The sequence below is a fragment of the Merops nubicus genome, unplaced genomic scaffold (genome assembly GCF_000691845.1).
Source record: "Merops nubicus isolate BGI_N331 unplaced genomic scaffold, ASM69184v1 scaffold11291, whole genome shotgun sequence".
NCBI lineage: Eukaryota > Metazoa > Chordata > Aves > Coraciiformes > Meropidae > Merops > Merops nubicus.
The window spans coordinates 11,980-75,383 of record NW_008587808.1 but is presented as its reverse complement, the minus strand read 5'-3'; the positions used below and the strand labels follow the sequence as shown (position 1 = coordinate 75,383).

At 39.4% G+C, this 63,404-nt stretch overlaps 1 protein-coding gene across 1 annotated transcript; it reads left to right on the top strand.

The window, feature by feature from the left end:
- Positions 1–2,684: 2,684 nt before the first annotated feature.
- On the top strand, positions 2,685–29,432 carry LRRC1 (leucine rich repeat containing 1). Its single transcript, XM_008949079.1, has 11 exons — positions 2,685–2,761; positions 6,582–6,638; positions 8,226–8,289; positions 9,026–9,100; positions 10,868–11,012; positions 14,151–14,269; positions 15,505–15,588; positions 24,254–24,369; positions 25,014–25,186; positions 26,703–26,839; positions 28,732–29,432. The coding sequence occupies exons 1-11, from the start codon at positions 2,685–2,687 to the stop codon at positions 28,888–28,890; spliced, it is 1,206 nt and encodes a 401-aa protein (XP_008947327.1). The 3' UTR covers positions 28,891–29,432.
- The last annotated feature ends 33,972 nt before the right edge of the window (positions 29,433–63,404 follow it).

Here is a 63,404-nt window from a genome sequence, read left to right as displayed (position 1 = left end):
GGTCACTTGAGACCATTTCACCTGTTCATAATGTCTGATTAAAATACAATCTTGCATGACACAGCTAAAGTGATGAGGATGGTTGCCTTGGAAGTACATTGTAGGAGGGTGACTGTTTGTAGGTGGTCTGGCTAGGTTGATATAAATACTATTAAAAGCTCTTACTCTGGCTTATCTGAGTTTAGCATGACAAGTAATATTTACAGAGTTTGAGTAGGTAGAACGTTCAGTGATAACTGAAGCTGTTTGCTAAATGGCAAAATTGAATGTTAAGGAAGTACAAGGTTTATTTTGGGAACACTGTTTAACAATGTAGTAGTGAATGCTCTGCCATCTAGCCTTTTAAGAAAGAGATATTGCATCTTGTGTGTTGCACAAGGAAGAAGAAATTAACATATATTTAGCAATAATTTTTGAAATAAAGTAATTCAGTTTTTTGTTTAAACTGTTGAAGATTGATGTTGCATGAGTGGAATGGAAGATATTTTGAATATGAAATCTTGTTGTAATAGTGAATTGGCTTGGTCCCTCCAACCTGTTTCAGTAATCTCGATAAGCAAATTAGAGAATGTTCAGTTAAAGCATTCAAAAGTGAACAGGCTAAGCTGTAATTACAAAGCTCTCCTTAATGATGGCATTTGAAGGTCATAGGGAGTTTAGTGTTCCTGTCCATTTTTTGACCGTGCTTGTTCTGTGTGAGGGAGAGACAGAATAGAACTCATCTTAGCAACATGAATACCAAGCTTTTGTAGAAAATATAATTAGCCATTTAGACTACCTCTGTAACATATTTGGGAAATTCCTTGACTTTTACTACTCACTGTCTCTTTAGTCATTCCTCCAGTTAGTGGCTGATGAAAACAGAAGTATAAAAAATATTAATATTTTACTTGTGGAAGATCTGTACATTTTTACAGGCCTATTAATGGTATTGACAATTCAGGTCAAGTAACTGACAATGCAAATGTTTGTCCTCTGGCTTTCAGTGTTGTTGTTTAAGTCTGGAATGACAAAATGACTTTACATTCTTTTGTACCTATTTAAAATCAGTCTTCCAAGGAAGGTGTGTTTTACCCCATAATTTGTGTCCACTTCTCCCAACTCTATAGAAAATGGCAATTATTAGGAACATAATCCTTACTTTCAGATTTCCTTACTAGAATTGTTCTTAGTAGAATACTGTCCTGCTAATCAAAGTCCAGAAGAGGACTGCTGAGGAAAGCCTCATGTGCTTTTCGCTTGGACATTATACACCTAAACTTGAGAGGAAGGAATAATGTTTAGCTTAGATGCAAGCTGCTTCAAGTTGCTTTGCCTCCAAAAAGGAAGGGGAATGGTCTCAAAGATGACTTCTGGAAGAATGGTTTTGAACAATACTTCCTTTGTTCTTTTTAAATATGGGGATCATGCCCATTCTTCTGTCTTTTCGTGCTTTTTGCAGCCTTACAAACATGAGGATAAACTGCAGTTGGGATTTTACGTTCCCCTAACCAGCTGAAACTTGCTAGGAAGGTTGCGGATGGGGCTATGCATTTCTGCAGGTACTTTAGATCTTCATCTCATCCAACTTTGCTTCCTTGTTTCTCCAAGGCTGAGTCTTGCATGCTCAGCTGTGTGCTGCTCTTGACATAAGGCCAAAATGCATTACTTATATTGTTCCAATAAGAGAAGGCAATTGTTTAGTTTTTATTGACTAAGCACCTTTAGCTTTTGTATTAGTCCTTTTATAATTGGTCTTAATTTTCTCCTGGCTTTTTCCACATTTCTCATTCCACCTTTGTATTTGTAACTCCATTTTCACAAGAAAATAACATATGTCTTACTGTGCATCTTAGTGCCTTCCTTGGAAGCCTTTGTTGGTGTATGCCAAGAGCTTGGGTGTTCCCTGTCCACTTGCAGGGATAGTGATAAAAATGGGATACATAGTTTTGTCTGTTGTCACTATTAAAGCTGACTTTCTGTCCCCTTGAACAGGGGAATGATGCGGCTGTCCCTGATAAAGTTGAAGCACTAGGATAATTCTTCTTAGTTTTGTATTTTATAACTTTACAAGACAGAGTATATTTAATGTATGTGGTACACTGAAAGTGTGATTTCATCCAGCATAACTAGGGAACTTACCTCTCTGTCTTTTTCTTCCTTTTCTCTTTCTCCTTTATTTAAACGGCAGTTGATGTCGTTTTACCTATTGCAGTAAACTGCTGTTGCCCAGGGATCCCTCTGCTTTTGAAATGGTTATTTTGTAGGGCTTGTTGCTTAATCTCTTTGTAATTAATCCAAAGGAAAACTGACTTGCTTTGGAAGAAGATGAACATGCTTTGTTTCCAATCTTAGCTGGTTCTAGTCTTACCTTTATTTTGGAGGAGGCCGCTGCAGTTGACGTGAGGGAGTATTTGTGGTGTTCTGTGTAGACCATGTTGAATTGCAAGTTTCTCTAAACTCTGACAGGAACGCTCAGGAAAGACACTTCCAGCATTGGTAAGACTGCTTTCTTGCTATTAGTTTTGTTCTCAGCTATTGATTTCACATAATGAATACCAATATCTACAGTTACTTTAGGTGCAACAGTGAATAAGTGTATCTGGTTTGTAGTGAAAATGACAATTTTAGCTGTGTCATGACTAAATGACATGAAAATCTCCATGGAGAAGGACCTGGGATTCCTGGTGGACAAGAAGTTAGCCATGAGCCAGCAGTGTGCTTGTGTGGCCATGAAGGCCAATGGTATCCTGGAGTGCATGAAGAGGAGTGTGACCAGCAGGTGAGGAAGGTTCTCCTCCCACTCTACACTGCCCTGGTGAGGCCACACATTCCTGGTTCCAAGGAGACAGGGAACTACTGGAGAGGGTCTAGCGGAGAGCTATGAGGGTGATTAAGGGGCTGGAACACTTCTCTTATGAGAAAAGGCTGAGGGGCCTGGGTCTGTTTGGCCTGGAGGAGAGAGGGCGGAGAGGGGACCTTATCAATAAATATCTGAAGGGTGAGGGTGAAGAGGATGCTGCTGGTCTCTTTCTAGTGGTGCCCAGTGATAGGACGAGGGGTAATGGGCACAGACTGGAACAGAAGTTTTATCTGAACATGAGGAAACAGCTTCTTTCCTGTGAGGGTGACAGAGCCCTGGGACAGGCTGCCCAGAGAGGCTGTGGAGTCTCCTTGTCTGGAGACTTTTAAAACCTGCCTGGACACATTCCTGTGCTACCTTTTGTAGGTGAACCTGCTTTGGCAGGAGGTTGGGCTAGATGATCTCTAGAGGCCCCTTCAAAAATCTACCATTCTATAATTCTGTGAAAATGACATCTTGTACCTTTAAATTCAGCTTGTTTCTACCCTTACACCAGAAATTATCTGGAAAGTTGAGATGGAAAACTATTTCAGTTACTTCATCCTCACCCTGGTCTGGCTGTTGCCTTGTTCTCAGTAACGCCACATAGATGCTCGGCGTTTGAGTTGTGTGCTAGCTTTTGCGGTGAGATTATTACAATATTAATACTTTTTACAGGTTTCTGTGAAATAGCTTTCTATGATAGTAGTCTTGGAAAAGTACTTAGGTATTTTTGTTTCTGTGTTGTGTTCTTCCCCCTTTCTCCTTTAGAGTACGGATGACATTTTGCTTGTACATTTTCTGTTGGGTTTTTGGGGTGGAACGTGGACTGTTTGTGTTGGAGAGCAGCCTGCAATGCTTTGTCCTACATTTTTGTTTCTAAATGCAGTTGGTGAACAGCTGTTGATGGAGCTGTCTCCTGTCTGAGTTGACTAGGTTGCTGTTGCCTTTGTGGTTTATGGATTGAAGCATGTAGCCCTCCAAGTGTGGTTTTCTCACCTAGGTGATGAAAGACTCTGAAATAGTTGAACTAAAAGAAGTTAGTCTGTTTCAGATAATTCAGGAAGACTCTTGACTAACAGTGCACCCATAAAATTAAGGGCAGAGGGAAATGAAGATATTATTTCATTTAGTATATTGTGAAAAATCTCTAGTTCTGTTTGGGAAGTGGAAGGATTACACTTCCTGAAGAGGATATGTTAATAAATCAAGAAACATGTTTGAAAACTATGGAGGAAAAAAAAAAAAAAGGGATTTTTCTTGAAAATTACTTAAAATCCTGTTTCTTAGCATATCTTAAAACCAGAAAAATGCTAGTGAACATACAATATTTTAAGAAGCTGTTGTTAGATTTAAGGAGGACTTAACAACTCTGCTCTCTAATGTATTAGAGAATTGGAGACTGGTGCTTCAATGTATCGGCATGCTTTTTAATTTTATATGATAACTGTAGCATTTTCCCATTTTAAATTGCAGCACATAGGCTTGCTGGGAGATGCCTCTCATTCGTCAAAATTTAAGAGTAATGAGACAACTTCCTTTCATTTTCTGGCCTTTCTTTCAAACGGGTCCACCTTAAACATAATTCTTCAGTTTAATGGGGCAGCTTTGCTGCTATACACTTAATAGACTTAGTCTCTATTTAGATTGCTAGGTGGAAAGCTGTTGGTGGGTATCCACAAGGGCACAGCTGCCCAGTGAATCCTCACAGCGCTGCTGGCTTGGCAGTACAGGTAGTACAGCCTTGCACCTTCTTGGGGGGTCACACTGGCCCCGGTGTTTACAGGGATTTATTCTATGTTGGATTAGTGATCTGTGTTACTCCTCTTACAGGGTTATTTTAAGCAGTATCACTTTCCTCAGCTGATTCACTGACCTGCCCCAGTTTAATGATATGATGAGCTTGGCTAAGATGGTGGTTCCCAAGTTCTTGCTGTTGCACTTGGGTTTGCTGACAAAGACTTCTGTTCAACCGCAGCCAAAGTGGTGTCTGACGTAAGAAGAGAAATTAAGAGATTGCACCATTTTACTCATCGACACTACAAGTGTGATGGGGAGGGAGATAAGTACATGTGGGGTGATCTGTAAACACAAAATTACAAGGTAGTTTGGCAATGTGCTTATCCTTTTTGTATTTGCTTGATATAAGTGAATCATAGGCCTCACCTAATACGAGCTTGAAGAGAAAGTGTTGAAATTCAACGGAATATTGCAATAAGTTTCTAGAAAACCTGTAAACAACAATATAATGGCAGTCTGTGGGTGACAATATGAGTAAGAGCAGACCCTTGGAGAGAATCTGTTCTTCATCCCTTTCCTCTCCCTTTCCACCAGTTTGGTTTCTATGAGGATGTCAGATACTGGGTCCCATCTTTACTTGTGTTTTATTGTGTTAAAATTGTTATGTGAGTTTTCTCTTGTGGTATTGGAGTGATGGCTTCCTTGTTACCTTGTTTCTGTCAAATGATTTTGGGTGGCAGTAGTTAAGTTATTCTCAGATATCTTCAGTTATTCTCAGATATCTTCTAACTGAATTTGTAATAGGCTTCTTTAAAGATTATTTTCACCTATATGGTATTTTAACTGTATTTCTTCTGGAATACAGAATGCCTTGGGTAAAATGTGTGTATTTTAAAAGCTGGAGGGGGCTGCTGAGACTGTAATCAAAGCTCCTGTGAGATTCCATCCACTGTTTTCTGAATGCAGCATGAAATGGGTGCTTGAAATAAGCATGTATTTTTCAGACAACATCCAAAGTTAATCCATGAAAAATATTCTTTCCCCTTTAACCACTCACTACATCAGTTCCGTTGCTTTCTCTGCTTAGATAGCTGTATGGGAGTTACAAGATGAAGGTTTTCTTTTAGTTTTATGCAGGTTATCAGCTGATTTTTTTTTATTAGAGCTAACTAATGATCCTGTAATACAGTTTTTTTGTATTTTCTGAAGTGAAAACAAGTATTACAGTGCTATGTGGTCTGAGTATGTGGACTTGTTTTTTTTTCCTAAGGTGTACAAACAAAACCATTTTGGAGTTAGATTTAAATATGTTTCAAATTTAGTGGCACTCCTTTTTTAATCTAGATTTCATTTCAGGCCTAGCACACTGTTCCCCTTCCCAGCACACGAGGACAGAACATACTCTGTTGTAGGAAACTACTTATTTGCAGTCACCATATCTGATTTTTATTTTTCCCTGGGACGCTGGAGGATTAGAGCAGATTATAGTGTTGGGATAATGTCTGACTCCTTGTGTTCCATTTAGCCATAAATAAACCCCTGAAAAATCTGAGTGTTGCTATGGTGATGTTACTAAAAGCCTGGGATATGGAGTAAGTGAGCCGCTTAGAAGCAGAATGTCACTTACAGTAATGAGCACACCATCATTAGAACGCTGGTGGGTTTACCTGATGCTCTGTGACTTTGGTAACAGATTCTGCAGTGAGTAAACGCAGTTCATCTAAATAAGCATTGTTCAGTAACTTGCAACTATTGACCTTTTAACAAATGGAAATTTGTCTTTTGTCTGTTTACTTTCTAGCTTTAATGTGTTGAGGTATCACAGAGAAGCAAGCAAAAACTTCCAGTCTTTGTCTGCTGCTTTTCACATGATAGCCTGATTGAATTGAAACAACAAAAAAACAGTTCACAGCAATGTTGTTTTAAACTGTGTGAACACACTCTTTTCTTCTGAAAGTGTGGAATATAAAAAGTAAGATTGCATTAAAATATGGTTGGTTTGTTTGTTTTTTCTTTTTAGTCTTTATAACCTGGCTTCACTGGAACTTAGAGAAAATTTGCTGACATATTTACCTGAGTAAGTGACATTTCATGTGTTTGATTATGTTAACATAAAATACTCTAGTTCTTAAGCTATGTTAACATGAAACTAAATGACAACTAGAAAACATTTAGTGCCAGTTGACAACATGAATCAGATACAGCTTTTTTTCATCAACACCTAATTATCCATTACTTCTGGTTGTACTTGGTTAGTACCCGAAAACTGTAGTCTGCGTTGATTGATTTTGCTCTGTAAAAATATTCTGTATAAAATATAGCAGCACCAAACATTTCTTTCTGCACACGTTGAACAAACTCATCACCACTGGGAGTGGTGGTTTGGGTTATTCTCATGCTGAAGTTTCATAACTGTGAAAGTAGGGCAATAGGATCTCAGAGATGTCCACTCTAGACCCTCATGGCATTTAAAGAAGCATTCATGTTCAGGGCTAAGTAACCAAAAGTGTCCAAAGCATGAAGATCAAAACATTGATGACTAACTAGGCCTACCAATTTCTGAAGTCTGACTCCACCCACTGTGATTTTTTTGGGGAAAAAAGGTGATATCTAGATTACTCTATCCGTATTGTGGCAGAGGAATTGGTGGTCTTTTGTAAGATTAATCAAGTATATTATATTTTTGGGATCCTTTTTGGCTGCCTGGAAGAATCTTCTTCTTTCTGTAGTGAAGGAGTTCCCTTCCTTCACTACCTGATTGCATCTTGCAAGAGTTTTGGTGTCTTCTTTTTTGCTTGTTTAGATAACTTAATAGACACTGTAATAGATTTAACCTATTTTAATCAGAATCTCTTTCCCAGTTTCTTTGGGGTCCATATTTCCCATCAGTCTGCCCAGTACCTTGGTTGCGGCTGTTAATAGCTGTGATGAGCCATAAGGTGCTTTAAATGTCAGTGGTCAGAAGATGCAAATTGCTAGCTGGGTTTTGCCATGCAGTGTCAGAATGAAGCTATCACAGATGTTGACATCTCTATTGCTCCTGGAAAGTTCTGTCAGGAACGTAGCTGATGAGTCTCCCTGGCTCTCATGCTACTACGGCCTTGGTGAAGGTAAGTAAGAGATCTGCAATGGTCTGCAGAAGTAGAAGGATGTTTGTTTCTGTTCCGAGAACTTTTTTCATCCTTTGGTGCTTCCCTGTTTGCATCCTCAAATCCAAACTGAAATAGTTCAGGAATGGATAGATGAGGTTGAGAAGATAAATGATGGATTTGTAGAGTCTTGAGTCACACTGTTACATGTGGTCACTGTGGGGAATTTTTATCCAGTTGCATAACTGTAAATTCCCCTTAAAAATAAATCTAACCAACTATACTAAACTGTGTGGCATTGTGCACTCCAAGGGATTGGTGGTTAACGTAAAGAGTAATGGCTTGATTACCTATACTAAGTTTTAAGTTTCAAGGGCATATATTTACACTGACAAGTCAGATTATTTCTTCAGTGAGATTATTACTGCAAATAGTTTGTGCCCAGTAAAATAACTCCATCTACAATACATTGTAATTTGAAATAAGAGTTGCAGCAAAATGAACTCATTCAAATACATGGGGTTTCTGTTTGCTTAGTCTGATGTAGTTTTGTTTTGACTTATCTCATCTTACAGATCACTTGCCCAGCTGCAGCGACTAGAAGAACTTGATTTAGGAAACAATGAACTTTATCACTTGGTAAGAGAACATGCCACTGAAAGTGCATGTTTTATGTATCATTTAGATTAAATAGGCTGTAGGATGTCCAAATTTGAAGAAAGAAGAATGTATGAAAGGAGAGTCTTTTTATACATGCAGTTGAATTTTGGCAGTGAGTTGGTGCTTCCCGTATCTGCTTAGTCTTACTCGGTATGATATTACTTTAGCCAAAAAAATGGAGCTGATCTCCAGAAAACAGGAGCACTGCACAGACTTTTGTGTTTATGGAAGGAAAAAGGAATGGAAGGGCACAAACTGTGTCTGCACTTGGAGTTGCAAAATGAGCACATGGGCTTCTGTAAGGAACTGTACGGACCGAGCACAGATACAGGCTCAGCTATTTCCAGGGTGGGAGTAGGAGTCTTTGGGAAAGGGCTGAGGTGAGGTTCACAGTGTCCGACATTGTGGCAGGTAGTTCTACCAAAAGATGTTTGTCATTTCCCTTAAGATGACTCAATTAAATATTGGATTTGCAGTAGATTAAGAGTGTTAGAGCATGCCAGGTGAAGTATGGTAGCTTGTTAAGCTGTAGTAATTAATTCATATGGAGGAGTTCCCAAACGCTTACAGTCAACCCTTGCTGCATTTAATCGTGGTACTTCTAAATAGTGTTTGGAGTAAGGATTGGTTTACTCAGCCTGTAATATGGGGTGGTCATTTTGCTTTTACTTGAAGCTCCTATGTTACTTAACATTAATACTTTTTTATGTTATAGCCAGAAACAATTGGTGCACTTTTCAATCTTAAAGACCTCTGGTTGGATGGAAACCAATTAGCTGAAATACCTCAGGTAAAGATGAGCTCTACTGATATTGTTTTGAAGATGTCTTTAAAAGAAAACATTTATTTCATACCCAGAGGGAGGTGATATAAAATCCAATAGTTTCCTTAGTTAATTTTGCCTGAGTTTGGTTTTGGATGTGTAAGGGTTTTCTTTTCCTAAGTTCTGCTGCAAGGGATTGTACATGATATTATATTTTGTCAGACTTTTTCTTTTAAACACTTTGACAAAGGATTTGTTTCCTTATAGGTACATTGTTCATTTTATAGGATCACTCACCCTCTGTTTATTGTTCTGAAATGATTAGGGAGCCACTAGTTGGCTGAGCTAGTATTCATCTTCTATAGCCATCTGAACTGCAGTTTTGACAATTTTGAGGATGATTTTTTTTTTTTCCCAGTTATCTTCTTCCATTCAGAGTGCTTGGGAGAAGTACAATAATAGAACTGTTGCCATAAATAGAAATTTTGATTTATGCAGGCAAATCCCCCATCTGACATCAGTCATGGGATAAGAGGCCTTAGCATTTAAAGCTTATAGCATTCTAAATTCCCTTTCTTAAGAACTGTGATAACATGTGGGATGGTTTCTTTTCCTTCTTTTTTTCCTTTAGAGCAAATTCAAAACTAGTTTTCTACTGTTCCTTGTCCAGTTTGCTGTTATTTGCTGTGTTGATCTCATTATCAACAGTGTAACTTGGACATCACTTAGAGTTTAGTGGGCTTTGTTGACTTTGTTCTTGTTGGCTTGGCCTAATAATTTTTTAAGTAGATGAAGCTAAACGCTAATAATAGTTTGTAAAAGGTCAAGTGTGACTGTAGCAGCTGTTGTTACTGAAGCTGGCCATTATTGTGTATTTTGTCTAATGTCCAAAATATGAACTTGTAGGATGAAGGAGAGTGGCATGTGTGCATTCAATGAAAGATTCTCTTTAGAGGCAAACACTTCCAAAATAAAAGGACTGATCTTGTGAGTTAGGATCAAAGCTGTCACTGCGTGAAAATTTGATATATGTAAAAGTAAAGGACACTTCTGCCCAACCCGTTCTGTTCTCCAAAAGATGACTTGAATGACTAAAATGAGAACTATTCTGGAGCATATATAGTGATGTCTTTACACTTGGGGAGTGGGAGGGTGCTCTGATGGCTAATAGGGACACAGGTGTTTCTCTGCCAGATGTAGGTTAATTGGTGGATTGCCATTGTAAAAAAATTAAGTAATCATTAATAAATGTAGATGATGGCAGTATAATTTGGCAGTTCAAATATGCTTGCTAGAGTAACACTCCCAATTCCTATTTCTACATTTGTTGCAGTTGGGAGATGTGAAGATAGGAAATCCCTAGATGTCATGGCATGTTGCTGTATCAGCCAGGAGAAACTAATCCTAATTTGCCTGGGGTTAACTGGGAGGGGCAGACTTTAATTATGTGGAGGTTGATAATCTGTAGCTCTGAAAAAACCACTTTGGAGTCTTTACTTGAGGAGAACTCCAGTTTTGGGTGGTGCTTGCCTGGGTGCACTCAGCATACCTTGGCTGACTACTGCAGCCAGTTTTAGAGTTAGAATGAGAAACTGGACTGAACCACTTAGTTGATTTATCATATGTAAAATGTAATTATTTGCTTTTTTCTGCATTTAGAGGTCAGACAAAGAATGACCAGTTTAGAGATCATAGAATTGTTTTTTCCTTCTGGAATTTCATTGCAATGGTACATTTTTCAAATTGCTTTGTTACGTGTTTGGGCATGACTTACATTTTTTTCTGGTGTTGCAGGAAGTAGGAAACCTGAAAAACCTGCTTTGTCTGGATGTTTCTGAAAATAAATTGGAATGCCTTCCTGAAGAAATTAGTGGTCTGACTTCTTTAACAGACTTGCTTGTTTCTCAGAATTTACTTCAGGTCTTACCTGATGGCATTGGTAAGTACAAGGTGAATGCTATCACACAGAACCACGCAATCCACTCTATATTGGAAGTCGTTTGTTTTCGAGTCTTTTGAAGTCGTCTTGTGCAAGACATGAACTTGTCTCAGCTTTTTATTTCTTTATGTTTTGCTTAGTGTGAAATTCATAGCTCTGTTAATTTCACATTTTAATTGTCTGCATAATGACTAACTTGTAATCCTTTTTTGCCCTTCACTTGATACCTACCCAAACGAATTAATAAATTCTCTCTGTTCCTACTGTGTCCACGTCACTGTCACACTTTTTAATGCTGTAAAATTCTAGCTTGTAACATGCTGTAGGTCACTTGATAAGACTGACTGACAGTATCACTACAAAAAAGACATCCTTTTTAGTGGGGTTGTGTAATTATCTCCAGTTGGACAATGTGTTTAATTCTATATTGAACCCAGTGAAAAGCTGTTCCAGCTTCAGCCTGTTATTATTCACCCCTGAGGATCTGAACTACAACCTTTCTGTGTCTGACCCCTTAAAACAGGGTTAGGAATTGAGGAATGTTTTCTAAAGCATTACCAGTGCCTTTTTTTAAGCTAAATGTTTTTACCCCTGCAGTAACTGTGCTGAGCAGTCAGGGAGGCATTGCTTCTCTACTACTCATCAGCTGTTTTTCCAGAGAGTTTCATGTTGCAAGAGTGTGACTTCTGCTTGCCAGGATATTTTTTTTTTTTTTTTTTTACATGAAGGTGCAGAGCAGGGAAGACTTATCAGTGTGGTTTAACCAGCAACATGGAAAAGACTGGACAGACCTCTCCACTCCCTCTATGTGCTGTATGAGCCTAAGAAAGGATTAATATTTTTCTAGAAGTTACATGTGTGGAGTGAGGTGACTACTATGAGTCCCCTACATTCGGCTAGTCTGTGTTCGGGAGGGAGTTGTAGCAGCCCTCTCTGAGGGTCTGAGCTGGCCAGTACGATTGTTGTACATCAGAAATGGAGCTGTATTTTCTGAAAGGCTACAGCCCACGCAGCCTGCAAGAGGGGAGCTTGTCCATAACACCAGCTGGTGAACACGAGGAGCTGCTGCTGCTTCCCGAGAATCCTGTTAAGTGGAGAACCTGTGCTAGGGAAGGAGATTGGAAGGGCCAGGCTATTTCAGGACAGGCCTAATTTGCATGTGCATTTTATAACATTTTCTAGAATTAATTTAATTATCAAGGGGAAAAAAAAATGCTACTTAGATGAATATAACAGCTTACTTGTGCTTGGAAAATTGGTTAGGGCTACAGTACTTATGCTTTTGGTGTAATAGTTGAATTTATTCTGTGAAATTGAGAAAATCTGGTATTGTGGTTGAAGTGAACCTTGCTGGTCTCCTTGGAAGCTCCTTGGAGGGGCTCAGGTGGTGACTAAATCCTTGGTGGGATTGATGGATCTGTAGGGCCCCCAGAGCAGGGCAGGGCTCCCACCTACACAGGTAGGTTAAATCAGCTGTGGCTGTAGCTCATTCAATCTCTAAAGCCCATAACAGAGGTGTCTCCAGGACCTCAGGGAGCCGGTCTCAGTGCTGCACCACCTCTTAGTGAGAAAGCTTCTGATGTCTAGCTGGGACCTTCCACACTTTGATTTATGGCCATTGCTGTGCCTGCTACTGCAGAGGATGTTTTGGCTCTGTCATCTCTGTAATGGCTCTTCAAATAGTTGTGGAATGTTCCTAGATGCCTCCTTGTCTGCTTCTTTGCTGGAGCCCACAAAGCCAGCTCCCTCAGCTTCCACTCATGTGTGCCCTAGTCATCTTGATAGCTTTGTTCTGGATCCTCATCAGCATCTGTCTTTAACTGGGGAGTCAGGGAGGGAAGACAGGACATGAAACTGAGCATGATTTTACAGGTATGGCCTCACTGGTGCCAACTAGATGGACGTAGTAATTTTCATTGATCTGCTGACTGTAATACTCCTAATATAGTCCAGCCAGCATTTATTTCTGGTGAGAGCACACTGCTAGTTCATATTCAGCCTGGTGCTCACTATAAGCCCCAGGTCCTTTCCAGGGGTGATGTTGTACAGCCCATCATTTGCCAGCCTGTACTGGTGTAAAGGGTTATTCTGCCCAGGTGCAGAGCTCTGCTCTTTTCCTTGCTGAACCTCATGTTTGTATTTAGGTTGCTATCAGACCATGTATCAGCTGTCTTTTCTTGATTTAGTGTTATCAGTGGATTTGATGTGCCAGCCTATTCTAGCTATTTTGGACAGTGTGGAGATGGGCAGGATGCTATCAGCAGCTAGTGACATCTCCTGAATTCTATGTGCCTGGATCAGCTCTGCTTAGCACCAAAAATCATTCTGATACAAAAGAGCAGAATCACAGAATAGTTTGGATTGGAAGGGACCTTTAAAGATCATCTAGTCTGATCTTCCCTGCAGTAAGCAGGGAGATCTTCAACTGGATCATGTTGCTTGGGGCCCCAGTCCAGCCTGACCTTGAATGTTTCCAAGGATGGGGCAACTACCACCTCTCTGGGCAACCTGAGGCAATCCGGTGTTTCACTGACCTCAGAAAAACTTCTTCGTTATACATGGACGAGCAAGGTGAGCTTTCTGCTCTGAAATAGTATTTTGTCCTTCCTGGGAAGAAGACTTTCAAAGAAATTTGATTTCTGTTCTAAAAAATGAACTAGTGTTTCATGTCTGACTAACTGGGTCCTCTATTAGGCCAAAGAGACTTTGACCCTGTTTGAGTTTGGGCTGCCATTTTAGTGCAAGACTTTCTTACTATGGCTGAGTAGGCATCCTTGATCTTCTGAATGGTCCTTTATGAAGAAACGTGGTATAATGGAGGAAAAAATAGATACTTTTTTTCTGTTTATAGGCCTCTAGGTAGACATGTCCTTGACGTTTACGTGGGATACCATTCAAACTAAAACTTAAATAAAATCTAAATGTGAATGTTTGCATTGAATATGAGTTCAGCGATCCTGTAAACTTAAAAAACAGTGCAATCACCAAGTGAAGCAGTACTCAAGTTTCTTTTTTTACCTGAAAAAAAATATTGTGTTAGAGGATTTCTAAAAGTTTTGCAGCTGAATGATTTTCTGTAAATTAAAGCAGGTATCAGAGGATACTAAGCTAAACAAATGCATTGTTCTTTCTGTCCAGGAAAATTGAGGAGGCTCTCCATTTTGAAGGTTGATCAGAACAAACTTATTCAATTAACGGATTCGATTGGAGACTGTGAAAGCCTTACTGAACTAGTTCTAACAGAAAACCAACTGCAGGTAAGCACAGCCATGACTGCTCAAATGAGTGCTGGTAAGAAGACCTGCTCCTGAGCACTGGATCACTTAGCTTGTAAGGTTACCCACTGCTGCTATTGTTATGTAGTGAGTTTCCTTTCAATGCAGCTCATTTCAAACTTGTTTAAATGAATGCTGAAGATCAAATGGTGTGCAGTACCAATCTTCCCTTCCCATGGCTTAAGCCATTACATACGTATTCTTGAAACTTTCACGATCTGTAATGAAACTGGAGCACTGGAGTGCAGGTATCATTTACTTTGTTGTGGAGTTTTTGTTATTTACTTTTAATGCGGAGCTTACGCTGCGTTGCGTTGTTGCCAATTTTTTGCTGTACATTATCTGGATCAGGTTTGTTGGAACTGAATACAAGCCCTGAGCACTGCAGAGCTGCTGTTGTACTGTTCTTTGCTGTCTACTCCAGCCAGGTATTAAATATAATACATGGTCAGTTAAAATAAAATCTTGGACTTCCTTCCCTTAGGTGTTTCCTTCCATTATTTTGAAACTGCCTTCACAGGTCACTGACAGTTGGAGAGTAGAAGTGTTCATTGAAAAATCTAGGTTTGAATATTTCATAAGTTAGATTGGTGCTTGGTAGAGTTAAGAGCTTAAACCTGTTGGAAGGATGCCTTTCTAGATGTCAGTTCAGAGCACCTAAGTCAGAAGCTTACATCTCAATTAACTGTTTAGGGAACCTAAAGTTAGATAACCATGCTCAGGCTGGATGAGGCTTGGGGCAGCCTGATTTAGTGTGAGGTGTCCCTGCTCATGGCAGAGGGGTTGGAACTGGGTGATCCTTGTGGTCCCTTCCAACCCTGACAGATTCTGATCTGTTTTGGCAGAGGACTTAGTAGTGTTGGCTTGATGGTTGGACTTGATGATTTGGAGGTCTTCCAACCTAAAGGATTCTATGATTCTATAATATGGACATTCTGCATATATGCTTCTGTACACAGATGTTGTGCATCTGTCATCCTGGTGTGGAGATAAGTCAGGAGTGAATTTATATTAGAAACCGACATTCCTGGACATTTCTTTTGCAAGATAAAACTGTGGCTCTCCTTGGGAAGGCCTGGTAGTAATGAGGGTTAACTACACTCCAGTTTTGAAAATGGATCAGCCTAGGAGTTAATTTTTAAAGTCAGATAAGTTTTATCCTCACCCTGTGAATTTACAGATTCTGTTTACATATTATTTTGGTTTTGTTGCCACAGTCCTTGCCGAAGAGCATCGGAAAGCTAAAGAAGCTGAACAATTTGAATGCCGACAGAAACAAATTAACATCTTTGCCCAAAGAGGTAAGCTTTGTGCAATTAACTCTCATATGTGATTGCACAAACAGAAAACTCATTATTTCAGGTGCCTACAAGAAGCAGCAGGTGGCTTTCATCCACTGGATATTCTTCCCAAACCAATCACAATCAAAAAATTGTCCATTAAATCTGAACAGCAGCTGTGGTGATTTGGTGGCTTGGAGGTGTATATAGAATGAAATGAGGCTAGATTTTATATTGTAAAACTAAATATAAAGACTAAACTAAATATAAGGAAGGCTTTACAAGTACAGTTCAATGGTAAATTCTGGAAAGAGATCAGGGGAAGCAGGATCCTGTGATAGGAGCACAGAACTGTTTGCACTACATCTTTCTCTGTAATTTTTCTCTGAGTAGTTCTTCCTATTAATTTTCCTAACATGCAGCTCTGAGGTTGTAGGTTTGGTTCACCACTTCCAGTTGTTTCAGGAGCAGGAGAGGCATGTACTCAGGTGGCAGCTCATGGATGGGAACTGAGAGGAGTATCATCTCTAGCTAGTGAGCACACACTTCTGCTCAGGCCCGCTATCTTACGGAGCTTGGGCAGCTCGAGGCAGAGCTGTGAAAAGGAAGCAAAGTAGCTGGGAACCAGGAGATAGGGGAGAGCTGATAGTCTGAAGAAGAGGGACCAAGCAGGGACAGAGGATGCTGCTGTGACACTGGCAGCAACAATTTCAGTGGCCCAGTTCAAAGCTGCCACAGGTCGGTCACCTAATCAGGGGTCCATGATAGCCCTTAGTGCTCCTTTACAGACTGCTTTGTTAACTATATGTTTGAGGAGGGTGGGGGAAGGTGAGGGAGGAAGGAGATGATGTGAGTGCTGCAGCTTCTCTAGCAGGAGAGTGTCTCCTCTGCAGAGGTGCTGCTGGTTCTGAACAGAAGAATGGCAGAGGGTATACCCAGATGTGTTGCATAAACACTAGCAAGAGGCAGAACCTTGGGAAAACCATGTTTCTGGGTTGGGATGTGGTGGCAGTTTTGACTTGGTGCTCATTCAGCAGAAAACTTTCCATGTCTTTACAAAGAACTTAATGTAATACATTATGCAGGTGTCCTGAATTATTTGTAGTTGACATTCATAGAACTTCATGTCTGTTATACCTTCAAGTAGAATTGCTCTGACTTTCTTACAGTGTGTAAGGTTTTACTGATACACTTTATTTGCAGATTGGCTATTAACATCTTGTGTAGCATATAAGCATTTTTCTGTATTGGAAGTGGTGCATGAGGGCAAGCAGTATGGCTTGGAAGGAACAGGGACAGGAGCAGATGAGAGCAGAAGGCTTGGCTTCAGAAGAAGGTATAGCAAGGTGAACATGGAGTGTGTCTGTTGGGAGTGAATAACAGAGTCAAGGGCTCGGGACAGAACAATAAAGGGATTAATGCTGAACAAGAAACTGGAGTCTTGGAACCAGAAATGGGTTTCAGAGATGGAAAGCGTTGCCCAGTTAGTGAAGGAGTTGGGGATATCCAAAGGTAAAGTGAAGAACAAGAATGTGTGTGGAGAACATTAATGCACATGAGAGAGAGGACAGCTGTGCAAGGGATGGGATAAAGTCAAAGATAATTCTGTGTTTGAAGAAGGTGGGTGATGAGGAAATGGAAGGTGGTTTCTGCAATGAAGTGAGCTGGGGGGTTGTAGAAAGTCCAGGAAATAAGATGGAAGAGGGTGGTTCCCAGGGAGCTTGACAGAGAAACAGAGCTCTTTGGCATCCACTTCTTTGAAATAATTTATTTTTTCCTGTAAAGGTCTCCACACATATGTTTCATTCTTATTAGAGTGAATGCTTTGAAATTGCATTTAACGTAAGATTTCCAGAATGTTTCACTGAAGTATGTTTTGCTGTGTGGATTTTTAAAATTCTTCATTTTTTTATTTTTAAAGGAAGTCAGACCTCCAGCTGGAGGGTCATGTTCACCCTCTAGATCAGCTGGTAATAACAAGTAGAAAGCATAAACCATTGATGCAGTGGTTTGTCTCAAAAATACTGTTAATGCGCATACAATGGAGAACCTGCTGTCTAGCTAATGGCACTTTTCATTTTCAGTTTTTCAAGTTTCAGTTGCAGTTCCTTGTGCTTAGGCTGTGCAATAAAACACTTTCCCCTCGAAGTCTTTCGATTGCCTTCTTACAGTGCTCAAATACTAGTTTTGAAAACAGAGAGAAGTCTAATTCTCTCTGCTCATGTTTCATCTGTTCCTGAGGCTGGATTTTCTTTGTGTAGAATGTTTCTTAGCCAGTGGCTTTTTGCTTTAAACCAAATGTGAGCATTTCTGTAGTATATGTTTTCTAGTTAAAATTCAGAGGAATTCAGTGAAGACTCTTGTTTCATAGCTCTAAAAGAAGAATGTTCTGCATAAGCAGATAGCACATGTGTACCAAGTACTGTTTGCTTCCCACAGGAGCAGCTTCAGGGGTGCTCGTAATGGCAAATACCCCAGTTTGGAGTTTCCCTTTGGTGGGCAGGGAGGAACAATTTGGTGTCTTGTTGAAATGTTTGATTTCCATTTTCCTTCTTGTCATTACTCTTTTGGAATAAAAATCATACAAAATGCATTGGTAGAGCATGTAAGGAAAACTGAAGAATGTCACCCTTTTTCTGTCTGTTGGAAGGTTCTGCTTGACTGTGAGAAAGCATACCATCTTTTAAATTTATTTTCCTCTCAAACTCACTAATATTTAAAGCCAGGCACGAGCTTCTGCCAGCAGTCGATTTCAACAGCCCTGCCTGCTGTGATTTGCTCGCCATGTCTCCTCAGATAGCGTGGTGAAGGTTGGGGTCTCAGACCTCTGCACATCAATCACTATTACTAGTTGTACACTGGTTCCCCTTCACAGAAGCAGAGTTGAATGGAGGAGTGCAGTATGTACTGCAGATAGTCTTACTTGGTATCTTCCCGTCTTTTCCTTTCCCTCTTTTCCTTGCCACTTTCTCTTATCCTTTCTCTGCCTTACAGAGTGCTAGAACAATTGTGCATTTGTGGCCTTCAACCTTAAAAGAAATGGGTGTGGGACCAGTCTTTACTGGCTTCTGTTGGAGAGGGACAAAGACATAGTCTGGTAACGTGTACAGAAAAAAAAAAAAAAGTGCTAGGGAAAAGAGCACATGTAACAAACACCTTGTCTGCCTCTGGTGCCTCTGTCCTTCCTGGCAGAATTGCGCCTGTAGCAAAGAGAGCTTTACTAGTTACGATGGCGGGAATTATGTGCCTGCTCTCTTATAACCTGGTAGAGACAATCTGTGGGCTCTAGCCTTTTTTGTGGTGGTGGCAGTTTTTTTTGGTGGTTTTGGGGTTTGTTTGGGGTTGTTGGCTTTTTTGTTTTTTTTTTTTTTTTCTTGTTAGCAGTTTACTAGGTTTGGATTTTAGGCTAGCCTGTCAAACCATTATATTGCCAGATTGTTTCAATGCATACTTGTAAAACCAGTCTCTCCTTTTGGGTGTAAGATTTCTTGACTTCGGGTTATTGAGGAGCCTGTATGCAAATACTCCTTCAAAATTTCCTGGTTCAAAGGTTCTGTTGTATCCAGTGCCGATATGTAAGTTAAAGCACAGAACAGTTGAATGTCTGACTGAGACTTGAGTCACTGACAGATTTCATCTTCAGCATCTCCCCTTGCTGCTCGATGCCTCTCTCACTGAACTGTGTGGCAAAACAAACCTCAGCAAGAACCGAGAATGTCTAAACCTGTTCATAGTTACAAATGCTTTTCCCCTTAAACTTGAAAGACCTGCCTGGTGACTCTTGGGTATTGAAATCCCACCCTGGCACTGGAATGCTGGTGAAACTGGTGTGTTGATTTTGGCGCTTGCATAAATAACCTCCTTGGAATGTTTTCCAGTTTGTGTGCTTTTGTTAATGAGTCTGTACAACCTGCAGAGATCTGGTAGTGTGTCATTCCTGGCTCTGAGGCATATGGTGAGAATTATTACTATAGTAGGTAGAACTGCAGGATTTTACTGTACTTTTTACATTTTTCTTATTATTTTTAAACAGATTGTGGCTGCTTTGTTGTTTCTGATTTTAACTTCCATTGTCCCATCCCTTCCCTCATTTGTGTAAGAGTGCATGTTTGTGTGTCTCAGAGGGAAAAAGGCACTGGGGAAAAATGCAGGAAAACTTGTCTTGAGTCAGAGGGCAGAGAAGCTTCTGCCTGTGCTCCTCCCATGTTATTCACCAGTGGTGCAGGGAAGTGAGTTTGCTGAATCTTTTCCTAGGCAATTTAACATTAATAGTAACTGAAGAATCTCTAATAATAGTGAATTGGGCAGCTTCTTCCACCTCTAAACCTATTCTATCCTTGCAATTAAAGAACTAATCTATTTTATTTATCTTCAGCTGAGTTATATTCTGAATTTATTTATTTGAATCCTAACAAAATTTTGGCTATGACCCTCTGTAAAAGATTCTACAACATGATAGGAGCTATATTTGAACTCCCAATACATCTATCAGAATGGGATAAACCCAGTGAGAGTTCTTGATGCTGACAGCTGTATTGAGAGTTGAATAGAAGAGATGTGTTGCTGGACTTTAGCTAGTCACATGCTAAAGAATAATCGTAGTATTTGTCATAATGGTTTGGGGTTTTTTTTTGTTTGGTTTTTTTTTTTTTTTGATTGCTTATATCTGTGTGAAAGATGCTAACTGGTAAAAACAGCAGGATTGATTCATAGCTTTTGAGCAATTAACAGATGTTGAGATCAAAAGGTGTTACTCAAGTATTGTAACTTGAAAGTCTTCTAAGTTTCCCACATTTAATTTGTGTTTTGGCTTTAGAACACCGACAGTCTAAGGATATGCCATCATAATCAGTGAAATTTAGTCTGTGGTGATGAATGACTGTAAGTGGCAGCTGGGCTGAGGAAAGGGAGTGAATGGAAGGTTTTGGGAGGGATCTAAATAGGAAAACAGGGTTGAATCTGCGCACACTTCTTTGGTTTACCTCCTGAAAGTTGCAAAGTTGTCATTGACAAGAAAAATCAAATGGCAACAGTCAGATTAGTGTAACAGGTTAGTGTACTGTGCAGGTTAGTGCACAGTTAAATTGAGTGATCAAAAATACGCAGCTGGTGCAGGTGTCAAAACATCAGTCTGTCTGCAGGAGAGAAGAGGAGTCATCAGAAACATCAGCAGAGAACTGATGTGATAAGACTTGCAGTTCCAGAGGACTGTTCAAGATGGACTGGCAGTGGGTGTATGGATGTCAAAAAAGCAGGAGGCTGAAGTGGTGAATGTTGGTCATGATCAGAACGCAGATGGGAGTTTCATCAGCCAGGCTGATATCCTCTATATGTATGCCCTTACTGAAGTCTACTTCTCCAGAACAGGGAAGCTGTTAGAAACATGAGTCTCAGACTGAGATAGAGGAAAAGAACAAAAAAATCCTCCACAGGGACAGTGTTTCGTGTGAAACCCAGAGGAGTACTAGTGGCATTCATCCTTTGAAGCAAGTGCACCTGAATGCAAATAAGCAGTTGTTTTTTTTCAGACTTCACGGTACTGTAAAATTGGTGATCTCAAAATTACCACTTCAGAGTAATGATCATTTTCTGCCTGACTGATGTGTGGGTTTTGTGTTTGTGGTTTTGGTTTTTGATTTTTATCTAGTCTGACTGTTCTTTGGAGGTGGTGTGATGAGACAATCCTTAAGTAAGTTGCTAGAATTAAATAAATCTCAGGAGTATGACTTAGACATGCACAGCTCATTTGAGACCTTCTCCTGATGTCTAGCTCACTACAAAAGAACATGAGGACTTCTTTAAGCCTCCAGTCTTTGGAACAGTTACTCCTGTGCCTAGAACTAAGCACATGCTTGTCCCCATTAATTGAAGTCTGTGCTCTAAATGAACTGTCTGCTTAACTGTTAAATGGGCTTGTGGTCTCAACTGTGTACTTGGTGGTTTGGCAAAGTCTGTTGTAAGCATGTGATCAAACCCTTGGAAAGCATGGCCCTTTGTCAGTTAATAACTGTCAGCCAAACCAACGACATTCTGACACCGTATGACTTCATGGTGGTCACAACAATGTTTTCCTTCTAGCATGCCATTTAGTGTGTGCACTCTGGCTCAGTGGTACTGCTTCATGTTTAGGTTTTCAAATGTTGGATCTGATGTCTTTCTGTACTGCTGAGTGGGTGCTATCTTTTTTTGAAACGACAAAGATTTCAGGTTTTTTTTTTAACTGTCAGCTTGTCTTTTTTTCTCTGTGATATCTCACCTGATGCTGCCTGCATTTTCTAAAAACAGTTTCATAAGAGATATTCAGCATCTGTCTGTTATCTCCCCCCACTGTCCTATTAAAAAAAAAAAGTATTCATTACCTCTGAAAGAAACAAAACCTTTGAACAATTGCTTACTGACTAATGGAGCAAAGTTAAAGTAAATAACTTCAGAGTTCTAGCTGTCTGTGGGAGTAGAAGAATGTATGTTCTGTTTCCATTTGTTGGCATGTTCTTGTCTAGTATGTGTAAATAAAAATAAATTGAACGTCTCTTGTATTTTCTTAATTGTTAGCCGCTTGGAAAATTATGGGTCAGGTAAATTGATAACCCTGTAAGTATTACTCAGTCCATGGTTCTATTGTTACCTTTCATTAAACTGCTTTAAATGCATGACGACTCAGGCTGGCCAGTTCCACTGCTGCATTTTTCCATTGTCAAAAGTATAGAAGTTTTGGTCTCATCAGGGCTGCATGGCTTTACTTTGTTTGTTTGGCTAAACTGTTTGGATCTCCATGCTCCAAGACTGAATAACACAAACTTCATTCATGGAAAAGCAAACATGTTGTGTATGGTTAGGGCATCAATAGCAAGATCATCAACATTCACTAATTCTGTCTCTTGCTTTTCACAGCTCCTCATCTTAGAGACACCAGTCAGACACTTAGTGTATACGTGTATATATATACACTTTTTTTTTTTATACAGCACTGTATGCTGTGAATGTGTTGAAGCACATTATTTAAGAGTCTATACACACTTTAAACACAGCAGATAGCAGAATTTTGCACTAAGAAATGTTTGCTCGTGATTTGAGTGCTGGTTTCTAAGGGCTTTGATTCACCAGCTAAAATAGCTAACGAGGTTGCTGGTCCTGGTGCATGTACAGGGCTGGGAAAGCTGATGCTCTGGTGAAATAGATGCGTCTTACAGTGCAGTGATTTAAGGGAAACCATTCCAAATTTTGCTTTATCAAGAGAACGTTGTGCTGTAACTTTGTGGTGTGAATAGCTTGTGAATCAGCAGCCTTGAGCAGCTTTCTTCCATTAAAGTGTATTTATGATACAAATGAAAGAGAGTCGGGTGTAAATGGTTCATTTGTTTATTTTCTAAGTGACAGTTGCAACCCTTTAAAAATGGCTTTTTCCTTGGTAAGTAGAGTAGGGTAAATTGATGTGGTTTTTACTTCGTAATCCCAAGCTTTGGAGTGAACTGTGGGTCTTGCAAAGACAACTGACAGTTAACTAGAAACACAAAAATAATTTGAGTTTAGATTTAGAGACTCCTGACCAAGGTGTAGTGACTCATTGGCTATATTGTGACAGAAGAATCTTTTTACATGTTGTGTGACTAAAGAAGTCCTCTAATTTTTGAACTAAGACTTTCTGGTGGGTTTGCTAGCTGTAGTTATACTCTAAATCCACTTAACCTGAAAGCTTCAAAAGATGTTGGGATTTTTTTGCCTCTAATACTTTGAGAAGAAACATTTTTTTTTTTTTTCCTTTATTATGGTGAGTTTTGGAACTGGCAGAAAAGCAATGCTTTTTGAAGCTCTGTATAATAAACAAAGGTAAGTTTCCTTTGTAAATAGGAACAGAGTTACTTAAAACAGCTTTCAGGTCACTAAAATTAATAATCTCAGTGTCTCTAGTAGTAACTGCCATCTGGGAAAAAAGATGGAATGTGTTGGTGTTTTTGTTTTGGTTTTTTTTTCCTCCCTGATAACATTTACTTTTGATGCAAAGTAGAGATACTTTAAGGGTAAAACTGAAAAATCTCATCTTTCGCATTCAGAAATCAGCTTGGGAATGCAGATGCTTATGTTTGGATAAACTGTTAGAGACAGAGGATGTTAGATAAAATTGGCTAGTTCATACGATAATCATGTTGAAATTAGACACTTCTAACAGAACAGGACATCAAAGATGTTACTCATAAAGTCTTCTACTTTTTGTGAACTCTTCATTACTGTTTGCAGACTTGGTAAACGCTGGTAGGTGATGGGTGAATTTAGCATTTTGCTTTGCCTAAAGCCACATTGCACTTGGTTGTATATGAAGTTAGCATGAGGAAAGAAAGGATCGATGTGTAAAACATAGAGCTAGAAAAAGTTGAAAGTTAAAGCTAATATTTTTTATGAAGATTGTCTGCAAAATGGTGTCTGTGTGATTACTGATCTTTTCTTGGCATGGAAGGCTCTAAAAGGTACCTATTTGTAAAAATACACACTATTCGCAGATACAGATGTTCAAGACTTACTTTAAGCTAACAGTTGTTTGCAGTCTACCTCTGGGTGGAGTATCTGGCAGGCATCATAACTTAGATGTACTGTGACATATTACATGACCCATACTGCATGCCTTTGTTTATGCTGTCCTACTGCAACAAGACTAGACTTGCTTTTTTTTTTTCTTCTTTCTCTAATACAGATTGGGGGATGCTGCAGTCTTAATGTCTTTTCTGTACGTGACAACAGATTGTCTCGAATTCCCTCTGAGATTTCACAAGCCACTGAACTTCATGTCCTGGATGTTGCTGGAAACAGGTAAGAGGTTTCTGTATTGTTGTTATCATGGCCCCACAGTATAAGAAAGACATTGAGGTGCTGCAGTGGGTCCAGAGAAGGGCAGTGAAGCTACTGAACAGTCTGGGGAGCATGTCTTATGAGGAGTGGCTGAGGGAACTGAGGTCTAGAGAAGAGGAGGCTGAGGGGAGACCTTATTGCTGTCTACAGCTACCTAAAAGGAGGTTGTAGTAAGCTGGGTGTTGATCTCTTCTCGCAAGTAACTAGTGGTAGGTTGAGAGGAATTGGGCTTAAGCTGTGCCAGAGGAGGTTTAGGTTGGCTATTAGGAAGAATTGCTTCACTGGAAGAGTGATGAAGCATTGGAACAGGCTGCCCAGGGAGGTGGTGGAGTCCCTGTACATTCTAAAAAAACATGTGGATGTGGTACTTCAGGACATGGTTTAATGCTCGTGGTAGTGTTGGGTTGGCGGTTGGACTTGATGATCTTAGAGGTCTTTTCCAATAGCAGTTGGAGTTGGTGATTACTGCAGTGCCTTCTGTTAGAGGCATTCGTCTCAGTTGTATTTATTCCAACCCAGGAATATCTGCTTAAGAGTTGACTTAACTGCCATCTATTCAGTCTCCTAGAGATTGCTCTGACCTTTTCACTTTTCTCTTGAACTAGGCTGACGTATCTTCCCCTCTCACTGACTACCTTAAAGCTGAAGGCTTTGTGGTTATCTGATAACCAGTCCCAACCTTTGCTGACATTTCAGACTGACACAGACCCTGAAACAGGAGAAAAAATTTTAACGTGTGTATTACTTCCTCAAATGCCTTCTGAGCCTGGTTGCCAAGGTAAGTGCCTAGAGTAGTTTTTTCATTACGTATTAGAAGTACTACTTCTTTATTTACTCTGTTGTCTGTTCCATAAAAGTTTATAAAACATGTGTAAGCTCTAATGAGCAAAATAGCAAAGTTCAGGTTGAATTTTCACTTTTAAACTTTTTTCTCTTCTTTAATCATACTAGTTTTCAGAAGACTTGAAAAACATGGCTGTGAGTGTTACTGAAAATATAATAACACCAGCTAAAACAAAATCCAGACCTGGGAGAAGAAGACTTAGTCATTATTCTGAGGTTTCCCAGTGGGCCAACTAGTGGTGTTCATATTTGTGTAAATTGATTATATGTCCTAAATACATATATATAATGAAAATTGGTGACTTTCCAACTACAGCCTCTTTAGCAGAAAAATATTTGCATATCCAGTAATAAGCAGTAGACATTTTACTTATAAGCGAGCTAATTTTCTTTCAAGCCAAGATGCTGTACAGTATTACATTCTTCAGCAAGTGTAGAATTGCAGTGTAAGCTGATTTTACCTGTTGTACTGGAAGTTGCCTCTGGGTCAGGTGGGACCATAAGCTCTTTTCCAACTGTTGGTTGGGTTATTTCTCCAGTAACTTCTGGATGGTTTTTGTCCTCAAGCTTTTATAGCTATGTGTGAACATTCAAGGGGATTCATCTGAGCTAATATTTAAGCGTTTACTGGCAAGTAATATATCCTACCCAAGAATAAACTTTTAAAGATGTCATGTGGATTCTCTCTTCTGAGTACAAAGGGGGCCTGAGGAGCAAAATTCAGCTGTAGATATCTGTATTGTAGGTAACCAAACTTACCTAGATTCATTCCACCCTTTCAATACTATGCCACTGGAGCAAACGGAAACCATTAAAGCAGTAGAAGTGTAGAAATGTTTTCTGTCATCTTCTGAATTTTAAGAATACAAATTGCATTAAGAATTGAAATAAACAAATTAACTCCTTTAGATTCAAAGGAGCTTAAGCTAGTTCAAGAAGATTAATTGAGATAGCCTGACTTTCTCTAAAGGCTTCACTACTAGAAATTAGATTTCCTCCTCTCCAGATGAATCTCATGTATTCAAGGGTAGAAAGGCTTGGAATTAACATTGTTGGGTGTGTATGTAATACTATAAGGATGAGGTCAGTAAAAGCAGTGGTCCTGTGTTATGGAATGCCATTTAGGCAGCTGGTTAATGTCAGATGGCAGACATGATCCAGAAGAAAAGCATGTATACTGGTAGGTATATTAAATTAGATAATCAGTACTCTTAAAACTGCCACAAACCTGCAACATTCAGAGTACAGAAATCTCTCATTTATACAGAAACTGTTTATTGTGTGTACTTGATAACAGACAATTAATGTAAGTTCTGTTTTCTATCCAAAAAACAGAAATAGCCAATTTTAAATCTCAGACGAGTGGTTGGACGTTGCGGTCATTGTTGGTGCCACATGTTGCTGTTTTAGACTTGCTGTGAATCTTCAGATGCATTTTGCTGTTCTAACAGATAACCTACCACGATGTGGTGCACTGGAGAGTCTGGTGAATGAAATGTCAGACGAAACGTGGAATGAGCGGGCAGTGAATAGAGTCAGTGCAATTCGCTTCTTAGAAGATGAAAAAGATGAAGAGGATAATGAAATGGTATGTTAGCCAAGCCTTTGGATACCTGCAGAGGCTGTGACTTTAATGCAAAAGTGTAAAAAGTATCTGAGCTCTCTCACTGTAAATATTTCAGCTGCGACTGCATGCTTTTTTGTGTACGTTTGTAGCAGAAGCTGTTCACATTGACTGCCAAAGCTTTTCATAGTGGCTTAAAATGCCTTTTGTGTTTTTATTCTGCTTTGAATATAACTTTTCTGATGCAGGACAGTCTTTGTTTTGCTTTGTTTTCCTGTGTCTGCTCAGAATGTTTTCTTTCCAGAAACAAGATAGGATCTTTCTCTGCATCTGTGAAGCTTTGCTGCCTGAAAGTACATAGCATCTGATTTAGGATTCCAGCACTGGCGTGTGTCTTCATTAAGTCTGCCATTGTTTGTCTCTCTAATTTTTACTTCAAGTCTCTTCCTCTCTTTTTCTTTCTCTCTTTCTTCTTTTTTTTTCCCTTCACCATTTGCATTGAAACAATCGTAGTGTCTGTAAACAGCAGGGATGTTGCTCATTAGTTTCCCACTTAAACAAAGGATGTGGGAACATCTGTCACTGTACTTATAAGACCTCTCCATTAAGTTGGGCTCTGCATCTCCTGAAGATCAAAATGCAACATGATCTTCAGCTTCACTAACTTTCATTAACATGTAAAACTATTTAAAGATTAAGACTGTTTCAATCAGATTTTCATCATGCTTTTCCGATGCTCTAAAAACTTGCTGGTGGTCCTCTTTAGAGCTCAGCATGACATACTTCAGGGCACTGTCTGGATTGTAGCACACTAGAAACATGGTTTTATTTTAAAAAATGACTATAAAACTTCCTAAATAGTAGGGAAATGAACATTTAAGTTTTCAAGTAAGGTGGTTTCTTAATCCAAAGCAGCAGAAACTAAATGTCTCTGACAAGCGTGGTTTGTAGACTGACTGATAAGTGAGTTCAGAATGATGCTTCTTAACAATGATGCCAACCTGAGATGTCCATTAATGAGAGCTCAGGTGTTAATGCTGACTGCTTTCAGTCATTATGTTACAGCCTGACTTGAAGCAAGAACCTTTTGAGGGGCAAAAGAAATTTATGATCCTACTGTGGAAGAGGAAGGGTAGCTTTGCAAGGCAGTATTGACCAATTCACCCATTTATGAGTGATCAGTTGCCCTGTAGTCTGCACAGTTTACATGTATACCACTGAAAAGTAATTGCATGTGTATATGTATTATACTGGTACGTATTTGTGCATTTTTTCTTAGTGTTCTGTTGGTCTCTAATCTGGATGGTAAATGGGGATTTCATAAATTTTATTTTCCTTGTGAAGGTTTCAGCACAATGATGTTAGATGTTCTTGTGTCTGAGATGGGAGAGAAATGCTCCTCCTTCCTTTCAAGATATTTGTTCTCAATTGACAAGAGAACCAAACTGTGTGGCTGGAAGGCATACAGAGCTCCCCACAAACATGTATTTGACACTGTAAAGAGAACTTGTTGGATTCTTTCAAAACTAGCTGAATGATTTTTGTTTGAAATGTGATCTTAAATCACTTGGATGGTTATTGGGGGAAAACTGAAAAGATCCCCAACTATATTTATGAAAGAATCTTCACTTCATAACTTGTAATTGTACTTCACTTGAGTGGCTTTCAGATTAGTAGGTCCAGAGAGGAAAAACCTTGCTCCTAGGTACTTCTTAAAACCTCTTTTGCTGTCTTCACGAGCAAGCAGCTGTGAAAATTATGTTCAACGCAGAGCACTGTAGTTCGAAAAGGAAAGGGGGGGAAAGAGAAGAAAGATCAATACCTAATATGTGGTATGTGAATGCTAAAGCCTTGAAAGTGTGTGTTGTTTTCAAAGAGACAAAGGCAAAACCATTTATTGCGCTGTTTATTTTTAGAGAACACTTCTAAGGCGAGCCACTCCACACCCTGGAGAATTAAAGAACATGAAAAAGACAGTGGAGAATTTACGGAATGATATGAATGCTGCTAAAGGACTGGATTCAAACAAAAACGAGGTCAATAATGCCATTGACAGAGTGACCACTTCTGTGTAGAGTTTCACCTCCAGGTTTTACCTCCTGTGTCTTCCCCTGCTGTTGAAATGTTCCTGTCATCTTCTGGGACCTCACTGAGCCCCTTTTTGTTTTTAACCAGAACCTGATTCATCATCTCCATATATGTGAAAAGTGCTGCCCACTGGAAGAAAGTGCCTTATTTCATCCAGGCAGTGAACCAATAATTTCCAAATCAATATTGTAATTTTAATAGAGCTAGGCTTTTTAAAGTATAGTAATCTACTGTATGCAGAATACCATATTTTTGTCTTAAACACAGGGGAAATAATGCTTTTCTTTTCCAGAGTGCTGGGATATCTTTCTCCCAGTGGCTGGATGTGCTGGTGAGAAATATAGTTTTGTGGAAAATTGATACACTTTTTTTTATTTTTTTGGCAGCTCAGATGGTGTAAATTTTAAATTTTTGTATAGGACTTTCATAACAAAATGATGTATTTCATTTTTAAGAGAAGATTTATCTTGAGCGGTACATATTTTAGTATTTGTGGAAGAGAACAAGTTTCACAGACAACTGTATTCATCCGTTTGTACCACCCATTGTGCCTTATTGTGTCTTGTATGTCATGTTAGACTGAGAGATTGCAGTTCTTGAGGGAAGCGAGTAGATTTAAATCTGATCTTCTGTTCTAGATACGTTTTTCTTTTCAGACAGCAATTTGTTGGGATCTTTACAGCAGAGAATTTGTTTATATCATGGTATTTTAGGTCACGAAGCACAAATGTTAGTTTTGTTGTAAACGAAATTAAAATGACCAAACTGCTATTGTTTATCACATGATGCACTCACACTTTAACTTAGGTGTAATGAAACATCTTGTTTTGGATGCCGTGTTGCATTGCAGTCACTAGAAATTCATGCTTCTGTTGGTGGTGTGTTTTTTTGTTTGTTTTTTTTTTTTAAAATGTGCCATCTGTAAAATAACTTGAAAAACAGCATGATAGGATTTCAGAAGCACAGTATGAAACTAGTTTTATGTATTACACAAAAAAGCATGATTCTTTAAAGTGCTTTGGTGGTTTTATATAAATATATAAAACCATAATAAAGATATTTAAAAGCTTCAGTAGATTTATTGTATCATTAAAAGAGCAATTAAAGTGTGTAAAAATTAATACTGGAATTTACTATCATTGTTACTGTGTTGCACTTCCAGTGGTCCAATGCAGATTTCAAGGTCTTATTAAATCTGTGGGTTCTGGTTTGTTTGTAAAGGTAAGTATTAACTGAGTTGAATTCAGTAAATAACAATTTTGCAAAAAGCTGATAAAGATTGATTTTGGTGACTCTGGGTTCTGTATGTGCCAAAAATTAACAAAGACCACGAACTTGTTCAGTGCATGGACTTGAGCAGTCTGAGTTCAGAGCAAAGATTTCACATATTTAGTGTAAGCTAATGCAGTCAACCCAAATTTCAGCAAAATGAAAGATCTCAAACTTCATGCATGGCTAACCACATCCCTTCTGCAGAAAATTGCTTCCAGTAAGTGTTGGTTGTATGAGTGTTTCTGGGAGAAGATGGGAAAGGACATCAGGGAAGTCATAATAACTTCTGTGTAAAATTAATAACTACAATACTTGATAATTTCTGTAATTTATTTTTATTTTATTTTAAGCTTTTACGAAAGGCACTACTTTCTTTTTGATATTGAGCAAGTAGGTATTGCAAGCCATCTGCAAATATTCAAATCTAACCTGGCAAATACATTAATTTTTGTGGTTTCTTTTCGTCCCAGAGATTCCTCATCCCAGAAATTCCTCCCTTAAGCTTCAAATTTCTCCTTGCAGAAGCTGCTGCACATTCATAGGTGTTAGATTAGTTCCTGGGTAGTGCAACTGCATTCTTCCCAAGGCAGAGTTCTGCCAGTTGTTCTTGGTGAGCTACTACTGAAATAAAACCAGAAAGAAAATGATGTTTTGGAGTGGTTTACTCCAACCTTGGGCAGAATTTTCTTTTTAAAGCAGTTACTGGGATTGACAACGTAAGTTTAAAAATGGAGGAAGCTCTTTACCCAGACTCCAAGTAAACCATGAAAATGAGTTCCTAAAAAAGACAGGCCAAACAAAGCCAAAGGCAGCAAGACTGTGCTCTGTGATGACAGTTTTAGAGTCTGCGGTTTGTTTTGTTTTTAGCATCTGATCTCTTGAATGTCTGTGAGCCATTTCATAAAGTGGTTTAGGTACTCTTGTCCTCCTAGCAGTGTCAGTAAGGTTCCAGACAGTTTTCACTGCATTTTATAGCCAGAAAAAGCTGATAATGTTTATTATGCTTAAGCAGTGTGTATCCTTGAAAGCATGAGCCCTCCCTTCCCAGTCCCTATTTGACTCTTTTTCTCTTGCTGGTGCTTTGAGGAGCCTGAGCAGTGGGTATAATTTTGTAAACATAACTTCTGTGTGGTTTTTTTTTTTTCTCTTTAAACTTTTCCCACTTTTTCAATTGCTTTGTAAGTCTTTTGGGAGGTGGGTCTAATGCAAGGAAAGAAACAGTACAGAATTTGCACACTGCTTTATTAGCTAAACAGGTAACCAGGGAAAAGCGGTTGACCACAGTGGTGGAGTGGATTTAATATTAACCTGTCAGTTACTGCATGCAAGCTCTCTTTATTGAAACTCACAATTTCTGTAGTCCTTCAGGAGTAGAGGGGGAAAAAAACAAGTGCTCTTTTGCTTCCATTGTTGTTGCAGTAAATGTAGCAACAGCTTTTTCCATCCCTTGTGTTTTGCTCCAAGCTTTTTCCATGGCTTCTACATAATTTGTGTCAAGATTATTTTTCTGGCTTACATGCCATATTTTTGATTGTCAGCGTATTATGAGAAAGCGAGTACTAGAAATTTGCACGCCGCTGTCCTTTCCAGCAAATGACTTGTGGCAACAGGACAAGCTGATCAGCCTGATTCTTGTCTAATATTAGTGCTTTACTAATATTAGTAAATATGTCTAATATTAGTGCTGGGTGAACTGTTTTTAGCTTGTTAGCTACATAACAGGTTTCACTACTTGCTGCTGAGGAATTTAGTTTTAGAGAGGAGAGCAGTGACACTAAGAATTTAATTTTTTTTTTTTTTTTAAGTATATTCTTTAGTATATCAGTTAATCCTAGCCTGGCTGACTAAATGTCTACCTCCCTCTGAGACTGGAGCATGCTAGTTATCAGAAATGTCTAGACCTTTTGTTAATGGAGAATTCACTGTCATTCTTTGCCTTGACTATGGAAAATAAAATTAATAACAGTAGGCGTTTTATCACCTCTGGTGTGGTTCTTGTGGCAACAGGATGGCCAGTCCTGGCTTCTGACAGAGCAGAGAGCTTTGAGGAGCTCAGTGTGTGTACCTGGACTGTACCTTGTACTAACTTCAGGAGTAAGGGTTCACAGCAGTCTGGTTTTGAATTTGTAACTTGTTCAGAATGTGCATCAACACTGATGTTGTGAGTCTGTTAACACTGAGATCTTGAGAAGTAGCTTATCTGTATACAAAAGGGGTCCTTTCCTGGATCATCAGTATTGTCGGTGGGAAGGACTCCGTGGCTCCTCAGTGATGTTTCAGAGAAGGGATTTAGCAAATCTCCCTTGGCGTTAATGCCGGGAGGTTGACACCTGATGTCCAATAATTGTTGACACTTTTTTTTTCCTCTTTGTGCTGGTCTGTTGCTGGGGAATGTTGTCTAGACTGAAATCTCTGGATGTGCAGCTGGAGGCATGGCAACACCCAGACCCAAAATGTTAGCAGTGCTCACTGCAGTAGACAAGTACTGACTGTGGTAATTCTCCTCAAAATCCACAGATGCATGCACAGTTTGCAAATACATCAGCAAAGCATCAGCAGCTTGAATTTGCATTTATAAGCATCCCCAGAATAGTGCAGAGATGGGATTTGGATCTTCAAAGTTAATTTTGTGTTGGACTAAAACTATCTTGTTCAAATGCACAATAAGGGGGTTGCATTAAACCACTTAGATGTAGCTCACAGCAGTAGGATTGTTCTTTATTTCTGGAAGATTGAGCAGAGCAATACACGATTGTAAACACAAGTGAATTTCTCTGTTGTTGATGACATCATGGACTTCCCCCAAGCAACTTAAAACCAAAACAAAGTCTGAACTAGCAAAAAGAGTGACTTTGAATATTGATAATAGTATTTTTCCATTTGAAAAGGGAGAAAATAGCAAGTCTGAAGACTATTTGCATAGTGCATGTTTTTAGGATAACCTACAGCAATTTTATTTTATATTTTTAAGTGGTATCTTTAGGAAATTCAGAAATCTTACCTGTCTGTTTAATACTTGAACATCTAAGTTTAAGATTAAGTAATGTATTTACCACTAGAAAAGTTACCTTGTGGAAGGCTTGCTTCAATAGTCTGTTCAGGCAGCTTTTATGTTCTGTTCTGCAATGAAAGCATTTTCACGAAAGCCTTTGTTTCAGCACCAGTTTGTTTAGCGTTCATTCTTATTTCATGCAAATCATACAAAGCTCTTTTAAAGACAGCCTTTTGTACTTTAAAAGAGGATTGTGTCTGAAATAGTTTTCAGTTCCTAGAATATGTGTATTGTACTTAAAAGGAAAAGAGTGTTCTAAGAAATACTTCTTAAAGACATTTTCTTTCTCATATTTCCTAATTAAGCTATTTAAGGAAATCTTTTTTAAAACAGAAGAATAGACAAGAATGTGTGTCTGGGGATTTGGGTTTAATTATAGTAGCAGATGTATTACCATAAAAATATTCTAGGTAACTGAAAACAGTGTTTTCCACTTGCTAATGGTGACCAGGTTGTTGCTGTAAGCAGGGTGTTTCATTGTCACTGTATTGATTTCAGTTTGGTACTTCAGAAATGTGGGTGGTTTTTTGTGTCTTGTCTTTTACTGTTATGCTGTTTTGGATTCTTTTTCATTTGCCAGAATGATTTAGGGTGATTCCTAGCATTTGCACACCTTTGTTGTTGCCTGGAGGGAATTCATTCTATAGAGGATTTATTGGTGCGATCTTATCCAAATAGACACCTTGTACTTCATGAGAACAATTTGTGCTTTTAACGTACGGGGGTATAGTACAGAGAAGTGTTTATGTTCTGAAGAGAGCACCTTAGAAAACATGAAAAAGCTATTGAAAGGAGGTAGAAAGGGATCCCATGTGACTTACTGGGGAAATATTGAAGAAAAATGATCTGCTACCCCTCAGTTAGGATCATTACTCATTATGTGAGGTGAAAAATGTATTTCCATGGAACACAACATCTGCTGAGGACAGTAAATAGTTTTTCCCTCCAAACACTGCTTCTGCATTTACAAAACATCAGAGTTGCACAGTCCAAATACCCACAAAGCTTAAAAGTCTTAAATACTGAATTTACCTTCTTCTTTTGTTTTATGACAAATATTTTTAAGAGAATGTAAATCTATGTGCCTGTGTTTGCTACTAACAGCTTAAAACATTGACCTTAATCTTTTGGGGTCTCAGCTTCCCCAAGTATAAAACACAAGAAGAAACTTCTTGCCTTACCTGAGTAGTAAGAAGACTAATTATCATCTGTCAGCTTCTATAAGGAGAACTTATTTTTCTCTCTTAATATTAGGATAGTTGCCAGTAGCCTCTTTTGTCTCAAAGCCTGGTCTTTAAGACTAGGTTAAAGCCTATAGTATTTAATAGAATGAGAATGAGGTAATAAATTACTGGAGTTTTTTTTAAGATAGCTATTTTTTTGAGTACAAATCTACTGTTAGCTGAACTGTAGCAGTTTCCATCTTGAGGGGTGACGGAGGCTTATTGCCCATCTAATGCAGTTTTCATTAATACATCAGAGTAAGGAGTTTTATTTTTGGAAGGGAAAATTAAATCCAGTAAAAAAAATCAGATTGAGGGCTCACTTAGAGTTAAAGCACAGCAAACAGAGCTTTACCTTCCATCTCCTTTGTAGCCAACTCTGCAGGTGACTGGCTTCACGAAGAACTTGCAGCACTGGGTAGCACCTTGGCTGCTCTTGACTTTGTCCAAAAGATGCAAAGAGCTGGACATGGTAACTCTGACAGTCAGTGGGTCCAGCACCAGCATTCCTGGCATTCTCTGTTCCTCACCTTATCTTGCTAGTGAACTCTGGATAATAGTTCTTATTTCCACCCCCTCCTCCTGTCTTCAAAAAGACTCGCTTTGTAAAAAATAATTGAGGATTAAGGTTTGCTTTCAAAGTAATGTCATCCTACGCTCACAGCAGCAGCATTCGTTGGCTTTGTTTCTCTATTTTATTTCCTGAAAGCATAATCCACGGGGTGTTTTGCTTACAACAGGTACATGCAAATGCAGGCTAAAAGGCAATTCTGGTTGTTCCATTCAATCTTTTGCTGTTGATATAACTGAACTGTGAAACCTCTTTCATAAAGATAATGCTATGCACGGTATCATACAGATACAGTGAAAATGTGAACAGCTCTTACCCAGAATTGTCACTATGTTTCTATTTTACTTTAAAGTACTGTAGATAAGAATATTGAAGTCTAAAAAGCTCTCTGGCTCTAGAAGGTGTGAAACTGATACTGGATTTCCTGTACAGCTGTATGTTAGCATGAGGAAAAGCATCTTGCCATAGGAGAAGATGGGCAGGTGAAGCAGGAGTGCCCTGCAGCTCTCTGCCTTCCCAGCTCACTGCAAGAGGGGTAAAATCTTGCTCCTTGTGTATAGGGGAGGCTACCACGGCAATTGAATATATGCCTAACACGGTGCAATGATCATCAACATAACCTTGGTTCAAAATCTGTCTGTTACCTTGGGAGAATAGCTTTTTACTGGTCTTACAGAATTTGTCAGTCTGGGTTTGAAAAGCTGTTTTTTAGGATTAGGGATTGGGGTCAAACAAGGATGAGACATTCCCTTGGAAGAAGTTAAATGCTTCACTGTACCTGTGTGTATTTTTAGAGTGAAATTGCTTTATGACTTCCTAGTGAGCTTAAAAGTTGACAAGGATTTAAACCCTCTGGAAGTGCTCTGAACACTGGGAGGTGTTATATTAGCTATTCTGAAATGAAACAGACCAAAACAGCAGCCAACATTTTCAGCGGGTATGTTATTTACCTATCTGATTAGAATTGCTATCCACCTAGTTAATATTCATAGGATACAAAACTTTTATTTAAGGACACAGTATGTTTTCTTACTCAAGGCAAACTTAAGAAATACCAGGAGATACCCTGCCTTGTGTGTTGAACTGTCAGAAGGAATGGGGGCCACTACCTTTTCATGGGTGTTTGTGCTGCTTTCATACTCTATTCACTGATGAAATAAATTAACAAATGGGCTTGGGTGGTTTAACAGCAAATTTCCTATAGAGGCCAAAAATGCCTTCTGTCTACAGTGCAAATAATTGTTTATTGGAGCTGTGATCTTTTCAGGCCTTAGGAAGGTCTATAATATTTTACAATGAAACACTTTTCCAACGAGATATTGTCCTTTTCCATTTCCCAGTCTTCTCAGCCATCCTAAAATCAAATGAAGAATCCTAAGGGGAGCTCCTCTGGCAGCTGAAGATGAATCAGTATATCCAGCATGGACAGCCTTGTCCTGTCTCCTTTTCCTTCTCAACCTTAGATCTAATAAAGATGGTGACATCTGGGGTGCTGATAACAGCAAGAAACCTCTGTGTGTGTGTGTGAACATAACATTCTGCATTTAAAAAGAAAAATGGGAGCTTAAAGAATTGTTAAGCCTGAATCCAATATCTGTTCAATGTGAGAATGACTGTATGCTGTTAATTGCCCCACCATAAGCTTGTTGATAACTTTTTTTGGTAATGTTCTCCATCTCTTTGCCTTGTCAGAGCATGTGTATTAGTGTAGCTCTTTATATGGCATTGGGCTACTTTCTGCTATTGGATTTGCATCACTGTAACAAAAATGAAGGGTGAGATTGAAATAAAAGCGTAAAAGACAGAAAAAGTTTACTTTGAAAAATGACTTCTGAAGTGCAGTGAAATTAAGCTGTATAATTCTCTACATAGGCCTTGACACAACTTGTCATGTATGAACTTTCATGTATGAAGAAAGGTGGAGTTTTTTTGATGTAAATAAGTAATGGATGTTTTAGAAAGACTGAACTATTGTCACTTTGAAAATCAGCAAACCTTAAAAGATTACTTTAGTATTGTGTTTTCTGTTGGGACCGTTCAACAAATGGAACATTTTATTTAATGAATAATAAAAAGAGAGTGTTGACTTTGATAGGTTTTCTTTAACTCGGGTTATGAGATGAAATTGTCACTGAAGATCTAAGTACTAATCTTTGTTTTCTTAATAGTACAGAGTATAACATTATTGAAAATTGTTGTTGATTGTTCATTCTTCTTTATGATGCTGAAGGTGGGTTTGGTTCCACTCGTGTTAGGTCTCTGGAGGCTTCCACTAACTTCAGCAGCCTTTACTTGCTCTTTGTATGACCGGTATTGCCCATTAGCTGGCAAAGTGTCTCTCTGGGACTGAAGGTATCTCTCAAGGTAAAAAGGGAAAACCCAATATTTACAAGACACTAAAAAACCTTGCAGAACTTCCCAGAGAGTTTCTGCACATACACACTTCAATAATTTCCTTAAAATCTACTCATTGCCTATTCTTTTTTTGTCTCATCTTCCTCTCAGGACTCTATTAAGTGGCTTCCCAAGTCTCCTAAACTGTGCAGTGGCCATAACTGGAGCTCCCAGGGCTCTCGCTGGGCCTCACTGAAAGGAAAGGAGAGTTTTCATGGTGGTAACCTGTACAAATTCAGCTCTGCTAATGGAAAATGGAGGGAAGGAAGGATCAGTCCTGAGCAAGAAGCGGAGGAACTGGAGGATCCTGGTGATGTAGGTAGTCTCCCTGAAGTCAGAAGGCACCATGTTGTATGCCCATCAAGAAACCACAGTTTGCTCCCAGTGCTGTGCTGCCGAGCACTTTGGGTTAGCGGCGCTGCCTGTGCGTTGATGCCCTTACTTGTGCAGAGGGTGCAGAATCAGGATCAATGTTTTATTCCTTCATTTTGCTTGCAGTTGAACAATCCACCCAACCTCCAAGAGTGCAGTGCAGCCTGCAGGCTAAGATGAGTACCCTGAGCAATGATAAGATGTATGTTTATTTTACTCCTACTTATATCCCCAGTTACCAACATCCCTTCATCTCTTTCAGGTAAACAGGTTGTTGGCAGTGCTTGAAGCTAAATGTTCCCACTGGTTAGATGGTAGAACAGTGGGGTTGCAGTGCTACTCCATGGCATGTTTAGTTTTGGGTAGTGCTCTTCCAGGATGTTGGTGTCTGAGAAACCCTGGATGCCATGATTTTTCTGCCCTGTGCCCACCAGGTGTCTGTCACCTGGGTGGAAGTTTGGCTGTTTTCTAGGTCATAGCCAGGGAAAAGGAGGTTGTGATAGCACATCTTGTAGTCTTTCCCTTTGAGGGCATTGCTCTCAAGTCTTTCCTCCAGATGTTTGCTGATAGTTGAGGGGAGGACTGGGGCTCCTGCTCCTCCAACAGCACCTCCGCTCTCCTCCTAGCCCCTGACTGCTGCTGGTGTGCCCCCTTCTCCAGCTCCCACTTCCAGCTCTTGCTCTTGGCCTTTCTTTCCCGCACCCACAGCACGCAGCACTGCTGATGGGTCTGAATTAGTCAAGTCTGCTGCTGTTGAAGAGGGATGTCTCTTAAGAAGAAAGATAATTAATGTTTCATGTGAGTTAAAGCTAAACAAATTCCCTTTTAATTTTAAGTGAAAATAGGAAGCAGTCATACCTTGCTTGCTCTCCCCAGGGTTGGCAATGCTTCTTTCCATCCCAACCAAAAAGAGATTGTGGAAAAGCTCCCATATAGGTTCAAAAAAAAAAAAAAAGTGTCCAGTGGTGTTTCTATACAGCAGTTCATGGTAACACCACTGCTTTTTTGCTTCTGTTACTGAACTTCCAAGCTTAGGAAGATGTTTATGGGGTTTATTTAAAAAGGTTGTTGATCTTTCTTTGCTGTATCATTTAACTGCCAACAGAAGATAGAAGGATTATGGTAATAGGACAATCTGAACTCAATGTTACGCATCAAATTAAGGTGCAAAAATCACCTAAATATAAATAATGCATTCATAAAATGCATACAGTTTGGTCATCATGGCTGAATTTCATTTAACCACTTTGCCAAGCATGACTGATAACTAGAAAATGTAATTTTGTTTTGTAGTCAAACTTGTCTGAAGCTTTAATTGTTTGATGGATGTGTTATAAGTTGTATGTTTCTCTCTTTGAGCTCTTGTGGTTTAGCTGGGCATAGGGTGACAGTGTCAGTTCCTCATGTCATCTTAGAGCAGGTAAAACCTAGAACTAGGCTTCAAAGCAGGCTTAGAGGTACCTAACTTTTGAGGCTCCACTTCCAGTGGACCCCTAAATCACTAACTTTGCAAGTCTCCACTCACTGCCATTTGCAGCTAAACAAAGGCAATCCCATTACTTAAAGTCTTCTCTTAGAGATGCAGTTGGAAGGTAAGGGGTTGCTTTCCCACTCACACCTCTGTGCACCAAAATAGAAAGTGAGCCATGAGGAACTATGAAAAATGGTTTATTTTCTGCATGGAAAACCCTTTCCTTTGCCTCAGGTGTGTGGTTCCTTGCCCTAAGACAGTGAACTTGGTGCTACTTGGCTACCAGAGGCTGCCTAGAATAGTCTTGTTCTCATGCTCTATCCTTTTCTAGGGGCATTGCAGGATTTAGTTGGGTATGGGTGTGTTACATGTGCACGTTTGTGCCAGGGAATCTAGAGAAAGGCTGTATGAATTCCAAGTCCTCTCCTTGTTCCCACAGTTTTCACCCTTATGTTGAGGGAAAACTGCCCAGAGGAACAATGGTAAAAGAAAGGTACTTGTACTTTTGCTTTAAAGTTCCCGTTTTGTTTTCAGTTAAACAAGTCCTAATGAACAGCAATGTGATAGAGAGGAGCAAATCCAGTGTACTGTGGGTAGGGTCTGCATATCCGATAGGTATTCTTGTTGCTGTTGCCATGTTTACCTTTTTTATCTTTAACCCCCAGGAACCTATTTCCAAGTTTTCTGGCAGCCTTTTTGATACCGACGACGGCGTGAGAGATCAAAGAAATACCAGAACGGCTCTTCCAGAAAAGCACAAGTCAACAGTGAAAGGGAAGACTCTGCTGGGGACGAACACCAAGCTGCAGCCTCCTGTCTCGGCAGCGAGCAGCTTCCCCGGAGAGAGCGGCCGGATCCTGGAGGAGCGGAGGATGGTGGATGTGCCGCAGCCCCCGCTGAAGGTATTCAACTGCTCCTTGGGCTGGCCTTGCAGATGGGAGGACTCCACACGTCCCTGGCAGTGTCCATGTCTCTGGGGAAGTCTGTATGTCCATGGGGAAATCCGCTTCTTATGCGAGGCAGTTCATAAAAGATGCAAAGGGGGAATGTTGCATGGTAGATGTTGGAGACTTATCTTTCAAGGTGTAAGCTGAGGTTTGTCTTTGTTCCCACTGGCTTATATGGAAAAAGAGTTTTCCATTAAAAACAAAACAACACAACAACACCACAAACAAAAAAACCTCCAAACAAACAAACAAAACAAAACAAATAAAACCCACAAAAAACAAACAAACAAAAAACCCACAACCTCTTTTATGTATCCAGCTTTGGTATTGTAAGGTCAAGCCAAGGATGTGTGCAGGTCTGTACACTGTATATAAGGTTTCAAAGCAAATTTTTTTTTTTCATAAACTTACCAAACCCACTTACTTTTCACTCCACCTCTGTACCGGTGTTGTTGCCATTGTGAATGCTCAGTAGATTGGTGGGTTTTGTGAAATAACTGTTTGTTAATCACGCTTATAAACATCCTTATATGATTTTGGCCTGAGTTTCAAATGTGGAGAAATAATGCATTGATGGTGTTATTGAAGAGTGAAGATGAATCTTGCATGTGCCCTTGTTGAAGCATAGCACCATTTTTCTCTGGGCTGAACTCTATGTGGGGCAAATCTGCTGATGTTCAGGTGGGAGGTAGATTTTCATTGCTTGTGTAATTATTACAGGATTTTTTTGATTAATCAGGCCACTTACCCATTATAATTCTTTTCCAGATAACCATTACTGTGTGCAGTCAAATGGGCAGTCTTGGTATTAGCATTGCTGGTGGAAAGGGCTCGTCTCCATCTAAAGACAGTGATGAGGTACATTTCATTACTCAAAATTTATCTCGTAATCATTTGAAAGTAACTGGTGAGCAGTTCTTTGAAGCTATTGTGTTTTCTTGTTTTCTTTCTGAGATTGTCCTCAATGTGATGTAATGTAACTGTCTTTGCAATAAAGCTAACAAGGTTAAACATGGGTGACGTTTCCCAAAGTAGAAGTGAGCAGTAGATTTTGATGGTGAAGCTCCTGGAGGGATGATTTTGGAGAGAAAACCGTATGTAAACTGAAACACCGTTGGCTAGTTTCGACTTTCTACCTCAATCTGGGGTCATTCCCTTTGCAATTCACAGGCATCTCTCATCCCATTTGCCCATTCCCAGGAGCTAACGTTTGAGAGAAGCATTTCTCACATCTTCTCACTTAATTATCATTTAAATAAACCATTGTTTCCCAGTTTGTCCCCTAGGGCATAGTGTAAACGATTAATGACTTCTGTTCCTTGTTGTATGTGTCAGCCACCGAGGCTTTATTTTTCTTGCTAATGTGCTAGAACATTTAGTTTTTATTTTAATAGAACAGCAGAGCAAGCCTTTTAAATTAATTACTTCCCATTTGATTTTTACATCTAAGAACAGTGGAAGAAACCCTCTGGGGTCTGAAACCTGTCCTTTGTGTTACCAGGGGAAGGTGACCTCACGGCTGCCGAAAGATGGTCTAACAGACTTGGCTGGTGTGCAAGCAGGAGACAGAGTGGCAGAGGTAGGTGGGTTGTTTATCAATGTGGAGTGTGTTCTCGTGGTGTTAGCTTTAAATGAAATCGCTCAGAGTTGGGGAATTTGAGATCTAGATCTAGGCTTGCCTTAGCCCTTTACATATTTCCCAAACGGCATTATAAATAAATTATAATGATGCTAAATTATTGTATTCCTTCTTATATTCTTGTTTTCAGATCTTTATGTTCAAAGTGCTTGACAAAACGTTGTTCACTTAAATGGCTAATTTGTAAAGGAAAATAATTATCTTAGTAAGCAGTTATGTAAACACAAATGCCATTGTACTCGGTCCAAGAGGCTTTCTGATGGCATGGTATTAGATTAACTGGATGAATTCATTGCAGTTGTTACAAAGAACTCTAAACTAGGTGAGCTTGTTTCTCCAAGGTATTTTTTGGCTGGGAGAGAACAGCTCAAAGTAACTCCCCTGATGGAGGCTTACAATGCCAAGTGCCAAGAGACATACGTGTCTCTTGGGCTGTTCCACCTCAAGCCTCATATTTCCTAGCAGAAGCTACTCTCTTGAGCTTCAGAGGTTTTCAAGAGCAGTGGTGATCACATACAATTTTGTGACACATATTTTTGACCTAGTGTTTGGTTTCCACCTGCTGAGAAAGGTAGAGTAGGAGGAGAGCCACTACAAAATTAGAGATGAAACTGGTCCATAATTTTTTTTCAGCTCTTGTTTTCTTAAACTGTCATTTATACTTGCTTAAATTAATAATCGTTACTCCAGCATACTCTTTGTTGAATTAAGGTAGGATAGAGCAAGCAATATTGTATGTCTATTAAATTGCCAGGAATAAGGATACAACCTGTACAAGCCAAAGTTGAAGTAATGATGAGTTCATCTACTAATTTTGGAATACTATGCTATAGACTTCTATTAATAGAAGATTGTGTTCCACAATCAACATAGGGAGGTTATTTTAACACTTTTTCTAAAGGTTAATTATGGATAAAATTCTGTATTATTTTACATTTTTTTTCTTTTATGAAAGGATTATCCTTATCTAATTTTTTGTATTTTAACAGGTATGAGAGAATTTAAGTAATTCTTTGTATAGTTCACATTATCACATCATCAGGAAAAAAAAAGCAGATTTTAAATTGCTGTACCTTTAACTTCTGAGCAGAGTTTCTGACAAAGCCAACATCTTAAAAATCAAATACTTTGCTCAGGTTTATCCACGAAGCTATAATTCATTTTTATTTTAGGGGCTGCTTGAAATGAAGCAGACATTAGTACTAGTATATTTAATGAGTAGTGAAACAAAAGAGAATAAAATTCTCTAGAAGAGAGAAGAAATTTCTGTTCCATACTGTTCTGTCCTGCTGTTGTTATCCTACAGGTTCTTCTGATTTCTCTGTCTCCCACAAGATGGCAGAATCATTCATCTGTTTAAATAATGTAGAAAGAAAATCTGCTTTTTATGTGTGGGAGATGAGAAGGAATTAATGCATTCAGGTGTGCTAAAGAAGTCCTAATGTTTTGGCCACAGGATGGATCTGTGTGCAAATAACCAGTGTTTTTCACTTGATACTATCTGTTACAACTTCTTATTCTTGAACTGACCATTTCAATGGTTCAAATACACAAAGTGTTCATACGAAATAGGGTTTGCAATTTCATTTGCTTTTGCTGTGCAACCCTATATAACAACAGGGCCAGGCATTGGTATACTAACCTGAGAGGGAGGAAACTGTTCCCCTTAAACAACGTTCAGAATAAAAATATGTGTTTCTGCTGCTTTATTTTTAAAGGCATCCCTCATTTCAGAACATGACACGCTCGATGCTGGACCTACAGAAGCTTCATCCAAGGGCAGCCCCTTTCAGACAGTAAACCACGTCATAACAGTAAGTACGATGGACCCAGTGAGGAATGAATCATTATGAGCTGAGTACTTTGTGTTGTCTGTCATTAACACTAGTGAAGGTGGTGAAGACTGGCACAAAACTTGTACGTGGCTGCACAAGATGAGAACAGGTACTAAAGATCAGTGAGCCCACCACATGTTTATTTGGCCATGACTGCAGCCAGGACGTGGCTTCTGAAGGAGCTCAGCTTCTGGATAAGCGCCAGCATAGCAGACTAGAGCTTGTGAAGCACTCTGATTTGGGATGTGGTCTGTGTCCATTCCCTCCAGCTAAAGTGTTTATTCTATTGGCTGGACACCCTTTTTAGCTAATGGAAGAAGCTGCATCTCTTTTAGGAGGGAGAGGTTGAGCTGCTACCTGGAGGTGATAGTTTTTCTCTTTTGGTTTGAGGGGTAACTTGTGAAACAGGCTAGGACTGCATGCCAGTATTTTAGGTGAGTGATGTCAGACAAGGTTAAGCCTACCAAATGTCACAGAAGGGAACAGCTGACCCTGCAGGGTGGCTTTGAGAAATTTGATCCACTTTTGTGAACTTATCTAAAAGATTAAATTCTCTGAAGACCTACCCCAATTGTGGTCATCTGCTTGCACACTTGAAATAATGGTATTACTAGGAAGACACAATGAGATCAAGGTATCTGAATGGTTAAGGTCAAAAAACATCCTATTTGTATTAAGCCTAAAGTATCAGGCAGCAACAATGGTTTCTGCTGCAGCAAATGCCAGCAAAATGCTTTGATTCCTTTTCTTCCAGTCTTTTTTTTTTATCCTTTTCCAGGAATACCATTTACAATCCAGCTAATGGTAAAAAAAAAGTTTCATCTATTATATAAAAGACGATAATCAAAGATGACATTCAGATTGTATTAAACTTTCATGTTTTTAAAAAATAAAAATAATCTGATTTGTTAGTTGACTGGAAAATAAGCAAATAGACCATGCATATCTGATTTCTTTTGGTTTCCTGTGTGAATTAGTATTTAAGAAGGGTTGAGCTGCAGCTTTTCTCTATGAGATGGACTAACACTTTATCTTCTATTCAGTTGCTTAAAGAAACTTACTCTGAGGCCTCTGGTCTCCAAATTCATCTTGTGAAACATTTAGACCAGTTTTATTTTCCAGCTGAAAATGTTGCTGTAAATTTTTTTATTGTCCAGCTCTACTTGGGAGCTCTTTCTTCTTTCTTTCTTTTTTGTGACCTTAACCTGCACTGCAGGTAGCACAAGGTTTCCTGTTAGAGAAACCACTGTTGAGAGGGTTGATTCACACATTGCTATTGGCATGGATCTGTTGCAGTAGTTAGTATCTGACTTCTAGTGTTTCCAGACAAAAGGAGGAAAGGGCCATTTTTTGTTTTGTATGTTTCTTGGAAAATAATGTCTCTTTTGAAAGTTCTTCAGCTGCAGGGGGAGGAGGAGGCAGATTAGACCAAGCCACTTATCTTAGAGAGTGGTGCACAGAGGGAGTCAACTGGCTGAATATATTCCAAGTGCCAAAAGTAGCCAGTCTGCAAGTTCTTTTATGGAGAAATATTTGTATTTCTATTTTTTTTTCCTTTTTTAAATAAAAATCTTTGTGCTGTAGCAAATTTTGTATCTTACTGCCTTTAATCTAGAGATGCATTCGTCATTCCTAGGGATTATGGGTTTTTGAGAAGTATCCTGCTGAGTAAGGAACTGGTCAGCATCTCATCTGCTCTGGGTTTACTCTGGTGAAGTTCCCCTTACTCCTCAGTAACTGTCTTACCTGAGAAATGTTTCCAGCCTGGCTTCTTGAGGAGGACATGCTTTGCACATTCAGATACGCAGATGACAGTAGGACTTTAATGCAGAATCTTCTTCTTTGCTAGGAATCTAGGGAGGTTTGCTTCCTTTGTGTTTCTCACTAGGTTTCAAGAGAACATTGGTGCATCTATATCAAGGGAGGGGAGGAGAGAAGTGTGGTGGCAAAGAAGCCAAACGCTCCTAGTGTTCTTCCTGCAAAAGCTGAATTACGTGCTGGATGGTCGCCACCTTCCTCTCCCTCTCTTCCATGTCATCACTGCTTCCTGCCCTCCATCAGAGACTGTCTTCATCTATTTATTTTTATTGTATTTTAATAAACATAAGATGTGTTTATTAAAATATTTAATTAAAAATTAAGATCTAGTATTTTTTTCTTACTTGCTAGCCACCTCTTGCCATCACCCATCCTGTCTCCCAGGCCTGATGCCCTGACATTACAGAGTGCAATGCTGCTGCCAGATCCAAGTTTTCTCTCTGTTTTCCATGGGCCTGGTTGTTGTAACTTCTTCTAAAAAGCTCATTTGAATTGTTAACCCATCCAGCCAAACTCCATTTCAAACCCTTTGTGCAAGCTCTAGGATTTCATGACAATGTGAATGTCCAGTAATTAACTGGACAAACAGTGAAAAGTTCTTTCAACCTGAGTCGTCGTTTGCAGAGGAAAAATGAGAATTGCACTTGGTTTTAATTACAAGTGAGTATTTTATTGAAATGTAAAGCCCCAGAACTTAAATTACAATTAAATCCATTGTGGAGGCTATAAATATCACAAGGATTTTAGATACTTTGTAATTAATATCATGTCTTTTAAATATTTTAATATGATATTTCACTTTAATTCTTAACCATATTATTTTCTTCAATTGTATTCCTTTGTCCTGGGAATTTTCTCAAGAAGCTTATTTCATTTCATATAGTTCACTAGGTGAACAAGTGTCACTTTAATTGAGGATTTACAAGGAAGTTTAAGGTTATGAATTAAAAGTGATTGTTTAAAAGAAAGACAGATATTTGGTAGCTCTGTTAAAAATGCATACCAGATATTCCTAAATATGGTGATAAAACAGACAACTTCAGAATACTGGAAACTAGTGTATATTTAATACTATTAGATATATCTATATATCCGTATCTATACTATATCTAATATAATATTCTAATACACTATATTATATAGTGTATAAAATGAAATGCTCCTGTGCCTGCAGGAAGTGAATAAGCATATACTGTGCTCCCACAATACACAGACTGCTGTTTCCTGCCTTTCTCCCACCATTGTTTTGATGCAAGTCACAAGAACCCTTACATGGTGAGAAACGCAGCTGATCTCTCTTCTGATACAGACTTTCCAGGAAAAAGTCTTGATATACTTATACCAATTAAAAATTTTCAGAAGTCTAAGTATGAAACCATTTCTTTATTCATCTGAACAGGTTAGTTCTAGCTATATCAGAAAATTGTAATCATACAACTTAAACATAATAAAACTTGCTTCTATAGTCATTGTCTTACTTCTTTCAATTTTAAAAGCAAAACCAATAGAATACTCAGGTCAGAGAAGCACCATAAAAGAAAAGAACTGAAGTGGGATGCAGAATGTCGGTGGTTTTTTTTTTTTTTTTTTTTTTTTTTTTTTTTTTTTTTTTTTTTTTTTTTTTTTTTTTTTTTTTTTTTTGTTTGTGAAGAACTGCTTTATCTCTTCTCTGAAACATTTTCAGGAGTCTTAGTCTTATTGGGTACGGGTGTTGGTATTTTTATGTATTTATTTTTCCTTCTGACAAGGTAAGTTAGATTTGAAAGTCAGGAGTCTGACTCCTCACTGCCTTGTGCCTTCTGCAGGTTTATACATGCTTGCAGAGAAGCCCATGTGCAGCCTTGTGGGTTTAGCTAACCCTGTACTGACCATGTGAGCTTCAGCAGAGTGTAAGCACTCATCTGCTATGTGATCTTCTCCAGTTCATCTGCTAGTTTGATTTCACATATGTCTACGTGGAATTCTGATTCAATCCAAATTGACTCACTTCAAACTTTAAATTCTTGGGTTTTGCAGAGCTTTTGATGAATAATGCTAAATAGGAAAAACCTTTAAAAAATAAAAGCCATTAATTGATCTTTCCAAGATATGGTATTCAAATACCTCAAAGTTAAAGGAAGAAAAATATCTGCAAAATAAACTCATTACATAGGAAGACAATGTAAGCACTGCAGACAAGACAAGCCCCCTGTTGCCAGTTTGGTTGGAACTGTGCAGCAGTTGATCAGCCCGCTGAAGAACAGTTCTCTGCTGTTATTGTTGGGTGCATTTTGGCATCTTCTTTCAAAAACTGTTATTTAAAAATCCTTCCAGCTAACTTTTCTGAGGCATGACCTTCTTCACTTCAAATTTGGTTTAGACAGTTTCTTTTATGAATACAGTCATTATCAAATGCAACCTTTTGCATCCAGCAAAGGCATGTTTTCATTGTTTAGGCAGAAGTCTAAATTTCCTGTTGTTCAAGTCTAAAATACTACTACCATCATCAGCGATGAGACAAAAGGTAAAATTAAGTATGAAATCATAACATTATTTATGAGGTTTACGCAAACCCCTGAAAATGGTCTCAGCTGGGTAGATTATTTTATTTTCCCCTGTTTTGAGTAGCTGAAGAGTACCACTGGTGCCAGTGAAAATCAGTTGTTAAGTCCAATTTGAAAAAAATACATAGTATTTAGATATATGGAGTTGAACTAGGGAGGCTTCCCTATTAGAGCTATTTTCTAGCTGGAGAATATTTTTTTTAGGAAGTGATCTATTTGAACTAGGGTTTAAGGTATATATGGTTTTCTTCCAAAAGCCCAATCCAAATCCTTTTCCTCTGCCCCTGCTCTTTCAAACTCGGGCTTTTTGTATGTCGTATCACCTCCAGGTTCCACCTCTCTCCCTGGTGGCTGGCCTTGCTTTCAGCCATACTTTGCCCTGTCACTGCTGGTTATGACTTTCATGTGAAGCTCAAGCTTCAGCCGCGACTCTTGCTTTGAGAGCTTTCTTATTCTGCTAAGATTGGAGGATGGACCTATGAGGTGGGAGGCTGTGGGAAGGGGGAGGCTTATGAAAGAGAAAAAAGATGATGTGGTTTGTTCTGTTGGGTTTTGGTTATGAAAAGGTTGTAAAAAGACATAATGAACTATCCTTTACGTACTGTTCTGCAGCCTTTTGGACATGTTTATTAGAAGTGGAAAAGTCAAGCATATGTGCACAACTGGAAGTCAAAACTTACTGAGTGTTAACCTATTGGCAGGATATCTCATTTATCATGCTTTAAGAAGATGTTTTCAACTGAGGCATTATAGCTAGTTTTGGGTTAGTTTCTAACCTGCTTCAATATGAAAGAATTTTTGCAGCAAATATCACAGCTGAATTGCCCCAGATTATTTAGACAGGTTTGTTTTACTGCTTCTTACAGTGGACTAGGAGTGCAGACAGCCTATGCTTCAGTTGAAGGACTTCTACTGTCAGTGGAGGGTGGTAGTTCCATTAAATGAGAGTTTCTGAAATAAGCTGATTTTTAGCTATGCCAAACTTAAACAAAAATGACATTTTTTAGTGTCTGGAGTCTTAGTGTTCATGTTGGAAAAATGTAAGACACAAACAAGACAGAGAAATGAAATTCCCATAGTGAACTCACTGGGTTTGGTACAGGACACGTTCTTTGTAAAGTTTACTTTTTAGGCAATGAAAATATAATTTCAGGGGAATAAAATACAATAGTAACTTGTTTGAAGTGATTAATCATACTTTTTTTTTTCTGAAAAAGTATTTGACATATTTTGATAGATTGACTGGTACTTAAGTGTTATTATACTAATTATGAGTACACGATGATGGAAAATGAGTAGGAGGACCTTGCAGTTTCAACAGAAATATTTTAAACAAGTTCAGACACTATTCAGTAGAAACTAGTGGAGTAAAACAATGGAACAACACAGGATCCTGGATAATCTGTCCTCCTACACCAGGATCAGCTTCTTCTGAAGAATTACGGGTAGAGGATGGAAATTCCACACCTTCCTGCATACCTTAGGCAACTGACTCTCCAGCACAGCTTCCTGTGCTTGAAAAATTTTCCTTGTTTACATTTTAAATGTCTCTGTCTTGCCATGCCTGTAATGGACGGTGGAAATAGTTTTCTTCCTCTTTGCTGTGACATGGTTTTTTTTGCATGTGCAATCATAGAATCACTATGGTTGGAAAGGACCTCTAGGATCATCAAGTCCAACCTTCCTCCCAATGTTTTCCTAACCACTAGGCTGTAGCCTCAAGTGCTACATCTACTCATTTTTTGAACACCTCCAGGTATGGTGACTCCATCACCTCCCTAGGCAGCCCATTCCAGTGCCTAACCACTCTCTCAGTGAAAAGAATTCTTCCTAATTTCCAATTGAAACCTCCCTTGGCACAACTTGAAGCCTATTCTTCTCGTCCTATCACCAGTAATTTGGGAGAGGGGACCAACACCAGCCTCACTACAACCTCCTTTTAGGTAGTTGTAGAGAGCAATGAAGTCTCCCCTGAGGCTCCTTTCTCCAGGTTGAACAACCCCAATTCCCTCAGCTGGTCTGTCTGTCATTAATTGTGATGCACCAGCAAATGTACATTCAAATATGAATATTAAAAATTTGCTCCAAGAGCAAGCTTGCCTGTTTAATAGAGTGAAGCCGCAGTCAGTGAAGATAAGCATGGAAATCTGAAAGCAAGAGTAAAATCCCCCTGGGATTCTGGGAAGAGAGGCATGAGCTGAGCCCTCTCTCAGGAGCCTTTGCAGCACGTTGGGGCTGAGGCTTTGTCCAGCTTCTGCTGTAGAAAGTTAGTCAGTCATCTGGTGCTGGTTCTTTATCTGCAGCAGCACAAAAGACTTCTCCCAGCATCATTATTTCATGGAAGCTGTTAATACAACTACCGTAGAAATGTTGGACAAGCATGAACTGGTGGGCAGGCAATTATCTAACCAGGGGCACTGGTGACAGGGAGGGGATGTCCTCCAGAAGTTCTCCTACAACTCAGGCACTGGAGGTATGCAGGCTTTCAGACCATGGGTGTAGGAGAGAGTGTGTCATTGAGGAAATTATGTGAGTTTTTGGGAAAGCTGTGAAAGCCTATCTACAGCTTTCAGTGATTGAACATGGGGAGAAGTGTGGAAGAGTATTTTTGCTAGAACTGAATGTCTTGTAGGATTTGTTCCTCTAGCACTATTGTTACAATCTCAGATTTATGTTTCTTTTTGATGTGAAAATTAATTAAAAAAGGACAACTAATAATTTTTTAATAATTGAAATGAATAATGGCCTCTAATATGAGGAGTATTTCGGAGTGCCTGAAAAAAAAAGTCTCCAAAGGATCTTTGTGCCAAATCAAAACTCTGAGTGTGTATATTTGTGGTGATCGTGGAGTGGAATAATTATTAGTGTTATTAGTTTCAATTTTTAGGTTATGGCAGCAGCTAGAGTTCTTTTTATCTATTTTCCATTTCATCAATTAAATTAACTTTGTGATTGTAAGACCTAGCCCCATCATAATATTTGAAAAATAGTATGCAAGAGTCAGGCTTCAGAAGTAATGAAATGTTTGCAGAAAAGTGTTTTTTTAAGAGAATTGGATTTGATTCCTTGCAAGTGGGATTTCTGATTTGATTCCTTGCAAGTGGGATTTCTGGGGAGTAGAAACCATGCTGATAAAGAGTATTGCATTAACTGATGTTTGAAACAGCTAAGGGCTATTCTTTAAGAGGAAAAATAGGTACTGGTGACTCTTCTCCATCCTTGCTAATGCCTGCCTGGTCTCGGGGAAATGTGCATACATCTATTCCTGAGGGCAGAGTACACAAAGGAGGGCCTTCCCTGAGCTTTGAACAGATACTGAAATTCAAAGTTTGGTCCTGGATGTTTCTGCAGGTAACTTCAGAAAGGTCATAGACCTCTGCACTCGCTTTTAAGGTGGCAGACTTTCAATATATGACCCGATATATCACCTCTATAGGATGTGCTTTTGCTGTATCATGAAGCAGCTGGCTTCTGGCAGTCTTTCAGAAAGAAACATATTTCAGCAATGAACAGAAACAAGAGGAACGTCAGTGCATGGAAAGCTTATAGATGCTGCCAGGTGTGCATGATAGAGGCAAATCTTCCTAGGAGTTAGCTTGGCCAGTGCTCGGGATCCATACAGGTTATTTAATGCTTCCAGAAACGTGGTGTTCTTAGTCTAAGCAAAAGGGAAAACTAAAAGGAGGTATAATTTGGCATTCAGTACACCAGAAAATATAACTGAGTTGATACCTGGTTTTAAAATTGGTTTATGGATATCATGGCTGAGATTCAACTCCAGACTGACACCTCGATTTCAGTATCTACATGTAGTGTTCCTGCCTGGGAGCCAAGGGCGTGCTAGGGCCCCCAGCAGTCGGTGGTGTCAGAGCTAAAGCAGTCAGTGTGGCCTGGAGAATATTTTATTTTACTTCAACAGAGAAACCTACAGGCTGGCTAGCTGAACAGCCACACAGCTTCTGTTTGCTTGTGTCATTTCTTGAGTCAGATAATGTACAGCGAGGACATAATATATAAACAGTTGAATTGTGTGGTGTAAACATTAAACATTCTCATAAAGTGTGAAGAGATGCCACAAAATAGCTGCTAAGTTAGAAATACTACCTTTCTTGAGAATTTTCAGACTACTGGTAAGCTGGACATTTTGTTTATTACATGTTATTATATTACCTGCTTGTTCGATGTATCAGCTTACTATTACATCTGTTTTCATTACATGTTGAACTTTTTTTAAAAAAAAAAAAGTAAAAAGCAGGACTACTTTGTGCATCAGAGTTTGATTTGTAATAACCCATTTATTGATTCAAACTATTGCTGATACATTATTTAACTATACATAAAGAACAGGACATTCTTTACTTTTTTCAGTTACAGCATTTAAATTAATTTAAAAACTTTACAGTACAGTTCTCCAAGAACACAAAATTCTTGGCCAGACAATTGATATGAATCAAGTCCACGTATGTATATTTATTAAGGAATTCACACATTGATATTTTGTCTTAATGTTTCCTTTAAAGATATTTTGTCAGTAGAAAGGCCAAAATCTGCAGTTTTTAAAATATCAATAATTTATATGCTTTATGGTTCTTAATTAATCTTTTATTGCTTTCAGGTGCATGAATTTAATGAATGATGAAGTTAAAGTAGATGTGTATTTTTCATATTTACTTGTTAATTTTTAAAGATTTTTTCTTTTGTCTTATGTTTTTTTTAAAAAAGATTAGCTAATGAGAGTAAAAGGCGATTTATCTCAATTTTGCTTTAATTATCAGTGCAATTTTTGGCATAGACCAGTTTGCTTGTCAGGAAGCCCTAGCTGTTGCATCCCTCACACGTTTTTCTCATCACCTGCTTCCCCTGTACCTTTAAAATATCCCCTTTAAAAACTATGCTGCTTTTGATCTGACTCTTTTCTCTGTAATGTTTTGCATCTTGCTGAAGATACCTCGGATAATCCTCACACGCCCTTCCACTTCTGATGAAGATACTGACCAGTTGCCCCCAGACCCGGATGACTTTGAGCCCGAGGAGCCCGACAGCACAGAAGGCCATGCCTATTCGGACTGTCTGAACAGTGCTTTTTATCCTCCCTAATAAAGTACTTTTCTGGAAACAGTTCACGGATGGTTTTCTTTCCCATTGTTCAGTTACGTTCAATGTAGTACTTGAACCGCTATGCCTTATTTGTAGGGACAACCATGACCTGGAGGATGGAGTTGAGCTGGGGGAGCAGAACCACTGTTTGCATTTCTTTGCCTTGAACTTTCCCTTGGTCAGAACTTGTGCACTTGAAACCAAATGCACTGGGTGAGGTCATGTGAATGTCACCACATGTTTTGGTAGCCACTTGTAAGGGTCTCCTTACAGCACCAGAATGCAAAGGTGGAAGGAGCAGGCGATATTTATTCAGAAGGTACTTTGCCCATTCGGAAACACACTGAAAACAATTGTATAGTTAATTTAGTGTTTGATTTTGTTTGTTTGTTTGTTTGTTTTTAAAATCTTGTGTCGGTGTTTTCTCTATATAGCTCACCCTTTTGTCTATTCCCAGGTCCCTTTGAATTGTCCCTTTTAATGTTGTTTTCTATGAGAATAAAAAATCCTTTTCTGTCTTTTAAATAGTGCTTGCTTTTTCCCTGCAGAGAAAGGTTATTTTCATTGGAATTCTGTATCTCATTGTAGCATAAAAAAGAATAGTTTCTACAGGTATAACAGTAATGCAAGTGTGTGTCAGGTTTCAACAGGACCTGTAAGTTACATTCACTTAGGTATAAATGCAGGAGGCATCTTATGCAACTGTGCACCTGGGAGTGAACTGAGAAGCAATTTATTATGTTTGAGAAAATGTCTGAGATTCTTTATTTCTTCTCCTGACTTGCATATAAGCAGAACACTTGAAATTTGCCTTACTGAGATACGCCAGTATTTTGTGCATATATGTGTGTCTGTGTGTGTATGAGATAAGCATTTAAGAGCAAATGGTTTTGTACAACAGTGTTCAGTCCTTTAGCTCTTTTCACTGCTGTTCAGGTTTCTAATGCATTCATTTTGAGGTGCTTAAGGAGAACCTTTTGGGCTTGATCTTTTTTGGGGGTTCTGCAGTGCTGCCTTCAGTCAGAGGTGGGGTTTGGCTCTGTTAAGCTGGGATGTCATGACTTTTTTTTTATGTGCATAAAGTGTGCATTGATGATTTTTATAATGTGTGTACAGATTCTTTCCCTGTAAACATAACATAGCACAACTCAGTGACCTGATAAATCCCTATGTTTTATTCACATTCTGAAAGATTTCTCAGGTGATCATTCACATAGGACTTGGATGAATGCTGGTAGCTTGCTTTTCAGGAATTAGGAAGTTCCCAGGAGAGTATGGCTGTCACAGAGCTAGAACAATATCTCCTACTGATAAAAAGGTTATTTTGTTTGGAAAAAAATAGGTTTGCAGTAGCACTATAATATCAGTATTTCTCTTGACTCTCAGCTGCATTCACTGTAGCTTTTTCATTACCTTGTACACCAGCATTTTAATTGAAGATAATTTATCAGCAATAGGAATATTAAACTAATTGTCATTAATCTGCAAAATTAACATTACTTTAGAATCTGCTATGGCTTTAATAATAAATACTGTATTATGTGCATAAACATTCCAGTTTGAATTAGCTTAAATGATGTAGATAAGTGAAATTATAATTTTAAAATATTTGCTTCCCATCCCTTTTCTTTCTCCAAAACAAACGGGATTCTTCCATGATGACCTAATGTTTGATCAATGGATATTGCAAAAATGTCATCAGGGTCAGAACCTATAAATGTGTTTGCAATCCAGATAGACAGGTATGCTGCTTTATTATGTCATATTAGAGTGCAGAAAAAGTAAACTAATTTCTGCTGTTATAAACCAGCCCTAGGCTGCATAATAAGTTGCAGTTGAGAGTGAAAGAAAGTAGCCGTTCTGTTGAGAACTCTCTATTTTCATTCTTTTTCCTCATGCACAGGTGTGTGTTTTAAATTCTTTATTAGGTCATGGATGTCAAAAGATTTGCTATCAAAATTATGTGCTCTTAATCAAATGCTGTCAGCATGCAGGTAAGTTTTAGACAGATCTTTATCTGTTCTTTTCAACTGAATTTGTTTTCAATGCAAATTTCATATTGCAGTGTAAAGAATTTTGCTGTGTGTATGAGCTTAAGGTTGTAACACTCTCGATGGAAAAAAATCAACATTGACAAATGAACCCAAATAGTTTTATAAATGGACATGCAACTCTACAGAATATATCAATTAAAGCCTCTGCTACACATTTATTTAGACTTCACTCGAGCAGAAAAAATGCTGGGGCAGGTGACTACATTTCACTTTGTTCTGCAGGAGAAGGGCAGGGGTGGAGGTCAGATGCTGGTGTCCTTATCAGCACTGAGTAATGTCTCTTGAGGCTTGGTGTTTGATAAGAGTGGGCAGAAGCAGAAGGTGGGAAAGGCACAATGGGAGTTGGCTGGTTAGTGACAGGTCCTATCCTGTGCTATTGCTTCCTGCGGACCTGTGAGGTGCCTCAGAACAGGCCACTGCCTGACTATGGAGCCATCACTCATTTTTTCTGGGGAACTGGCTGCTTCTTGTTCCCAGCTGCCACATCAGTTAAAAGATAGCTGAGAAGGTATTTAATAATGCTTTCCTAATGTGTTTCATTAGCCATGTCTCATCATTGCCAGATCCATCATTGTGGAGGACAGCAAGGCAAACAGGGCCACTGAATATGGGAGAGAAGATTTTTTTTTCTGGTGATGCATCTATCAGAACATATTTTACAGCCTGAAGTAATTTGGTTTGCTGGGATATAGCAGTAATATTCAGGGATGTCACGTGTGTGTAGCTGAAACATCGGATTTCCAACAGACAAGAGATCAGTAGTTCCACTGCTGTCTGTACTCTTGGAGAACAGCAGATGCAGGACCTTGCCAGCACAAGGATAGTTCACTTCTACACAACTGACTTAAAAGCCCCGTGAAGAGGAGGAGGCACTTAGAGCTTCCGTGGGGTGCCGTGTCAGAGAAGGCTCAGAGCTCTCAGAATCCATTTATTGTAATATTGAAATAACCTTCCTTGCTTTTATCCTCAAACATATTCAAACTCGCCTCTTTAGAGAAGAACTGTGGCGGCGCCCCCTGCTCCCCGTGTGTAGGGCTCTGCTGCCTGCCATGCAAAGCAGAGGCTTGCGGTGCCTCGGAGGTTTCCCCGTTTCCACGCCTGTGGCCGCCGCCTGGGGGAAGGGCGGGGGACGGGGGAGCGACTGCAGCACCTGCCGGGCCCCGCCGCGGCGGGAACGCGGACCCACCTCTCCTGAGGATCGGCTTCCCACCCCCAGCTCCGCGCTGCCTGCGAGGTAAGCCCGCCGCAGGGGCACTCCCGGCAGCTCCCTCCTGCTCCTCGGTTCTACAAGGAACATGCTGTGAAATGCCAGCTGGAAATGCTGCCGAGGTCCTGACGTTCCCGGGCGTGTGCCTGTGACCTTGGGTGGACGTGCTGGAGGGACACGGGGGACGCTTGCTGGTGTGCTGTGCTGGGGCTGAGTGAACGAGGGGCACCAGAAATAACCTGGAAAACTTAACCTGTGGCTTCTGCCGAACTGGCTTGGCGGTTACAGGTAGTGAGGGAGCCTGCTCAGTTTTGTGCTTGTTTTTTCTTTTAACCCTTTGACTTGTTTGAAGTGTGGACGGAAACTCCACATCAGACCTCTAAAAATCGCTGTGGACGGGATTTCTGTATCAGTTTTTTTTTAACTGACTTAGGTGGGTGGCTTTCAAATGATTATATGATTGAGCACATCAGGGTCAGAATTAATATTTCTGACTGTTGAGCACTTGCTGTCTGTCTGATGCTGAGCAAATAAAATCTACTGGCTTCAGAAAAAAGCAGTGCAGAGTTATGATGTGGGACACAGTCATTGGCCGGCAGCCTTAGGCTACAGCTGGGTCAGGCTGAAAGTGCAAAGTAAAAAAATTGCAGTAGCCCCAAAAGTGAAAACACAGCTGAGTGTGATGCATAAACATCGTGACAGTCTCTTGTCCAAGAAGAGCAGATCGAGTGAGCACAGGAAATACAACTGCTTAAATGGTTTATTTACACAATACTACTATTTTGGATATTCAGCTCGATTTTGTTGTCAAAAAAAAAAAAAAACAAAAAAACAACAACAACAAAAAAAAAAACAAACACCCAAAAAAAACCCCCAACCCTACCCCAACTTCAACTTTGTCTCTTGTTAGGTTCTGTTCTGAGAAGAAAAACAGGTGTCCAAAGACCAGTGACTGTAATACAAAGAAGTAATCGAAAATAGCACAGTAATTTAGGCAATGTCTAGAACATGCTTCTTACTTAGCACCTGTTTACTGTGGTTTCCCTTGCAAAGTAAAACAGGAAATATACAGTTACTAACAGTGTTTTAGAAAGTCTTCAGAGTCGAATAACAATTACTTCTATATAGGAATAAGAAATGTACTCCAATAATTATATAAAATGAAATTCTCATGGCTAGGATCGTGGTCTTACCTCATGTTTAGTATTGAAATCTCATAATGAGCAAGGTGTGATAGATAACAAGGGGATAACAGCCTTTCTGTGTTGTCTCCAGGGTCCTTTATGCAGTAGCATCTAGGCTACAGAAGAGCCTTGTATCCAGTATTTCTTGTGGTCCCTGATTTCAACTTGATGGCATGAAATCTGTTGCATTTTTTGCTTTTTGCTCCCACTCCCATGTCTAATGCACTCTGCTCCAACTCCCTCACACTTGCACAGTCAGCAGCACAAATTGCCATCCATGAGAAATGGAGCACTTGGATCTTTCCTTATTCTAGTATTTGAATTTTCATTCCCTCCTTCCCTCCCCCCCCCCTTATTTTTTGTTCCTTTCTCTTTTTATGGAATCTGTTGTTCAGGCTGTAGTAGCCACACAGTAGAAGGGAAAGGAGTTGTTTGTGCTTTGGTTTTTTGTTTGTTTGTTTGTTTTCTTGTGAGTGCTATTAGACACCTTTACAAGAATGCTAAAGGATACCCACTTTTTAAACTGCATACTCTCCTGAGTACCTTATGTTGGAATTATTATGAGTAATGTCACTTCATAGTACTTTTCTTGGGTTTTTCTGTAACGATCGCCTTTGACGTTGTTGAGTGAGATGACACGTGAAAACAGTACAAGACCCCGGAGGCAGAGAGTATGAGCGTGACTGAAGGTAAAGTTTTAGGGTAGTTAGTATGAGTGCTAAGCTACATGCAACATAAACTCCAGATAAAATCTGCCAGTGCTGATATAAGTCTTATATATGTCTCAAGCCCTACATTGCTGGTTCGTTGCACCACTGACAGCCTACTCCTTTACCAACATGAGTGCCCATTCCCCAGTCTGAGGAGTGAGAAACTCCCCTGGAGCTGCTGTTTGGGAGGCTGCTGACATCCCAGCCACCAGTTGGACAGGGCTGGGGAGTGCACCAAGAACATGTAGCTGAATGTGCCCACCTGAGATGCTCCAGTCTTTGTGATTTAAAACCATTGCAGCTGGACAGGTTAACAGGAGATGGTGACAGGTTAACAGGAGATGGAGATGTCTCAGGTTTTTCACCTGTGCCATAGGAATGGTCAGTAATGTAAGCAGCAGCATAATGTAAGCTGTGGTTTGGATCCCACTGCAGACTTCCTTTGAGGACACAGAGTGTTGCAAAGGCATTATGCAAGTTCCCTTGCCACAGGGATAAGTTTCAGCTGCATAGAAAAGACTTTGGAGTCATGAACATCTTCCTTTCCATTACCTTCCTGCTAGAGAGTGGAGAGCTATAGCTTTCCTCTGGATATTGTTGCTTACTCTTGTTCCTTTTATCCCAGCATTTACAGGACACACAGTGGGATTTGTTTTTACTCTTGTGACATCAAGCTCATATTTATTCTCTCTACTATGGCAGCCCTTGCAGATTTGGCTGGTTGTTTGTGTTTGCCTTGACACATTTTGTCTTTTGCTGTCTGCTTTGTATTTCTGAAAATGAAGGTGAAAGAGAGACTAAAGAAAGATAATTGTCAGTTGAGTAACATTTTCTTTTTTCTGAAGAATGTTTCAGAACAGGAGCACCCTAAGGTGTTTTTGGTTTTTTTTTAGTCAAATTTTTGTATGTAAACTCTGTAGACTGTTGTATCATAACTTCTTTGACTGCCTTTTCTTCCTATCCAAGGCTCTAAAGATCATTTGAGTATAGAATCTGTCAAGGAATAAGCAGAGCATAAAGGAATATGCCTAGTTTTGGCCATCATTTTCACAAAGACAATTGAAAAATGGTAGATGGAAAAATTATTTTTTATAGTTATGTATTTACATTAGAAGTGTCTTCTTTTACCAATGTGTTGAAAGGAAGAGAGGGAAAGGATGTGTATTTTCTTTACTGTGGCTTTAGTGAGATGCTTTAACTGCCAGCTTTACAAAGGGTTGTGTGTTTCTTAATGAGCCATAGACCGCCCAGAAAGCACATTCTTCTTTAACAGTAGTAAACATCTTCTGTGTGATTCTGTCACTGTGCTTCCCCTTCTCTTGCTGGTATGTGCAGAACCAGCCTTGCATGTGAATCACCCCCGAGATAACATGAGCCCAGTTATGTGGCAATCAGAGGGTGTGTTACAAACTTTGGAATCTGCAGCAGAGCACCAAGAGGTTCCCTTGCCACTGCAGTTTCTAATATTGGCCTCCTGACTTTATCGTTGTGAACCAGAGCCAGGTTATTCCTTTTGAGTCAGCTAACAGACTCCATGACCACCATCTGTATGGGTATTAGCTCCATTTTAGATGCTTACTGGTCATTTCTTGTATTTAGAGGTGCTCCTAGGGCCTGCTGAAAGATTTGCAATCCCTTCTGCATTTTGAAAATCCAAGATGTCATGTTCTAATATTAGAAAAAGAGAACACACTCTGCACAGAGGTGTATTAGGACAGCTCAGCCCCAAACACTCAACAGGGAAACATCAATAGTCATGCCAAAGCACCATTTAAAAATATGATTCTGTACGTTTTCTCTCTCTACATTACAACACATGGTGCCGGCTAATCATGTTTGTCATTTTACTTGCTTAATAATCTCCATGAACACATGTTAGTGCTACTGAGACATAGATATTCATCTTCATGGACTTTTTCAGCTTTTGGGGTAGAGGAGGTGAGGGGCAAGTGAATGGGGGCCAGTAACCAAAATCCTTCCTGAACAATTTGCTGTGATGCCAAACCAATGTTTATTGTTATCGGAGGCAGCTGTCTGTCCTCTCTCCACACTTCTATTTGTGGATTTTCAACGGCTATAAATGGAAGCATGTGCTGACCAGAAATCACCACAACGCTGCCTGATACTTCTCTCTCCCGACTCTACAAGTACGGGGATATCTAACATGTAGTCAGGTTAAATTGCTTCTGCTCGGAATATTTGGGTGGTTTTTTCCTCCCCTGGGAAATGGAGTTAGGAAAACATGAAAGAAAAATCTCAGGAAGAGAAGCACTGGAGGAAAAGCAAAGGGTAAGATATATTGAGAATGTGGATTTTATTATCATTTTTTAAAATGTAATGATAAGAAGGAAAGGCAAATCATCTGTTGTACTTTATAGGAGTATTTCCCGACTTTCTTTAGCCACTGACCTTGAAGATTAAAACTTCATTCATGGGTGTTAAATTAATCATGATGGTACATTTCTGTGGAAAGAAAGTTGTGAATGCATTTTGGTGTGCATGTGAAGTGCAAAACCTGAAATCTAGTTCAACACTAATTTGTCACTGTGTCACTGTAACTCAGACTTACAGCTAATAGTCTGTGGTTTTCTTTTTTTTTTTTTTTTTTTTTTTTTTTTTTTTTTTTTTCTCTTGTGGGGCTATTTCATGTCTTTGCACACTATTTGCCATAACTTTAGATCAGTAAATGGCAGACGAAATTGTTTGCCTGTGTCTGGAGCATGTATGGAGCTTACTGAAAAGAGGTGTAACAAAGGAAATTAAGAGAAAGTGCAAAACAGTCAAAACACAGCTTGTTCCTAATTAGCGTAGGCTTGAAGTGCAATGTACAATTTGCCTTGCATTAACAAGGTTATTTTCTTGATATCACAAAAAGGCCAGTTTATTCTTGGCATTGCAAAGCTGTGAAGAAGGGTGGCCATCACTTCTGTTAAGAAAGAAATTAGTGTTGATTTTTTTAGCATTTATATTAAATAGTGGTGGTATTGCTTTGCTTTGATTTAGTTTCATGATGGGCCAGCGTTTCATCTTGTTTAATCACAATGTTTTTCTCTACTAGGCCCAGTTAAGTGAGACTTGGTAATCTTGTGTGTTAGTTTTAATAGAACTTCACTGAGGCAAAGTGCATTGGGTAGCAAATAGGGGAAGTGCTGAAACAAAGTAATGACCTGGCCTTAAAGTACCTTTTCTTCTTTTATGAAAAGAAGTGTTTATCTGAAGAGTAATATCTGAAAAAGCATCACTAAGGCTTCAGCCTATGATTATAATATGAATGTTATCTAATGTTTCACTTCTTCATTTTCTCATTAATGAATTCATTAATACTTTAGACAGTGACCTCATTTTGAATTTGTGGTTGATATATAAAGTATAAGGAAAACTCTTCAAAATCAAAACCAACTGTAAAATCCACAAAAGCTTTTGGAAAACTTTCAAAGGAAATCTTTGAAGTTTTGTTCTAGTTCATATGCAGAGAAAATATACAGCAATGTAATCAGAGTATGATTATCTAATTGCAGACTGCGTCCTGATGCACAATGGATTGAGCAGGCAACTTTAAGTAAGGCTTTTCCAAATGCAGAGTGCTTCATTTGGAACCCTAATGATCTTCTGATGACTTTCTCTGTGTTCATCATTTGCTAATTTTAAGAATGGCTAACTGGAGCTAACAGAGACCCCTCTGACGGGAGCCGTGTTAACAGCCGTGGTGCCAGGCCACCCATTGTTCAGTACTTTCACAGCTGAGTCCTCCTGACACGTAGAGCTGAGAGAGTCCCTGTTAGCAGCAGCAGGCCACATCCCTGCGGGTGGCCAGGGAGGGGGACAGAGGAGGCCCTGGCTTGGCGGTTTCGTGGTGCTCTGCTGACAGAAGAGGAATGCTCTGGCCCCATGCCAGTCCTCCCATCCCTTTCCCTGTCCCCTTCCAGCCAAGCCCTAGCCTCCTCCATGTCTCACCTCTCTCTCTTTGCCTGTTTAGGCTTAATGCCTTTCTTTCTGATTGCCAGATGGATTTCACTTTCTCCCCACATTTTTTTTCTGTGGTTTTGTACCTCCAGGGCTTGTATTGATTCTGCCCTTTTCTCTTTGTTACGTGCAGGTCAAGTCAATATTCAAACACTGCATGGGAGCAGTGTCAATCTGTGGTACAGATACTATTAGTACGTGTTACTTTTGATGTCTGTTCATATATTTAACTTCAGTATAGCCAATACATAAACTATTTAATACTTAAAAATGTATAAACTATCATAAATGCTATCAGGTGACCATTTTAAATATTATATCCTATAAAATGTGTGATACTTTTAAAAAAAATTTATGTTTCATAGGAACACAGGATAACTCAAGTGCAAAGGGAGCTCAGGAGGCCTTCAGCCCAACCTCCTACTTAAAGTGACTATGGGGTCAGACCAGGCTTCTTAGGGCTTTTTCCAGTCAGATCTTGAAGGCCTCCAAGAATGGAAATTGCACAGCCTCTGGGTAGCCTCCTCCACTGCTGGGCTATCCTCATGGGAAAAAATGATTTCTCATCTTGTCAAGCTAAAATCTCTGTTGTTTCAAATTTTGTCCATTTCTTTTTCCTCCTGTCATGTATTGCAATGAAAAGCCCTGGCTCCTACTCCTCAATCCTCCCACAGGGACTGAGGCTGCTGTTAGGTCCATCTGGAGCCATCTCTTCTCTAGGGTGAAGAAGCCCAGCCCCTCAACATCTTCTCACAAACATAGCGCACCAGCCCTCAGCGTCTTGGTGGTCTCCACTGAACTTGTTCCAATCTTTCAACGTCTTCTGATGGAGGGACGAAACCTGGATGCCCTATTTCTAGATGTAATCTAATGAGTACTGAGTTGAGAACAATAATTCTTTCCATTACCCCACTGGTTGTGTTCCTTTTAGCACAGCCCCCAGTGCTGTTGGTCATCCTGGCTGTCAGGGCCCGCTGCTGACTCAGGCTCAACTCACTGCTCAACAGGACCCTCAGGGTCTTCTCAACAGAGCTGTTCTCCATGCAGTCAGGCCCCAACCTGGATCACTGACAGGGCCCCTCCCTTTCCAGGTCCATAATGCTCCAGCTGCCACATTCCTACAGTCTGCTATGGTCCCTTTGGATGGCA

Excerpts from the sequence above, each read along its gene's own strand:
- LRRC1 (XM_008949079.1), top strand. The coding sequence starts at position 2,685 with ATGAGCCAGCAGTGTGCTTGTGTGGCCATGAAGGCCAATGGTATCCTG. Across the intron at positions 8,290-9,025 it reads ACAATGAACTTTATCACTTG|CCAGAAACAATTGGTGCACT; the intron begins GTAAGAGAACAT and ends TTTATGTTATAG. Across the intron at positions 24,370-25,013 it reads CTGGATGTTGCTGGAAACAG|GCTGACGTATCTTCCCCTCT; the intron begins GTAAGAGGTTTC and ends CTCTTGAACTAG.